This window comes from Cynocephalus volans, chromosome 15 (genome assembly GCF_027409185.1).
Source record: "Cynocephalus volans isolate mCynVol1 chromosome 15, mCynVol1.pri, whole genome shotgun sequence".
In the NCBI taxonomy this organism is placed as follows: domain Eukaryota; kingdom Metazoa; phylum Chordata; class Mammalia; order Dermoptera; family Cynocephalidae; genus Cynocephalus; species Cynocephalus volans.
This window is the reverse complement of record NC_084474.1, coordinates 62,909,896-62,981,984: the sequence shown is the minus strand read 5'-3', so window position 1 is coordinate 62,981,984 and position 72,089 is coordinate 62,909,896. Positions and strand designations below refer to the sequence as shown.

At 36.6% G+C, this 72,089-nt stretch overlaps 1 protein-coding gene across 1 annotated transcript; it reads right to left on the bottom strand.

The window, feature by feature from the left end:
- Positions 1-20,504: 20,504 nt before the first annotated feature.
- TRHR (thyrotropin releasing hormone receptor) lies at positions 20,505-55,142 on the bottom strand. Its single transcript, XM_063080122.1, has 2 exons — positions 54,354-55,142; positions 20,505-20,915 (listed from the first exon to the last, which is right to left on the bottom strand). Exons 1-2 carry the CDS (start codon positions 55,140-55,142, stop codon positions 20,505-20,507), a joined length of 1,200 nt encoding a protein of 399 aa, XP_062936192.1.
- Positions 55,143-72,089: the final 16,947 nt, after the last annotated feature.

The following is a 72,089-nucleotide window of genomic DNA, read 5'->3' as shown; positions in this document are numbered from 1 at the left end:
AGCAATAAATGCGGAATCACTCACAACTGGCTCTGTCGGTGCATGTGCTGGAGCTGGCCAGTCCTGAATTGAAAGAACAGATGGGATGTCTTTCCTACTTTGCTTTATCTGAATTCCACTCTTGGAATATACAAGAAATTTTTTCTTAGCTAAGTCAATGTTCCCCAGTACACAGCTTCTGTGCTCCAAGAGTCTGGTTCTGGAGGAATTTCCAAAATCAGCTACATGCTTTGTTAGGACGAGCCCTTCCACACACACTCTTAGGCTATGGTCTTAAGGCTGAGCCAAAGCCTAGACAGTTATCATTTTTGTCAAATTAAATTTATTTCAGGTGCCCCATTGCTATTTCTTGCCAGTGAAACCTGATTGGAGCAATCTCAGTAAGCTCTGTCGGGTCTTCCTAAGTTCTCATTTCAGGCAGCAGTATTGAGGCTATGTTCTGAAATCATGACCTGATTAAGTTACAAAATGTTCTAGTTTACACTAACCTAAGAATGCTCACTTTTCTACACTAGAACAACCAAGAGGGCTGCTCAAGTTACTCTTTGCTTGATAAAAATAAAGAGTTTAAAGTTTGCATAAAAATAATACATATTGAAATTACTCATATATACATGTATATAAAATCAGATCATTACGCAAATGCTGTTTTATATCTTTTGTAACTACTGCATAAATTTTAATGGTCCCAGGGGATTCTATCTATGGGAATACCATAATTTACTTAATTAATGTTCTAATGTTGAACTATTAGATTGTCTCTAATTTTTCTCTATTATAAATATATTTCCTCATGGTGAACATCAGATGCATAAGTTTAAAGGTTACTAGTAGCATCATAAAAGTCCTTTTGAACTGAAAGATTGAGCTTACAGAAATGCAGGACCATTGTAAAATGAATTTGAGGACTGGTTTGGAAGGTGTCACTAAGTCAACCACAGAGATTATGAGCTAGAACCACATAGTTGTTACTTTTCAGTGCAAGCCATACCCAAGTAATGGACCCTAATTCCTCTTTCTTCACTGTTCATTTGCCCTTGGCATGTTGGATTCCATCGCCTCCTACATGTACTTCCTCAGCCTTCAGTGTCTCCTCATTGCTTTCCCAAAGTGACCCTTGACCAAAGCCTTGCTCATGTCTGTCATGTAGGCCTAGAGATGCTTCTAAGAGCCAGCTCAGTGCCTCTCTGCTTTCTTTCTCAGCCTTTTAGAATGCACAGCTTGTACCAGCCCTGCTTTCTGGTAACACAAAGAAGTGAACACAGAGGAATTTTAGTGTTCACAGTAGGGTAGGAGTTAAAGGAAGGAGGAAGAGCAGTGCTGAGGCCAGGTAGTGAACAACTTGAACAGCTTACATCCCACACTTTTCCTAGGTTCCTTCTAGCCATGAGAGTCTACTTTATTTCCTCTTTCTTACTCAGGCTAAAGTTTCTGCAACCGCACCCAAGCTGCAGATTTCATTCATTTTTATCTTCTGTTTGCATGCATCCAGACTCCAATGTTTTACTGACATCAATTGGCTTCTGACCCCATTCCTCTTTCTAACCCTTCTTGAATTTTCTGGAGACCCAGGTGCCTCTCCTGCATCTGGCTGTCTTGGTAATGAAGAGGTGGTGTTGCTCAGGTATTTACTCAGTCATTCACTCAGTCATTCATATTCATAGAAGAAAGTCATAAAGACAATTTTCTTAATTACAGTACTTGATGCTGAGATGAGTATCCCAATTTTCTGTGTGTGGTTTTGTCTGTGTAATAGGCACTCTGCATGAATTCAGACACCTTTAATAGCTGGGGAACTTTCTCCAGGAGAGGTAATACCTAAAGAGGGAAATCAGCTTCCAGGATTCCATTTAAAGAATGCTTATTTGACTCTGCTGTTATTGGGTTCAGGGACTCTGGCTGAGCTGTTGCTTTGCAATTTGCATGTACAAACCAAAATTAAGCTTCTGGTTTGCACTCTTTATTTGCTAATAAAAGTTCTGAGTTTTTTTTTTTGTTGTTTTGTTTGTTTGTTTTTACCTGCAGGAGAAGATTTAGATCTCACTCTCCCCTGAGATCGCTGTGAGAGGAAGGAATTAATAATTTGATGATCACTAAAACATGGAAAGAGAAATGCTGCAGCTTTTTGCCATAAAATTGAATTTTGTAAATATCAGTTAATGACTGTGGAAAGTAGAGTGTGAACTCTGTGGTCTCCTTCCATATACATTGAAAAAAAAACGCAGCAAGTCTAGGTTTGTTGGGTAGAATGTTTTGTAATTTCTGTCCAGTATATTTCAAAAGAAGAGCTGGAAAGCAAGATAAATACCACTGAATACAATTGCTTTCAGAATCTTTTTCTTTCTTTCTTTCTTTCTTATTTTTAAACTACCTTTCTGATGACATGCTTTAAAGGATCTTAGCAGCTAAATCTCCCTATTTGATTTCAAAATTTTATGTCAGCTTTATCAGATATCAGTTGATCAAACTAAGAAAATTTTTTCTTTCTACTCATTTATAGTTTAATGACAGCTCTTCATTCTTCACTTTTGTGTGACTATAAAAAATGCTAAAGATCTGCTGCCCTTCAGAGCACTTCCAAGGGAACTTGGTGGTGTTTCCCTGGGATGTAGTCACACATATTTGGCTTAAATGAACTCTCTAATAATTTTTCTGTGCCTTAGGTTATTTTTCCAGGCTGACAAGTGTCTAAGAGCAGAGATAGAAGAGGCAGAGGGTAGGCTAAGTCAAGGCTGGATCTGTTCTTCCAGTAAGAACATTTGCAGGTGGAAGCTGAGAGCCTATTTGCATAGGAATTACTGGTACACACAATATATAAACAGTGGCCTTTAGAACCAGGGTTATGATATGAGATTATATAGAGTAGGGGAGGGTGGGCCATTTTACATGGAGCAGGCAAATAAATGCAGTTCTTTCTGGCAACTGAAAAGCTTTGCACCTTTTGAAGTCAGAAGAGATGATTCCTTAGGCAAAGCTGCATTATCATGGTGGGAGCCAAAAGCCATGGCAGATAGGAAGTGCTGTCTTTTGGTGGTTCTGCATAAGAAGCTGAGGTTTAAGAGCAAGATACATTCTAAGCAGTGTGATAAACCTTCAGAATCTGCAAGAAATATCTAAAGGAAAGGCTTAGGCTCTCCAGTTGGGTGTTGACCAGCCAGTGAAAATTTGTATTGAAGGAAGGCAAAATATTTCAGCTCAAAATATACTTCCTTGACATATTTTCAAGATGGCTAATTCAGAAAAACAAGAATAGTTAGAAGGCTGCCTTTTGTGAAAGTAATTTGCATCTGTAGAGAAGAAGATATACATTGGTCAGACGAACAGCCAGGCTTCTTCTGAGGCGCCTCCACTGTCTACCATCTTTTCTTTCTGAGGGCAGCAGTAGGGTTACCTGAGATATTTTCATCTGCATAACAAGATAGTCTCCGCTTAACTTGCTTTCCTTCTTTCACCTGTGATGCCACCTCCCTACAGAGCACAGAGAAACTTGGTGTCTGGCCTTTGTCTTTTCGGCTCGTTCATTTGCCCTGAAAATCGTTTACTGCCCGCCCCATCTCCCCTTTTCCCTATGAAGAGTGGTATATTAGCTTTTGTATCCCAGTGGTCACTGGGCAATCACTCTCCTGTAATTCCCCCATCCTATGTTCGTTAAAAGAAAATTGCCATTCTCCTGTGCATAGAACCCCCCGCCACCCCCACAGTGTGTTAAAAATGCCTTTCTTCTAGTAATATGAATTTTGTCAGTTGATTTTCAGTGAATCTTCAGGGAGTGAAGGGGAAGTTTTCCCTTGAGCCCTGCAGTACTAATGTTAACATGGCTTAATTCGCTCCCATAGGCTGGTGAAGTCAAGTAGAATCCAAACTGCCTTTGCTTCTATTTCAGATAGTATAAGTACATACTTGGGACCTTAGATTTCGATTCATTTGAAAACAGAAGACTTAGGGCATTTTCAATTAATGTCAAACTGTTAGCAGAGATCACTCTTTTGGCCGCATTTCCATTATTTCAACATATTTGCATCTCATGACTTCTAAAATCTGATGAGAAAACTTCTATTTGTTTTGTGTTGTTTCAAAAATGGAAGCTTGCAGAAAGTGGTATCCTTCTAGGGGTGATAAAAACAAACAGGAAAACTTCATTTTGGCAGATGTGAGCCAAGGGTAACCCTAAAGGCATTTATAGAAAGTGTTTAAGTCATCTTTTAGCAACTTAAATATTCAAATATCTGCCTATCTGTCTGGCTAGGTCTATCTATCTATCTATCTATCTATCTATCTATCTATCTATCTATCTATCTATCTATCTATCTATCTATCTGTCTGTCTGTCTGTCTGTCTGTCTGTCTGTCTGTCTGTCTGTCTGTCTCTGTCTGTCTGTCTTTCCGTCCCTCCATCCATCTGTTTATCCTCCTTAAACATATGATGTCAATCTTTAATAGAATTAGAATTCTTTCTTCAATCTGCAGTACCAGAAATAGGGAATGTGTAGCTTTATATTTATGAAATTAAAAATTACATATTTAATTTCTGACTTTTATGTCTTTTTCTTAATCACAGTAATGGTGGTAAATTGTATAAGCTTTTAGAATATTTTTGTGGAAATTTTCTCTACTCATGGAAATATTTCCTATTCAGAGTAAGAAGAGTCCTTATCAATAAAACCTTTTTTCCCTCCCTGATGTTTTAGTACAATACCCTTAATAATGCTCTATTCAGAAAGAAAATAATAGGACAAAATGAGAGTGAAGAAGAGAAAGAGATGACAGAAAAGGGGTAGAGAAGAAGGAAGTGAAAGATGATAAGGAGAAAGATTGCAAGACATTTGAAAGCTGCTCTGAGGCAATCATTTTAAATACGGTGTAGATATTGGGATATTTTGATGTAGCAGATTTTCCAGTGGTTTTGAAGCAGATAGCAGGTACATTTTGACTTAATCTGAAGATGAAATATTATGAAATGATCAGTAATTTTTATTACCAATATCGAAACAAACATGCTCACCCTCATATACGAGTTTCACCTCCTTGAGTTGTGCCTTGGGCATGAGGAGGTATGGTTTGGAAAAGGAGAGTGAAACTTAAGGCTAAAGAGAGGAAGAAGGTTGGCTGTGAGCCCCCACCTCTAGAGAAAGCACATAAAGCCAAGAGAGAGATACTAACTTGCTAATCTCAAAATGTGCAGTCAGTTGTTCTAAGCAAAGATGCTGTTCGGTCTCAGAGAATTTCCTGGAACTGCCAACGGTCTCCATCTCTCTACCCATTTACTCCCTTCAGTTGACTATGGAGATGCCGTTTTTCCTGTTAGACTGGAATCTGTCTCTGCTTCCACAGATGGACTGTCACCTCAACTTTCTTCTCAGTGCTCATTTCATGCAGGTGGGAGTTTTGATTCTGGGTCCTTATCCCTCTAAGTCTTCTACGTGTCACTCTGTTTGACTATATCGTGCCAACCGTAAGAAATGGCAATGTTACTTTTTATAAAGATCCCAAACATATGTAATTGACATAAGAAATTGAAGGACAGCACTTTATACTAATTATGCTGATCGGCATTTCTGATAAGCAAGCAGAAGGACTGCACGAGGTGTAGACTAGATGATCAATAGGTAATGGCAAACTCAGCAACTTCTCAGTTTGCCCAAGTTGTAGTTCACCCTGTGGCTACAGAAATAGGTATTTTCAGATTCTTCATATTTTGGCTTTAAGAAGCATGTGTTCAATATTCCAAGAAAAGGCAATTCTTCTTTTAACTGTCTCAGATCCAGTTGCATTTGTCCTAGAGAAAATGACTGATTATGAATAAAATAATGGTAATCATATGAAATATTCAATATTACATTGCAAAAGAAATTTTCCTCCAATAAATCCAACACTTAATATGTGATTTGAAAAACTTTTATTGACTTTTTAAAAAAATTGTCTTTCTTCCCTTTGTCTACCTGTTGGGGTAATGTCTTAAGATATTTCTGTATATCTCTGTCAAATCATAACAGGTAGTACTTAGAAGCTAAAAAAATAAACTGGCAAATAGTTTAATTGTTGCTGCTATTGTCACCTATTTTTCAGGTTTTTTTTTTTTTCAGCCTGAGAGTTAGTCTTCCTTAAAACTTGGAAGTTGCCACAGCCATGTCACCTGCCCTTATAGCCAAAGGCATGAGACATGTGATATTCAAGGTCTAGAGTGCTGGGTAAAAGTTGAAACACCATTTTGATAATTGGTGATGGAGTTTGCCCAAGGGTAGAGCCATTAGAAACTCTGTGGAGTTAACTGGTGTCCATTTTATAATGCATGAGAATGGCCAAAGTCATGTAGTGGATACATAATATATTTTAATTAACGAATAAATGCGTTCGTAGAGTGAAGAAAGACAGATTCCTATGTTTACTCTGTACTTTCTACTATTTTTTACTTATGAAAATTCTGTAATGTGTGTGTGTGTGTGTGTGTGTGTGTGTGTGTGTGTGTATTTGGGGTTAAAATGGAATTTTCTGGCTTATACTGCTACACAACAAAATGTGAAGCTGACTCAAGTAAGAGCCATTCCGAAAGATCTTTGCAAAAAAAGCCCTGCTGCACCTGAACTATAGTTTGACAGTTATGAGCAGTCTCAGTCATTTTGAAAAGGTTTGCCTAATTTTGCCTTTAAAAAAATGAAATAAAACAAACAAACAAACAAAAAAACCTCTTTTACCGCCAAAATAATTTGGGGGCTTAAAGGGGAAATATTTTAGATCAGACTGCTTTTTTCCTGAAATCCCTTTACCAACATTTGCTATGTTTTTTAGTAAATATATTCATTTGGAATAATTTTAGATTTACAGAAAAGTTGCAAAGATAGTACTACCATTATTCTAAATCAGAAAAATGCTGAACAAAATAGTGTTGTAACAGCCTGAACAGAAGTGACTCCATTGTGTTAAACCTTTGAATTTAAAAACTTGTTCTCTTCTGTAATCCAAACCACATAGCCTACAGCTAATTGCCAGAACACAATGACTCTTGCTCTCACATTGTACACAAAATAACTAGAGAAAAATTATTCACCCAGATGGCCGTTCTTTTTTTTATTTTTAAAATTATTTTATATGCATATGTTTGTTTAAATTTTTTTTTTTTTATTGAAACATAATTGATTGTACATATCTCTGGGGTACTGCATTCAATATCAGTACCTGCATGCAATAAGTGATACTCAAATCAGAATAATTAGTATGTTAAACATTACACAATGTAATGATTTTTTGTGGCCCTTTAACAATTTCTTGCTAGACCTCCCTCCCTGGCCCCCTTTCCCACCTCTGGTAACCTCAGTTTTGTTCTCTCCTTTTGAAAGTTCAATGTATTATTGTGATGGTGTCTCTCTTTCTTTTTAAAATTTTATTTGTTTATTTTATTCTATTTTTTAGCTCCCACCTATGAGTGAGGACATGCCGTCTTTCACTTTCTGTGCTTAGCTTATTTCATTTGACATAATTTTCTCTAAGTTCATCCATGTTGTGCAAAAGACAGAATTTCATTCTATCTCATGACAGGGTAGTATTCCATTGAGTATATATACCACATTTTCCTTATACAGTCATCTGTTGATGGACATTTAGGTTAAGATGGACTCTTGGCTATTGTCAACAGAGTGCAATAAACATGGGAGTGAAGGAATCCCTTCAACTTGATGATTTCCATTCCTCTGTGTATATACCCAGAAGTGGGTATTGCTGGATCATATGGAAGATCTATCTGTTGCTGTTTGAGAAATCTCCATACTTTTTTCCATCATGGTTGTACTAATTTACAGTTCCACCAACAGTGTAGGAGTGTTCCCTTCTCTCCACACCCTTGTCAGCATTTGTTATTCACTGTCTTTTTGATTATAGCTAGTCTAATTGGGGTGAGGTGGTATCTCAATGTAGTTTTAATTTGTATTTCCCTGATGACTAGTGATGTTTAGCATTTTTTCATGTACCTGTTGGCCATTTGATTGGGGAAAAGACTGCCTCTTCAACAAGTGGTGCTGGGAAAACTGGATATCCATATGCAGAAGAATGAAACTAGATATGCACCTCTCACCATACACTAAAATCAATTCAAAATGGATTAAAGACTTAAGTATAAGACCCAAAACTGTAAAATTACTGAGGGAAAATGTAGGTGAAACACTCCAGCAACTAGGTCTGGGCACAGACTTTATGAATAGGAGCCTGAAAGCACAAGCAGCAAAAGAAAAAATAGACAAATGGGACTACATCAAACTAAAAAGCTTCTGCACAGCAAAGGAAACAATTTACAGAGTGAAATGACAACCTATAGAATGGTAGAAAGTTTTTGCTAACTATGCATGACAAGGGATTAATATCCATAATATAGAAGGAATTCAAACAATTGTATAGTAAAAAAAAAAAAAAATAACCCAATTAATAAATGGGCAAAGGAGCTGAATAGACATTTTTCCAAGGGCCTAGTTTTTTAATCCAATCAGTGTCTTTTTTTTGACCAGTAAGGGGATCGTAACCCTCGGCACAGTGTGGTCTGTACCATGCTCAGCCAGTGAGCACACCGGCCATCCCTATATAGGATCTGAACCCACGGCCTCAGTGCTACCAGCACCGCACCCTCCTGAGTGAGCCACGGGGCTGGCCCCAATCAGTGTCTTTTGAGTGGAGAATTTAATCCATTTACATTTAGGATTACTATTGAAATGTACTATCTTACTCCTGATACTTAATGGGTTTTAATATCATTGATTTAAGTAACTTTTGTTTATTTTGTTGTTAATCTTCAGTATTCATTGTTTGTTTGAGGTGGTATGGTAGTTTATTTCTCTTTCTCATTTGCATATCTGCTCTATCAGTGGTGTTTATTCTTTCTCATGCATTCATGGTGGTGATTGTCATTTTTGGGATCCAGGTATAGGATTCTCTTAAAGATTTCTTGTAGAGCTGGTCATGTGGTGGTGAACTCTCACAGCTTTTGTTTGTCTGGGAAATACACTATTTCCCCTTCATTTCTGAAGAATAGCCTTGTTGGGTATAGTACTCTTAGCTGGCAGGTTTTTATTTTAGTACTTTGAATATATCATCTCATTCTCTTCTGGCCTGTATGGTTTCTGCTAAGAAATCTGCTTTTAGTGTGATGGGGACTTCCTTATAGATGACTTGATACTTCTCTCTTGCTGTTTTTAGTATTCTCTCTTTGACTTTTAACAGTTTGAGTACAATGTATCTTGGAGAGGATCTTTTCGGATTGAGTCTGTTTGGGGATCTTTGAGCCTCGTGGATCTCGCAGTCTATCTCTACTAACACCTGGAAGTTTTTCCACTATTATTTCATTGAGTATGTTTTTAATGCCTTTTCCTTTCTCCTCCCCTTTTGGAACACAAATGATTTGAATGTTTGTGCACTTAAGTTGGTCTGCTAGCTCTCTTAGAAATTCTTCATTTTTTAAAATTCTTCTTTCTTTTTCTTGTTTTTTGTCTGCTTGGGTTATTTCAAAAAGGCTGTCTTCAAGATCGGAAATTCTCTCTTCCATTTGTGCTGGCGTGCTGCTTACATTCTCAATTATAGTTTTTGGGTGAGTCTTTCAGTTCCAGAAGTTCTGTTACATTCTTTTTTATGGTATTTATGTCTTTGGGAATTTTCTCCTTTGTGTCCAGGATTGATTTTTCTCATTTCATTGTGTCTAACTGAATTTTCTTGTTGCTCTCTGAGCTTCTTTAAGATTGTTACTTGGAATTCTCTTTCAGACATATCAAGAGTTTTCTGTTGCATGGGCTCTGGTATTTGAGAATTATAGTGTTCCTTTGGTAGTGTCATATTTTCTTGTTTTTTTTTTTTTTTTTTTTTTTCATATTTCTAGTATCACTATGTTGATCCCTAGTCATCTGGTGGTTGCTTATTCTGTTAGGAGAAGAGAGACTCCCTCTTGCAGATTTGTTATATATTGCCTGTTGTATGGGGTGTTTTTAGTTTTGGTTCTGGGTAGATTCAATATTTCCATGGGATGCTGGCAGCTATGTCTGTGGCTGGGGTTGCATGCATGACTGGGCCTGTGCAGGTAGGTGGAGGCCATGTGGGTAGCTGGAGTGGCTGGGGCTACGTAGGCAGCTGGATGGTTGAGCCTACATGTATGGGTGGGGTCACATGGGTGGCTCTGGCAGCTGAGACCGTGCAGGTGGCTTGATGGCTGTGCCCACATGAGTGGTTGTGCCTGAGCAGGCAGCCAGATGGCAGGTCCCACACAGGTGGGTGGGGCAGCATAGTTGGCTGGGCACTTGGGGTCATGTGGGCTGCGGTGGTCGCACAGGCAGCTGGAAGGCAGGATCCACACAGGAGGCTGGAAGGCTAGAGTTGCACCCTCGACGTTCTATAGTAAACAAGTTAATTTTCCATTTCTATCCCATTCTTCTGTCTCCACACCATCTTATATCTTTTCATTACTTTTGCTCAGGCATTTTTCAAATGCCTCCCTTTCTGTCTACTCCATTCCATACCTTCTCTGCCCTTTCATTTTTTACTACCATTTAATGTTCAGCTATTATCCCACTGTCTCCTCAAGTTCTTCTTTTGCTAACTGCTATGGTCTGAATGTGTTTTCCCCAAATTCATATGTTGAAATCTAATCACCTTTATGATGGTATTAGGAGGCGGGGCCTTTGGGAGATGTTTTGAGTCTGTTTACTGATTGTTAGAAAATATTGAGTGCATATCAGGGGCCACATATCTTATAACTACTTCCAAATGAAATTTAATTTAATTCTCATAGTTCACCCATAAATTAGATGTTTCTATCTCCATTTTACAGATACAGCTACATTGCATAAGAGCAAATGAGGAGAACAAAGTTGAATTGAAATGACAGGATACTTTAGAGTCGAGGAGTATAGAGAAGTAACTTTTTTTTCTATGATTTATAAAATTTGTGTTGTATTAAAAGTGTAATACATATGCATGTCAGATCTTCAAGATTTTAGAAGGCGATTTCTAATTGGAAATATAGTAAGAACTATTCTGTGTCACTTTCTGATTTTTCATTTTCAAGATTATATTTCTGATTCACCACTCATTAGGCATCCACTTTAAAGAATTACAGCATTGATGGTACCCCCAAGCAGAGCCCGAAACAAGGATTTGAGTACAGATGGTACATTTTGGGAGTTACTTCAGGAAATAGAAGTGAGGGAGCTTGGATAGTGGGACAAAGAAGAAAGAAAAGTCAGTAAAGGGCAGGTTTTTGAGCTGGCTTCCCATTTGAAGAATAGGGCTCAGTCATGGACCCTATCTAAGAATCATTTTGAAAGTACCTCAGAAGTATTTCACCAGAAAATGAGAAGCTAAATCATTTCTTCATCCGTTTTCATCTCCCACCATTTGTGTGTTGTCCCCAGGGGCATTAACTTCCTTGTAATCCTTGGCTATCTGTGCTCACGCTGAATGGCTTTTCTTATTTTATTTTATTTTAATTTATCAGTATACAATGTAGTGATTTTTGCATCCCTTAACTAATTCCGCTTTCCCCCTTCCCTCTCCCACTCCCCCGCATCACCATCATATCTGCTCACTTGTCTTAACAAGTTCAAGGAATTGTTGTGATTGTTGTGTCTTCTTCCTCTCCGCCCCCCCCCCCCCCGTTTGCTTGTATATTAATTAATTAATTTATTTTTAGCTCCCACAAATAATTGAGAACATGAGGTATTTCTCTCTGTGCCTGACTTGTTTCACTTAATATAATTTTCTCTAAGTTCATCCATGTTGCTGCAAATGGTAGTATTTCATTCTTTTTTTATAGCAAAGTAGTATTCCATTGTGTAAAAAGGAATCCTCCTACACTGTTGGGACTGCAAAATGGTGCAGTGTTTATGGAAAATGGTTTGGAGGTTCCTCAAACAATTACAGATAGATCTACCACATGACCCAGCTATTCCACTGTTGGACATATACCCAGAGGAATGGAAGTCATCAAGTTGAAGATATACCTGAGTGGCTTTTCTGCTGTGGGGCAGAAAAGCAGTCACTTTGGTGTGCAGGGGATGGGGGAATGGCAATGTGCAAACTGTCCACCGCAGTGGTGCTGAAATCATGGGACAAAGGAGATGAGACACAAGGCACCAAAGTGGCTGTGACCACTGGTTTATTTGCATAGATTTATCTATATTATCTCACATTTTATAGCAAATATATCAGAAGTTTTGTGCAGTGAATGGGGTGGACACATTTAGTGGATTTTCATGTCAGAGGAAACAATTGAATCATGAAGCTGAATATATTTTAAAGTGAATGTGAATAAGTGGGTGGTGTTTGAGACTGAGGAGGCCTAAGACCTTTTGGTATCTACATGCAATCTATACTATTTGTAGTTATTATGTGTGGTATACAATATTTCCTGTTCATTAAAATTAATCCTTGAATAAGGCCTTTTTTTTTTTTTATCCATTAATGACGATCTTTGGAGGGTCCACCATGTTCCAGGTGTTGTGCTAATCACTGCACTTGGCTTACCATGCTGAGCAAAAATATGCCCTCATTGATTTTTGTAGTGTTTTCAGGAGATCTGGGAACGAGGAACATGCTACTTGGTAAAATCTCATGAAATGAATTACCTGGGGGAGTTGAGGAAAACGTACACGGCTTGAGGTGCTAAGCATCATAATATAAGGAAAAAAATGCTTTGAAAGGTAGATAGTGTTAGTGATAGTAAGGCTGCTTTATTCTTGAGATATTTAAAAGAATCTTCTCTTGTCCACTGAATGTTAAAATGCTTCGTGTCTTTTATATTTTATTTTTCCTGTGTTCTCCAAGTGTAAAAGAATAAGGTCATTCAAGCAAAGCTTGAGATTTACGTAAGCAAGAATTTCCTTTTACATGCCAAAATGAACTTTATCTAATGGAGCCTGTTTACTAGAGCAGTGGCCCCAGGGACTAGCCAAACCCACTTCCACAGAGAGCTGAACTGCACAACCCACATATTTTTGTCCCACTTAGTCCAGATATATTGGAGACTATTTGGAATCAATCTGCTTTACAATAACATACAAGGATTTGAGTTTACTTTGCTATTGTTGAAACAGGGGCAGTTAGAGACATTTGAAACGATTACTTGAGTGTTGACCTAACTTCTGTCACTTGTTAACCCTCATGAATTTTGCCTCATCTAATGTCAACATTAAATGAACTCATCAATATTAGTGAAATCATGAATTTGATGAGCTAGTCATATTTGTTCCAGTACACATCACATTTATTATTGAAATTGAAAATATATATTTGTGTATTATTTATAATTATCTCAAAACAAACAAAAAACACCAGTGGTACATGATGGGTGGCACTAGATTTAAATGAAGTCTTGTGGGCAAGTGGTTGAGGGTCAAGTTACATCAAAAATAAAAAAAATTGGAAGAAAAAGAAAACTAAGGAGCCAGAACTTTCAGATTGATGCTCTATTGCTCACCGTACACGTATCAGAACAGACACACAGTTTCCCACAGTTGAGCACACAATACTGCACTTTCTTAAAGAGTCTTTGTCCCACAAGGACACAATGGTTAATTATCAAGTGATGAAGTAAGTCAGATCATAATATTCTAAAACTGACAGAAAGAAGCCAAAACATTCAGAGGCCCATCACAAGCAACATGCAAGTTGACAACGTTGCCAGAATAATCTGAAGCTAATCACTACATGTTTTTCAATTTTATGGTTAGTGTTGAAGCTTAGGTTCATGAAGGGCCTAGGTCCCTGAGCTAGCTCTTATCTCTATGTTTAGCATAACTGGATTAATCCAGAATTGTTAAGGACCCTTAAATAATATACACATGTATAAATATTTTTAAGCATATGATGACAGTATAACAGAAAAAAAGATATATATATATATACAAACACACACATATTTTTCACTTGGAAAATTAGGATTATAAGAATACTTTTAGAATTATAACACTTATAAGACAAATAGTATACTACATTTTCTATAGATAAATAAAATTCACAAAGTTTAGAAAATAAACATAGCTGATTTCTACACATTTCTACTTTATATTCTTGTGCATGAGTGAATATTTGCTCATCAAATAAAAGTACAGATAGGTCTCTTACTTCCTTTACTTTTCTTGATTGGCCTTGTTTTAAGCACATATCCTTAATGTCCAGAGCTTCGCTCTAAGGTCTATTTGTGTCACCCTGCTTTCACTCATCTTATTTCTCTCATATAGATTGTCTTTCTTGTAACTATGTAAATTAAATCTATTTTTGAGGAAAATCTGGCCTTCTCTACAAAGCCTTCTTTAGTAACTCCAGGCCCCACTGATGCCGCCTTTCCTCTGACGAACTCAGTTGTTTGTAGTGTGAAATCATACAGTGTGTCTTTTAATTATAGTCACATGCTGCAAAATGACTTGTTGGTTAATAACAGACTGCATAAACAATGGTGGTTTCATTAGGTTATACTGGAGCTGAAAAATTTCTATTACCTAGTGACGTTGTAGCTGTGGTGACATTGTAGCGCAAGGTGTTACTTGCGTAGGAGCAATAGGCTATACTTTATAGCCTAGATGTGTCATAGGCTATATTTCTACATTTGTGTATGTACACTCTATGATGTTTGCACAATGTCAAGATTGCCTGACCATGCGTTTCTCAGATCCTATCCCGTATGTATTGTTCTTTCTTGTATATTTCTGTGTTAATGTGTTGTCACTAAATTGTAATCTCCTTGAAAGCATAATGTTTTAGTCTTTATTTCTCATTATTAAGTCATGTGACAGATATGAGATTGCTATTAAAATTGTCATGCATGATACATGCATAAGGGATTGTTCTTACTATCATCTAACACACTTATCAGCACCGCACTCTACCGAGTGATCCACAGGCCGGCCTATCTAACACACTTAATGCAGTGCCTTTCAGTGAGCCAGGAAAACTGTTTTAAAAAAGTGAATCCAAACAAGATGGGTTATCTTATTGTGAGAATAGATCTACAGGCAAATTGGGCATCATCATGATTTTAGAATGCATTTTTTAGTTTGGGATTCAGTGATTTACTCATTCATTTAGCAGATACTTGGGGACACCATCCAAGTTGAGATAATTTGTGGAATACAAAGATGAAATAGACTTACTCTCAAGGGTTTTCTGTTTAGTTGTTCATTAAGAATTATGTGATAAGTAAGAGTCTTGAAACCTCTATGTGGGAACTCATGGGTTTTCAATGTGTGCTCAGAGGACTATAGATATCAAAACGAGAATCTCTTGAGGCATGGCCAAAGAAAGGGCATTTTAAGATAATCTCTCAGGTAATTCTTATGTATATCAAAGCAGGGACAGTTTATTATTTCTGCCTAGGGAGTAAATATTTGGCCTCTTTACTGGGGCATCTTGTGCCATTGCAGGAATATAGAGAATGTTTTTATTGACTGAAGTCAGATCTGTGGTTAAATGGAGTTTTACTCTGCTGCCATATTGTATTTGTTTTTCTTTTCCGAAAAGCCTCCATTTTTACCGATATCAATTTATAACATCCTTGAGGAAGTTTATACTCTCTTTTTTGGAAGCCAAGGAAGAGCCACAAGAATTAAGTTGATTATTCTGTGAGGAGCAAAATAACCACTTTTGGGTGCTGCTTCAGAGAGCAGGTAAGTTTCAGAAGCTGTAGCTAACTGCATTGTTCATTCCATACTTTTAACTTTTTAAAATTTTCAAAGTGCTTTCATTTCCATTATTCCAGTTGAGAGCCTGTAGTACGGACTTGACCCAGATGCTCCTCCATGAGGACACACAGGCAATCATTATGTGGATTTCCTGTTTATTGGCCATAAAAACTATCTTTTGCTTTCTGGCTGGATCCAGATTTAATAGTTCTGGACAATGTGCTGTCCCAGCTGTATGATCTCATCCAGCTCTTTTATTTTTCCAGATGTATTTTTCAAAACATGAATTAACACCAGATTCAAAGGTTCAGATCCCTGTACTGGCCAGCTGCCAAAATATGAATAATCAACTTATATTGGATTTCTAATAAATGTGCTTGGTTTAGAAGAGTGTAAATAAGCCTGACAACATCAGGTACAAACATTCATGATCACCCTTTCCAAAAGAGATTGTTTGAATATTAAAATCAGAACCATATAGATTTAGTGTATGTCAGCATGTCCATTTGGTGCTACCCATCTCAGTAACAAAACTATTCCCCACTGTGCAACTTTTGCAAATGAGGTTTGCTGCTGAGTGATTTAAGATTACACTTATAGACCAAATATATAATTAAAATATTACAGGGTCCTATCTGACCTTTTTTCCCTGTGTAGTCAGTGAAGTAAAGAATTAAGTTAATTGATATTTCTAATTATAGTCCATAAAATAGAATCAGACTATGTAAATTTTATATTAAAAGTAATCTTATCATATTTCCAAATAAACTATTAATAATTGTTTCTTTAAAACCGATTTCTGACATCTCTAATTCATGTTCTAAATATTGCCAAACAGTTCCATCTTGACGTGATATCATATTGGTCTTGTTTTTTTTTCATTGGATTGTGAGCTTCATAAGAATGGGAAGAGAATTTAGTTTTCTTAAACAGATTTCTGCAGGAGTATTGCACATATGGAGTGTTCTTTTACTGGCTTCTGACTGAAACCTCTGAAATGCCAAATCTCTGCTTTGTTCTGTGAGGAAAATGTTGTATTAAGCAGATCAACCCTACACATGATTCCTGCCATGTACATGAGATCATAAGTTTTCCATAATTTTTAAATTTCCATAATTTTCCATGATTTTATGAAAACAAAAGTTTGTAGAACACCGTATTTTCTTATACCTAAATATACTTGAAAGAACATTTACACTTTACTTAAGATATTTCATATTTGGGCTTAATCTTGAATGAAATAAGATGAATCTTCCTGCTCTGAGGAAAGTGATGCTTGTGGAGGGGTGAGAGCTTGATGGGGGAGAGGGGGGAGAGAAAAATCACTATGGGGCTCTGTAAGATTTCTTCATGAGTGTTACTCTAAAAACTTTTATTCACTCAGTCAGATCTTTGTCTTGATGGCTATTTACTGTAAACAGCTTCAGATAAATAGAAAATAAATTGCTAGAGATTTATTTGTTTGTTTGTTTCCTCCTAGGGGAACAAGGGATTCCAAACATTTAAACCCTTTTTTCTTTGAAACTGGGACTGACTAGTTGCTTCTGTGTACTCTTTCATTCACATCTAGTTTCTTTACTTCATACACAAATATTCTAACTCCTCTGTGAGTTGCAGTTGAGAAGCAAAAATAATGTTGAATACCAGGTTTATGAAATTCTTAGAATTATGAGTTCACTACTTAAAATCTTTTTCTTTAAAAAGTTAATATTTTCTCTCTTCTATCATATTTACAGATTTAACATAGTTTAGAATGATATAAATCTTGTATTCTTTAAGAGCAGACCAAAACAAATAGATTTACTAAGACATATTTCCATATTATTCCAACATTGTCTTCTGACAGTGAAACAATTCAAGTATTCATTTAAGACTTATTTACACTAAACTAAGTTTTATGGCTGTAGTTTTTCTTTTGACTTTACTAGTTATTTAGTTCAACCAGCCATTACTTTTAGTATATTATCAAGGTATATTTTTCTGTGCATTTAATCTGTTTAAGAATGATTAGAGAATTTAGAGTTTTTCTATTTCTCTTTAGCATTTAGAATATTTGTGTTGTATATTAAGCTCTAGAAATGTCTTCACAATTCTGATAAAGACGTTCTAAGAGGGAATTCATGATTGCTCATTTAATTCATGATCTGTGCTTTTTTCTAATTACCTCAGGTGCAAGATCTAACCAAAGACATTCAGCAATTAATGAAATTGAAAGTAATAAAATAACTCAAAGAATTTTATTAAGGGAGGCTCTTAATAACATTACTTCACTCCACCAGCAATTATTGATCTGGCTGTTTATTGTTTACTTGATGGTATATTAAGTTTTGATTATTTATGGAAATATTTTATGATTTAGTATAGTGTGATAAAGAATACTTTAAAAAGTTATATCTCTTCTGTGTAAATCCAAATATCTATTGGACATTACATGGACATTTAATTTTAGAAGACATTTGCTTTAGAGTTGTAACACTATGAACTGCATTTAAAAAAATTCCCATGTGGTTTAAAGCTAACAGTTTATTGTCAAATAACTTTTTAAAAGTTAATAGGGAAAAACTGAGCCCATAGATAAATCTCCAAAAGTGGGAAGAGTATACTGTGTTCTGCGTATATCTTATAAAACTAATTTAATTTTTTTCAACATCTGATATTACTATTCTGCAAAGTATTTTTTTTTTATTAATTAGGCAATCAGGTCACAAGACTTTAATTATCATGCAAGTTTAAAAAAAGAAGAAAAAATACAACTATATTTTCTCCATTTTCTCTCCTTAGTAGCCACACTATTTAGGGAAAGTGCATTAATGGCTGATTCCTAGTCTTATCATCAGAGAAATAACTACAGTGAGACTGTGATGAAGAAACTGTCTATACCTACCAGCATGACTGAGACATACTAGATGCTCAATGATATCAGTTCCTTTTTCCAATAAAAAAATCTGATATAGTCCAATCCCCTTCGGTAAGCAATTTTTGTACATGTATGTATGTGTTTGCATGTACCTGCATAGGCATTTTGTAATTTGTGGTTGGGTCACACTGATGCTCTGTCTATATGACTCCAAAATTAATATTTAATCCAGGATGAAAAATCAGTTAAAATGGATTGCTCAGTGTCATGCAAATAGACTTTTAGGGTGTCTCCTGTAAATATTTGCATGCATTTGTTTACTGGTACAGTGACATGATAAGAATGTCTTCCTGGAGTAGATGAGGGCAATTTTGATTAAAAAAAAAAAAAGCCTATTCTGGAATGAGGTTCTGATGGCAAAATTTCCATGAAGCAGCATTTGAAAACAGAAATTTCCAAAACAGAATGGTGTATTTTTCATTAAGAAGGTGAGGAGGGTTAAGTATCATTTTCAATTAGGTTCCAGAAAAAAAAAAAAAAATCTATGCTGGAGAGGGAAAATGGGGCACTTAAAAGTATGGGTACTTTTTGATCCAGTCACTTAAAATAAATGATTACTGAACCATCACCAAGGGCAATTTATACCCTTGAAGATACTCACTGGCCAAATCTCAGTAGGTGAATCATTTGAAAGGGATTAAAGTAAGACCTTACAAATGTCCTGAGCAGGTTCACATTCACACTCCTCTAATTATCAGTAGAATAGTAGGTCTAAGTCACACATATAAAGATGAGATAGTAATCACACAATGAAATCAGTTTTAACTCTCCTGAAAATTAAGCCAACAGACTTTTACATTGCTTCAATTTAAAATTTAAAATTCGTAAACAAAATATCACTAGCATTTTTTTTTTTAAAGGACCTATAAATGACAAGCAGTTGGGAAGGAAAGAAAACTGCAGACAAGTTAAAATCCACAGACTACAATGCTCAATGGGAGGTCTTCATCTAGAAGTGTGATGACCGGATTTCAGCTGATTTAGAATAACACCTAAGCTTCTGAGAATGTTTCAGACTTTTAAGCTAAATTCAGCTAGAAGGACTCTTTTGACATGGCTCAGTGGTTTATACACAAGAATGTCCCAAAAGGATTTTCTTCCTAAAAAGTAAAACCTCATTTTAAATACTTGGTCTTGCCTTGGCTATACTTTTCAATATAAATTGTATGTTAGTTTATGTCTTCACAGTTTTTTAATCTGGATATTTCTCTTGTCCCATCCATCATTTAGGAGGCTTGAAGAGTTAATAAAAGCTGACTTTATCTCCAAATCAAATTTGCATGTTCTGTCAATTTATAATTTTGGATATTTTGAGGATTATTTTACATTAAAATTGAATGATGATTATCTACTTTGTAAGACATAATAATCATCTCAGAACTTTATGAACATTAAGATAATTTTTTAATATACTGAAAATGTTTGTCTGAAATCTCGTTTTTACCCATTAAATACATTTTTTTTCCCCTGTAGCCTCAGTATTCAGGAAATAGCACTGTATTTTGTTAAAATGAAATACTAAATGCAAACATTTAAAAATCTGCATGTTGCCAAATTACTGAGTGTATAGATAATTTGGGGGGGTGTTGGGAAATCATATTTGATAAGGATATTATGAATAATGTAAATCAATGTCCAAATTTTATTGAAATTTCATAACCCCAGAAAATATAGTGAATTTCTCAAATTAAATGAAAAGGGCTACACTTTCAGTTTCCACCATTTAGCTATTTCTCAGATATGCTCCATTTTTTGTGATGCTAGTTTCATAAGAAGAAAAGTCTGAATCATTTCTTGGGTTGAAGTATCTACGGCCAGGACTTAGAGAACTGACAAAGATTTAATCTGCTCTGTTTTCACACAGGAATGTTGGCCATTTCCTCTCTTTTGTTGATAACTGCACAGATTCTTATTTACTTTGTAGTCCATTTTCTCCTAATTCATGAATCAACTTTGTCTAAAGGTTACCTCAGAAGCCAAGCAGGTGTTATCAAAAGACACTTTTGTGGCAGACAGATAAGTGTCAGTGACAGTGATATCATCAAGCTCTGTGCTGAAATGGTCAGACTCCTTGATGACACTGTAATTTAGGGCCACACTGTAGTTAGCAGGTTTCTCTGTTCGCTTCTTCTGTTTGCAGTTGCAGAGCTTTCTGAAGGCTGCACGGAATTTCTGGGACATGAGATTGTAAATCACTGGGTTGATGGCACTGTTGAGATAAATGCAAATTCTGCAAAAGAGCAAGAACCAATTTTCTTGGAAAGGGCTGGAGAGAAATGAGTTGACAACCACGAGAGTCCTGTAGGGCATCCATAAAAGGGCAAACAGAATTACAACCACTGCCAGCATCTTGGTGACCTGTGGATAAATAGAAAGAAATGCAGTACAGACACAAATAAAAACAAAATAAAACAACACTCCCTCCCCCTATCCAAACCTTTAGTTCCCAAGATGTAGTCTCAGACAAGAACTTAGGCAAAAGTAGTTTATTTGAGAGGTGATCCTAGGAACCAGGATTAAGGGTGTAGAAGAGAATGCAATAGAGGAGGAAAAACCAGAATAAGGGTATTATTGATGTGGCTCCTGTTGTGGGCAACATGGATCAAAAAATGCACTTCAGAATTGTCAGTTCCAAGGAAGAGAGGCTGGGGCATTTATCCACTGGCTGCCAGCTTCCATCTGTTGAAGGGTGCTTTAGAGATTTTTACTCCTCTGTACTTCCAGGACTCTCTTGCCTGACAACTTCTGGGAGCTTTACAGATAACCTTGAGGCAGAGAAGAAGAGAGACAAACAGTAGCTACCTGATGTGGGATGTTGTCTGCCTGTGGGAACCAACCATCCACTATAGCCATGGCTGAAATCAAAGTTGGACTAAGAGGATGTTAGCACAGGTCACTGAAATGTTTGTAACAAGCATTAGGAAACCTAGGATCTAATCCATCTTTACTTACCTTATGTGTAGCCTTAGGAAATTATCTCAAACTTTCTCTTCTTTTTTTTTAAAAAAAGATGACCGGTAAGGGGATCTTAACCCTTGACTTGGTGTTGTCAGCACCATGCTCTCCCAAGTGAGCTAACCAGCCATCCCTATATAGGGATCTGAACCCTTGGCTTTGGTGTTATCAGCACTACACTCTCCCAAGTGAGCCACAGGCTTGCCCTTATCTCAAACTTTCTTATAGCTCATCTATAAAATGGAGCTAATATTTGCTCTCCTACATCTGATGAGGTTAGCATAATAGTGTGAAAAGGATAAAGCAAAAGCCAATGGTTATTGAATGTCAACTACATGCCAGACACTATACTAGGTGTGTCATATTTGTTATGATGTTTTAAAAAGCTTAAAACTGTCCAAAAAGGTATTGTACCTGTTATTTTTCAAATTAGAAAACTGAAGTATAGAGGCTAAATACTTTAGTGGAAGCTGCCGAGTCTTAGAGTCAGAATTGGAATCCAAATCAGCCTAAATCCAAGGCTTTTGCTCTTCTCACTAAAAGGAAATGGAGGACAGGGAAAACTCACTTTGGAATTTTACCTAGAGCTGACCCCACTCCTCAGTACAAGCAATGCACAGGAGGCAGGTGGGATGAGGTTAATATCCAAGATTGTCCAGGGACAAGATTATCAAAGGGCATAATGTAGCAGAGTCTTCTCTCACTCACCTCTTTCCTCAGTGAAATGCTGGAGATTGATCTGGACTCACAGTTAGATCATCTGGCTTTGACTCTATAGATGGTTTTAAGACCTTAATCAAGTCATTAATCTGTACCTCCATTACTACTCCTGAAAATATGCCTGGTCATTTTGTTAAATTTACTTTGTAGAGTTATTGAGGATATAAAATAAAATAATGGACATAATAGGGCTTTGAAACTGCAAAGCACTATGGAAATATTACCATCTGATTAATAACAATATAAAGAGATCATAATATTTCAACTATATGACAGGTGCATTAGAATTGTAGCAGTGATTGCCTTTGGGTACAGAGATAATAACTTGGTTGCTTTTAAGAGCAACACTTTATACATTTTAAAATAAGTTTTCGGTTATCTTCAGTCTCTCACAGAGTTTGAGACATTTCAGCTTCCTCAGACCAAACTGTCTAGATGTTTTGGGCTTGAAAACTACCCAAAATAGAATGAATCAATTCTTCGTCCCTCATTCCTCTTAACCTCCTTGCTGTGTCAGTGAAACTCCCACTATCTGCCTCTGTCTTGTTCTGGCATTGAGAAAGGTCACCCTCTCCTTAGAGAGGGCTTTTAAAAGTTCTTTAGTGTAGAAATAAAGATTCCACATGTAGACACCTGCTCTGTCATTAGTGTCTACTATAAACTCAGTTCCCAGCCTCATACTTAATCCTGTTAATAGAATCCACATTGTTAGAACACCTGCCTTTGTTCCTTAACACCCGCAGTCTTCTCATCCTGGGGCTTTGTCTTGCCCTTGACCATGCCTCTTCCATCCCAACTAGGAATTCTCTATGTGCCTTGCATTGTGGGGGTAAGGCTACCCTCATGTTACTGTAGATTCTTCCTAGATCTATAGTAATTGCTTCCCTCCTTCCTCAGCTCTCCTGATATCATTTGCTCCATGACATCTCATCAATGGGCACATGTAGTCTTTATCTCTCTTTGAACCACCCCTATTCCTACTGCTTCTCTGCAATGACACTCAGGAGCTATCCACCTAATCTCAAGTTACTGTGCTTCCTCTGCATTCAGGGTCATTTTCTCATTTTCTTCAAGCTCTCTCAGCCCTCCAAGAATGTGTCTCAGGAGCTCCTGTTGCACCCCACTCATTGCTCGCTGAGCTTCTCTTCTGACTCAGTGCATGTAGGATACCAACATTCCATATTTTACCACTGGGGCAGAGAAGTTCATCAGTTGGAAGATGTGATTTCCACAGTGGTTCATATAGTACCAGATATGACAGTCCAGACAGTCTGACTTCTTTTAGAGATAAAGAGGGTCTACCCAGCCAAGAGGTTAACTGAAACCTGATTTTTTCTAAGCAGGTTTTTTAAGATTATAAGTAAATATTTTAGTTGGTCCTAGGGAATCAAAGACTCAATTCAATGATAAATATTCTGAGCTTTGGAAGGAGCTATAGTAATTAACATCTTCATTTTTATTATCACCATAATCATCATCATCATTACCTTCATCCCTGCCTTTGTCCCCTGCCTACTACCCCAGGTTCTCTGACATCAAGTCAACACTTGCCAACATCCTCCTACTCCATGCCAAGGACTAAGCATCCTACATTGAAGTCCCTGGCTTGATGTACAATTAGACTGCTACCATCACAATTGAGTTCTTTATGACGGCCCAGGTAATTTGATAAGTTCTATATAAATATTATCTTATTTAATGCTTACAATAACTTCATGAGTAAGATAGTATTAGTTTTATTTTGCATATGAAAAAAATTGAGGTTTAGATGGTTTATGTGATTTGTCTAAAGACACATAAGCAGTACGTGACAAAGCTGTGATTCAAACCCAAGTCTGCTTAAGTCAAAGGCCATGCTCTTTCCTTTATACTTTACCCTCCCTGTGAAAGTCTCTTGCATTTTCAATGATGAGATTTCTACTGTTTCATCCCCACTATGGTCACTAAAACCATTTAACTTCTAAGTATAAACCCAATACACTTACTGCTGATAAATTTCAGAAGAATGTTTTAATGCCATCCACCTTTGTATTTTTTTCTACAACTGTCAAGCGAAACATCGAATCCACATTTAACATCTACCTGCCTCTTTTCAATTAAAGTCAGTGAGGGGAGCACTTTTTATTGTGTTAAAGAAGAGCAAACTGTTTCAAAGTCAGTATCTCTCCTGGGTGCTTCTATAGCCCCCGTGTATACTTGGACATCCCTCCCAAACATTTCATTGCAATGAACTACCCTTGAACAAGTGTTTGAGCTGTGCAGGTCCACGGATTTTTTAAAATAAATATATTGGAAAATTTTGGGGCTAGGTATGTCATGAATGCATGACATATGTAATCAAACAGTTAAATAGTCTACTTAATGGCAGGCTATTAGTAGTTAAGTAGTTATTAATTAATGGCCACAAACCAGGGAAAAGACATGATGTACTTAGTAGTTTCATACTAGAATTTTCGACTGTGCAGGGGTTGGGGCCCCTAACCTCTGCATTGTTCAGAGGTCAACTGTACTTATCCATCTCTCCAGTAAACGATGAGCTTCTTCAGGGCAGGAGTAAATTTACTCATTTCTCTCAGAGATGTGATATAGTATATGACATTAAGCAGCCCTCAGAAAAAGTTGAATAAATTCAGGCGTGGAAGGAATTATTTCAAAATATGTAACCATAATCCTTTTCTAGGTTTTAAGATTCCAAAGTATTGTTAGAACATTTTTGTAAAAATTTTATTTTTTAATTAAAAAAATCCCTTAAATGAAGGCTAGATTAATTGGTAAAATGAGTCGTTAATACATTTCAACTTTCTGTTTGAAATATATTTTTAAAAATTTAAGGAGGTGTGAAATGAAACACATATAAAGATGTTTCTAAGACTGACCCAGAGGAAACTATGTCTCCAGTAAGGTGATAGAGCATATATTTAATCCCATGCATAATTATTTTTAGTTCATTTCAAATATCTTTGATTGAGCTTAGTCACTTTCAAAAATGCTCACAGGTTTTTAGTATAGCCACAGCTTGGATTTTAACTGTTCTTACTCAATACAGGAGCAAATACCTAGAAAGGAAATGTCCTGGAGATTGTCTTTCATACCCAGTTAATTTCACTGTGGTTGTTGAAGTTTTATTTCTGCTGCTATTCCTTATCCTAAATAAAGTGACAAAAATACAGATTTGGAAAACATCTTTGGGCCATTGTTTTTAAGAACTGAAATTTTTGCTGGGGCAGTGCATGGCATAAGCTGTGATATGAAAGATGCTTCTTTACATCAGCCTCTGCCCCTGAGCTTAGCAGTTTGTAAGAAACAGCATGACACAATCTTTGGGGAAAAAATGATCTTAGGATATATTTTTGGTTGGGAAGGAATTTATCCATTCATTCTAATTATTCATTTGCATCCTTATTGTGTATCAGTCAATTTTCTGGTTCTTAAAGGTTTTACAGTGATCCAGAGAAATGTGGTTAATGCCTGAAACTCTGAAATCTGATGGGCAGTTATAATACAAAATGACAAATGCTAAGACAGAGGAAAGTTTTGGCTCCATGAGAGCACCTGATCTGGACTTGGGGTTGAAGGATGCTTAGTGAGGGCCTTCTGGCCCAACTGACATCTAAACCAAAATATATGGTAAAGAGCAGTGGGGAGAGCATTCCTGCAGAGATTTGGGGTGTGTGACCGTCCAGAAGCATGAGAGTGTGGCATTACATGGGGACTAAGAGTAACTTAGTATTGCAGTTCCAACTGCAGACCGTGTAAAGAGGCGAATCTATCCCCTTCCCTAGTAAGCCTGTGGAAACCGTTACAGAAGCCATTATTTTTACATGATGAAGTGATGGCACACTCTGTGGAGTGCTGGGCTTCCACTGCTAGGATAGAAAGAGAGACGCAGCTGCTAAAGGATGTAGAGCTGCAGGATGGAAAGTTGAGTTCTGAAAATGTCAGCTCTGTGGAGTCATTGTAGTCAACACAGAAGCAGGCAGCCATTTTTGCAGTGTGCATTGAAGGCAGGCAAAGGAGGCTGTGCAAATCAATTAATTCAAATGTAGTGTTTAAAGGGAGAGATTGACAGCAGAGACTGTTGACAAGAGCAAGGTGAGAACAGGAGGGTCTAGTCTTGATGGGCCTCTGTTTTTGACCACCTTGGTTAAGGGTTATCTCCTTCGTGAGAATCAGCTGGAAATGTTGATATAAAGCTCTACTGTATATCTTTTACTGTTTGGTGTATTTAAATATGTGGAAAAAGTGGCATTATAGCTCTCTTAAGAAAGTTTGGAATCAGCCCTTTTCAACACATCCTTTTATCATCTTTATAAAGCCTCTAGATAAAGATCTTGTTCGGGAATTTTTTAAAGATGTGATTGGATATATTTATATCTGATCGTTAAAATTAAAATTATAGTTCCTCAAGAGGGCACAAGTTCAACTCTGTGTATGTGTGCTACGTGGAAAAAACAGGCTAATTGGGTTATCCCTTCTAGTCTGCTGAGGAAACTTGTATTACCAACTACTATCACTACTAGTAGTACTGTGACTCTTACTACGAGTTCTGAAACTATTACTTAAAATTTGTATATTGCATTTTTTTAAAGAATAATGTAAGATTTATAAAAAAGTTGCAAAGATAATGCAGAGAGTTTCAATATACCGCACATCACTATTATTAACCACTTACATTGGTATGGCATCTTTTTCAAAATTAATGAATCAATATTGATAATTTTTATATGGAATTAATTAACTCCATAAATTATTCACTTTTCATTAGTTTTTCCTAATGTCCTTTTCCTGTTTCAGGATCCCATCCAGGATACCACATTATAGTTAGTTAGCAATCCTTAGATTCCTCTGGGCTAAAACAGTTTCTTTAACGTTCCTTGTTTTTGATGGCCTTGATAGTTTTGAGGAACATATTAGGAATTTTATAAAATGTACCTCAGTTCGACTTTGGCTGATGTTTTCCACATGCTTAGACTGGGGTTATGGATTTTTAGGAAGAAGTTCACAGAAGTGAAGTACCAATCCCATCACAGCATATCAAGGATGCACACTGTCAACCTGACTTTTGACTGATGATGTTAACCTTGTGTATTGTTTCATTGAGATATAACTTACATGTAATTAAATTCACCCTCTTACAGTGTACAATTCAAGGATTTTAGTATATTCACAGAGCTGTGCAACCATCACCATAATCTGATTTTAGATTGATTAATTAATTTAATTTTCATTACTCTAACAAGAACCCCATTACCCATTAGCAGTCACTCTCAAACTTTCCTCACCTCCCCCAACCCTAGGCAACCACTAATCTACTTTATGTCTCTACAGATTGCCTATTCTGAACACTTCATAAGAATGGGATCATGTAGTCTTTTTGTATGACCAACTTCTTCATACAACATAATGTAATGTTTATAAGGTTCATTGTATTGCAGCTTGTATTGGTATCTTATTCCTTTTTATTGCTGAATAACATTCCGTTGTATGTATATATCACATTTTATTCATCCAATCATTTTTACTTTTTGCCTGTAATAATACTTCTATGAATAGTTGTGTACTGGTTTTATGTGGATGTATGTTTTTATATTGGATATATACCTAGGAGTGGAATTGCTGGTTTGTATACTGCTTTTAAGTTATAAAGTATTCAAAGATATTTAACATTTATTTAATCTTTAAAAGAATGCTGAGAGATAATTATTACCATAATACCTAGTAAAAAAGTATTAACTGATTTTACAAAGATATTAGGACTCAGGAAAGATACAGAGTAAAGACAAAACTGAAATGGTTGGGATGCATTCTTATGCTGCTCTTGAAAATTGAAGAATAACTACAGAGAAACATGAATAAGATGGGAATTTGGGGATGAAATTATTATTTATCAATATTAATAAAAACTTTCATTTATCAGGCAAACCAGTTTGGAGTGGGTTGACAAGAGAATGGGAGAAGAAATGGAGATAATATATATATACACATATATGTATAATTATAAACACATCTTCTCAGAGTTTTGCTGGAAAAAGGGGTAAAGAAATAAAGGGCTTGCCAGAGGGGGTGAAGAATATATTATCTATCTATCTATCTATCTATCTATCTATCTATCTATCTATCTATCTATCTATCTATCTATCTATCTATCTATCTATCTATCGATCTATCTATCTATCTATCTATCTATCTATCTATCTATCTATCTATTTAAAGACGAAAGGTATTACAGCATCTTTGTTTACTGTAGAGAGGAAAACATTTATGATCCAGGAAAGAGAGGAAGAGGAAAATTGGAGGAAGTGTGTTCTGGCATAGGGAATAGCATCCATGACACAAGTGGTAGTGTTGGCTTTTTCTCAAGCGTATACACAAATTTACTTTTTCAATCTCTGCTTCATTTAAAAGATAAAGATAATGCGTGAGAAAATGTCACCTTCCTCAAAGACCCAATGAATCTGGAATGGAATTCTGATAGTATTTAATCGTTGGGTTCTTTGGGATTAACAAAGTACTTTCATTGCCATTAAACCACTTTGTGTTCATTTCCCTCTGAGATATGTAGGACAAGTGTTATCATTCCCGTTTTGCTGATGAGGAAACGGATGTGGAGCTCAGAGAAGCAGAAAAATAAGGCTCACTTACAAGTAGCAAAGCTGGTTATTGAACCAAGGTCTTTTGACTCTAGGTTTAGCTTTCTTTGCAGATAATCACAAAAATTGATATAAATAGTGAGCTGAAGAATTCTAGTGGCTGTAAATATTGTTTATGAACTATCTGGAAGGGATAATATTGTTGCCAGGAATCATTGGTAACCCTGGACTCACTTGTGATATTTTTGTCCCATATTGGAGTGCTACATTTTGAAAGTACTGATTAGTGAGAAGAAAGTTGTGATAACATGGCAGATAGGAGTCCTTCACACTAATCTATTTCCTGGGGGAAAAACAAATAAGAAAATTGAAAATGCAAAAATAATCAAGTAAGATAATGGAAACTTCTATTTCTTGGGCCACAGCCCAGTCAACAGCATGTCATTTATTAGGTTCTGATTACATGGAATTCTGGGGACATTTTGATTAATTGCCAGAGATCAGGTTATTAGTCTGCTTGGGAAGTTGTAAAGGTCTGATTCATACCTCAGTTTCTAGGAGATTTAGACAAAATTCTTGTACTAATTCAGAAAAATTTCTAAATGTTAATTCTACATATGATTCGGAAAAAATTTTGTGCATGATCATGGGTCTTGCTATTGTCTGGAAATTCTTCCTTTGGAGTAGCTGTGGCATAGTCCTTCTCTGTGTTAATGAGTGACAAAGTGTATTAGGTATAAAAGAAAGAGTTGGAATTGGCATCCAACATCTTGGTTTCACAATCCATCTCTGCTTCTGAGGATACTGGGAAGGTCACATGACTTATGTCTAAAGCTCATCCAAACTCCAGGGCAATCTTAAATAGTGAATAAGCTTTGTTAGTACCAAAAAGTCAAATCCATACAACAGTAGGTGACAACTACATTGCTAAACCTGTATTTGAAGACTCTCTCTTTTATAATGAGTGATTTTCAAGGGCATCACAGCAGGTAACTTTAATTTGTGAATTTATCAGTTTTGGATCTCACATTGTATAATGCCAAGCTCTGTTTTTGGCTTAAGGAACAAAGTAAATCAGCAACAAATTTTCACTGTATCTCTACAAAAAGTTGGGAGGAGTCCTTAGTACATATAACTGCCATGTAATGAGTGCTCAATGCACAGTTGAATTATTATTGAGTAAATGCTTATTTTTTTAACAAATGTTAAAATATAATTATGAAGTTCTGTGTAGCTTTAGGGTTCTTCAAATTAGCAAAGTGCCCTACTTCTTATACTTCTGGCTGGAATACTCCCATTTTCAGAAGTGCACTTCCTTCTGGAAACATTTTCTTGGTTAATGAATACAAAACAGTTAGCCTTTAATATTTTAATGCTATTCTTTGAAGGGTAACAATACATTCTGTGTTTGGATTCTGTCCATGTTCTCTGGCATTTCTGCGTATTAACAAAGTGTTCTGTAACTGGGTATATTTTGCTCTCAGATAGCCCTCAGCAAAATGATCGATGACCCTTTGCATTTTGTTACATTAATTTAGCCAGTTGAAGGAGAAACTTGACTTGATAATTAAATAAATCTGAATTTCGCCAATCTTCTACACAGATTGTGGACTCTGGAAATTTCTTCTTGCAGATTGTTCTGCTTTGTTTTGACTTATGTCTGAACATTAGGTTTTTAAAAGACAGTTATAATCAATGTGGAACACTTCATGTTATGAAGTGAGATCATTGGTAGGGTTTAAAAGTTGAATGATGGGGCCAGAAAAAAGCTTAGAATCAACTCAAAGTCAGTTAAAGTGTAATAAAAGTAGATAAAAGCTGAGTGGTGGTTCACAGAGGAGAGATCATGGACTGGCATACTTTGCATTGTTTATTACTTACGGATTTCTTGACAAGAAATCACCCAGGGATGCTAATGCATGGGTTCTTGACTTACCTGTCAAGCACTGTAACCAAACGCTCCATTCAGAATAGCCATTCTGGCAAGAACTACCGAGTGTTTTCTGGGCTCTTTTCTGATTAAAAATGCCCCTGAGAATATTAGCAGAGGTTTACAATAGAGAACCTTTAGTTGTATTTGGTAATGCTTGAGAAGGAAAAATAGAATTTAAGAGGAAAAAATGGTAATACAGGACTTAAAGTATGAATTTATAAGTGTGGCGTATACAGTGAAATGGAAAATTTTTTTTCTTTCACAATTGTAGAGGGTGCTGAGGAAAGTAAGCAGAGCTGTTTCCTCAAACTAGACAGCAAACTAGACTTTTATATCCTAGAGGGGCTGCATGTCCTAGTGGGATCACGAGTTGGCACTGCCATTGAAAAGATACTAGAGCAGAAATGACAGGCGGATTTATGAGACAGAATATTGCTATGTTTGACAAGATGTGGTCCTTCCTTTGTGACACTCCCAGTTCTCCAGAAAAATAACTGAGCATCACCAAATGCGAGTATGAAGGTACTTCTTGAGGAAAATAGACAGAGCTCCACATCCAAATCTGATATGGGGTGAATCCTCCGGTCCTTGTACTTTCCTTCAAGAGCAAAGCTAGAGACAAGCACACACGCGTGGAGAGTGGGAAAACTGATGGGACTTTGAGCTGTCCCAGTTAGTGGAACTGAGGTTCAATACTGCTGTACCAAAATTTCTCAGTGTAAGAGGGGCCTCAACTGATTGTAAGCCTAGCTTCCTGAGAATCTCTGACAGTCTGTGTTAAACGGGGACTGCACAATATTTTCTTAACATGTTTCAATCTAGAATGAGAATAATGGGATGAAAATTAAAGGTATTCTCATCCAGCGATAGGAATTAGCAGATGAAAGGGAGAAAGAGAATTAAGACATAGAAATACCTACTAGGCAACACTCAATATGCTTGGTATTTTCTTCATAACAGCCCTACTTTATTCGCATTTTATGCAGGATAAGACTGATGTCAGAAAATTCCTGTGCTAATGATTAAAAGCAATATTGTTAATGATGTATATATTTAACTTCAAAGTCTTCTTTTTCTCTACACTATAATACCTTGAATTTTTGGAAGAAATATTCTTCCTAATAAATGTAATACCAAAAGACAAAACTTGGGCTTAAATGTTGGAATTGGTAGAGGCTGCATGTAGGAGGGAAGCAGGGAGAACGAGAAACCAATTCTTATTCCTACAGAAGGGTTAATGCCTACAGCACCTAACAAAGATATTCCTGTTCACACTGTGACACCAAGTCCCGATGGAACATATTTGTTAAATGTTTCTGATTTTAGGGTTCTTCTGTTAAGGGTGAAGAACAGCTGCATCCTAAGTAACATTTGCAGCTAGCCTTAAGGATTGAATGCAAAACTTCTGGCAATTCTAGCAACTATTATAGGTGTGAATGTCTCAGTATTGATTATGGAGTTGATAATTGTGCCTGATGAAAGTCTGGCTTCTCTCCTGTTGCTTGTGTGTTTTCTTGTTCACAGGAGACAAATATTTGGAAACATGCTGAGAAAGGAAAAACTCAGCAGGCAGAATCGGGATTCATATTACAAAAACATCACAATTTAGAAAATAAAATGTCATTCAGAATTCTTCCATGAGCCATGCTGGAACAATGCTACAGTTCATTGGCCATGGGTTGAGTTTGCCATTTAGCCTTTTCTAAGTGTTCTCTCTTCCACGTAAATTATTGGTAAATAGCTAAGCACGTGGAAAAGTCTGCCTGAATACATCTTGCTTTGATTTTGTTTTACCTTTGCTCTCTAGGGTACAATTACAGCTCCTGGTCATTTTTCTCTTTAGAACCATACTTTAGAAATTCTAAATGGGGTATCTTGGCTGGCTCTGAGGTGAGAATCCAGCTGCTAGCTGCAACACTTCTCTGAAGATACTGATCTGTTCTGAGGGAGATGTTTCCCAACCTTGTCTCTCCCCTGTGCTTCTCTGGCTATACAGCCTGGTAAGGGTAACATTGTAGACTAAGATACAGACAAGTAATTCCTTAGCTGCTCATGCAGTAAGAGCTGGGAAATCAAAGAGGATATTTTAAAATTCAAAATGTGAATGATGGAGGGGAACAGAGGTGATGGTGATGTCTAAATAGAAGTGAAACTCTCAGAACTGCCAAATTTTTAGTGGGCATTTAGTGTCTTGCTTCTAAAAGTCTTGGACAAAGTCCCTCATCATGGGGCAGAGAGTGCCTGGGAGACATCCAACTTCTTCTCTACCTGTGTGTCTCTCTGGGGAGACACGTCGTACCATGCTCAGGGCTGTCTGGAGTTGCAGAGCTAATTTTTCACCTGTCCCAAAAGAACGCACAGAGACAGCCAAAAGGAAGAAGGTATGTTTCTCTCCTTCAGCAAACCATAAATTTAATCTTTTTCACTGACTTTAGCTTTCTGATATGTTAAACAGGGTACTCAAAATCAGAAGACTTGGTTTGAAATCTCAATTTTACCTCCCATTATCCCCCAAATCTTTATGAGCCTTGGTGTCTACATTTAATATGTGAAAATATATGTATGAGGATCAATCTCAAGGAGAACGTGAAAACACATTGTCACATGTAGTATATACCTTTCTAGTGTAAGAGGCTGTTATGTCTTTATCCTGTCTTGAAATCTGCATCCAGCTTTATCACCCCGTGTTAGTAACAGACTGAATGAAGCGTCTTTGCATTTATGTGCTTCTTACCTGTTTGACTAGAAACTCAGTTTAGTCTACAAGCCATGCTGGCCCTGGCTATGAAGCTCTCAACACAGATTACTAATGCATCAGAGCCTCTCTTGATTGATATGGTCCGGGTTGCTTTGCAGTTCTAGTAGAGAGGTTAGGGGAACAGGCTATGGAGACAGACATAGCTGGATTGTAATTCTAGTTCTGTCAGTTACTGGCATTGGGCAAGACCTTTCACCCTTCTCAGACTCAGTATATCATCTCTGAAACATGAGCAGGTACATGAACAATAATGTGGTAATTTATGTAAAGCATACAGTATGGTACTCAATAAAAGACAGCTAAATTCGCATAATTTAGGGTAGTGAGATTTCCCATCACTGGGGAAATGTGGAAGATTTAACCAAATAACAGAGGAGACTTTAATAATAATAATAATGATGATGATGATGATGATGATGATGATGATAATAATAATATGAGGGTACTTCAAAAAGTTTGTGGTAAAATAGAATTAAAAGATAATGAAAATCTTTCCATGAACTTTAAAAAAAAATTTTATTTTATTTTGTCAATATACAGTGTGGTTGATTATTGTGGCCCATTACCGAAACCTCCCTCTCTCCTTCCTCTCCCCCCACCAACAACCTCATATCTGTTCGCTTGTCATATCAACTTCAAGGAATTGTAACTGCTATGTTTTCTTCCCTCCCCTGCCCACAGTTTATTTGTATATTTATTTTTTTATTTTTAGCTCCCACAAATAAGTGAGAACATGTGATATTTCTCTTTCTGTGTCTGACTCGTTTCCATGAATTTTTTGAAGTACCCTCATTAATATCTTATTGAACACATAATATATCTTAAACATAGCACCAGGGACTTTATTGAATTCTTTAATCCTTATAGTATTTGTGAGGTAGGTGTTCTCTTCATTTTATAGATGAAGAAAAAGAGATTTAGAAAAGTTAATATTTCTAGGGAGAGTGGTGGGCATAATTCCTTGTCCAAGTTACTTTCACGTCTCCATTTTTTTCCATTTGTACTAATAGTCACAGTCAGTGAATCCAGTTCCTTGATTTGCTAACCTATTTATTTTCTCTCTTTCCTCCCTAGAATAATTGCTCTTTGAGGATCCCTACTGCTCTACCCACAAGGAGCAGCATGAGGATCTGGCATCTAGTAGGAGAAATAAATGTTCAGAACATAAATGAATAAATTAATAAATGAAAAAACAATTCACTAATGCTTTTCTAAGTCCTACTGCCTCCATGGAGTTCTATGTGGCTGTTTTACACTTTCAGCCTGAATCACAAATGTCATTATTATGTTGTGTCTGGTTTCTTTTCTAGTATGTAAGATCTTGATGGCAGGAATAATGTTTGCTTTATATTTTTATCTCTAACCTCTAAAACAGGGTTTTGCATCAAAATATACTTTAAGTTAAAAATTAAAATCAATGTGTAGAGATTTCTTCTAAAAAAAATCATGATAGATCACACTGGAATTATGGTAAAGAAAATTTTATGGGGAACAGTCTGCTGTTCTGAGAAGTAAAGAATTTTTGGCTACATTGTTATGAAGAGCTTAGAAAAAGTTAAGGTCTAAGGGGATGCTAACTCAATGTGATGTATGCTGAATGATTTCCCATGACTGGATATGGATTGACACTGGGTTAATATATACCAAAGTAAAATGGGATTTGTCTCCAGAAGTTACAAATCTGACTTTGACAGGTATTCTTGTTCTGTCCTGTCAGTCTGCTGTCACATTCAATCATGTGTGATTTCTCTGTCATTCAAGAAGTTGTAGAAAGTTATTCCTGTCAATGTCATTCTGCATCTATGGATTACATATTTGTATTTTTAGAGCCTGTTGAAATCAGAGACTCTCAAATATAATGAGCAAAGCATTTTCTTTAAAGGATACAGAGTTAAGACGAAGGCAGGGGATGCACTTACTGCTAATTTAGGCTGCCTGTGATAAGCTTGAACTTTCTCTTTTATTGCTAATTTTGTGGAATTCAAATATATTTATTTAATATGTATTTATCATTTATTTAATGATCACTTATTTTGCACCAGTACCTATATTAAATATTCAATATTTTCACAAATAAACTCTTAAATAGAAATAGTTCACGGGTCAGCATGCTGTTATCATAAAGGGCCAGAGAGTAAATATTTCAGACTTTGTAGGCTATACAATCTCTGTCATGATTACTCTTAACTGCCAATGCAGTGAGAAAGCAGCCATAGACAATGCAGAAACAAATGGTCATGGCTCTGTAAGTCCCATTAAAACTTTATTTGGGAAAACGAGCAGTAGAGCTGGATTTAGCCCATGAGCATAGTTTGCCAACTGGTGAAATAGTTAAATACTTTCACTAAAAACAAACAAATGGCGTATGACCTATTTCAAACTCTTGTTGTAACATATGGCTGTTGTTTTTCAAGTTCTTCATCTAATTATCAACAGAACCCATGAGAAATATGGACAAAATACTGGCTCTCAGTGTGTGGACTGAGGTTCTGATTTAAATTTTTTTTTTTTTTTTAATGACAGAATCATGCACCACTTCTCTATCAACAACTAAAAAATATCATGGTAACATCACACTTTTAATAATCCTGGGAGCTCTTTTCCAGAGCATATGAAGTCCTGTGGGTGATTAAATCATTAGTGTAGAAACCAGCACAGGAAGTACTTGGAGGGTGCATTTACAGATTAATCGTAGTTGACCCTCCTGACTTTGAACAAGCCAGTCCCTCAGTTTTTCTATCTGACTCTCCTAAATTATCAGTATAAAAGACTCTCCTCTTTTCCAGTAGTCACTCTGAGTTGGTGTCCTGGCTCCAGCACTTACCAGTTGTTGGACCGTGGGCCCATTTCTATTTCTGAGTCTCAGTTTTCTCTCCAGTAAAATAATGACAGAAATTTTTCCTGTCTCTCAGGGTTGTTGTATGAATAAATGCAATGATACAAGTGTTTATGGCAGTGCTTTGACATAGTAAACCCTAGAAAAATGAAAGATATTTTTTGAAACTCATAATACAGAAAACACTCGTTATTTGCTAGGCATCAAACTTTGTTCTAATGCTTCACTTATATATTAGCACATTTACTCTCCGCAATAGCATTATGAGAAGGTGCTATCATCAACTCATTTTACAAATGAGGGAACTCGTATACCACTTACAAATGGTAAAACTAGGATGTGAAATAAGCAGAAGAGTTTCTTGTCCTATCTGTTCCCAAAAAAGGCAATTGTTTCTTACTCTCCAGGTAAGAACAACTGGATAGAGATGGTCATAGTTTCTCTAACAAAAATGAAGAGAGTTAACACTGTATTTGAGTAGAGAACATCTATCACAAACTTCTCTTAATCACTGACCTACCTAAAGTTCCGTATTCCAGCATTAGGATATGTTTCAGTTTTGAATTAGAACATAGGATGCATTTTATTTTATAATGAGTGCTATAAAAGTTTATGAAATGGAATTGAATAGTATCACAAATGCTTTATTTCCTGCTCATAAAAATCAAATGACTTATGTAGGCCAACCTGGTGTTTTAACATTGTGTTAATGGGAAAATCTCTGTTGAGTTTCAGGCATTGATTTATAAATGACATTCATTAGAGTCTGCATATAAAATCAAAACAACACCAAACTCTGAAAATGGGCTATTTGTTGAATATCTCTGACTGCCCTATTTAAAATTATATGCCTCTAATTTCAGAATTTCATAGTTCCCTTATCTGCTTGATTTTCCTCTACAAATTATGATATGTTACAATTTGATATAATATACGTATTTGTTTCTTTATTCCCTACTTCCTCCTTCCCCTTATAATGTAAGCTCCTTGGGACAGGAATTTTTGTCTTATTTGTTCATCGTTGTATTCCCAAGGTCTACAACAGTGCCTGGAACAGTCAAGCAGGTATTGAGTACATGATTGTGGAGTGAATGAATAAATTTAATTGTCACATGCATTGTCATATAAGGAGAAGTTCCCTTTTCCTTGGGCAGATATAGCCCACTCTCCCTGAACCTCACCTCTGAGACACCAGCACCACGGGCAAGTGAGGAAGGAAGGAGAGTGTAGTGTTGTTACCAGAGGCTTTGGATTTGAGGCTAAGACTAGACTCCTTGCTCTTCTGTTTTTTGAATTGGTGACCCTGAGCTTAATGTTACTAAATCTCAGACCCCTCATCTTAAAATTAATAGGCTAAATTATACATTTGTTGCAATTGTAAATGAGATCATGTGTGAAAATCCCTTAGCACCATGCCTGGCACATTGTAAGAGCTCAATAACATTACCTGTCATAAAGGTTCATTAATGATTTACACCTATGCAAATGGGACAGACTACTTTCCTGCTTACGTTGTTAGGAGGAAGATCGGACAAGTAGCTTGGTGCACAATATTATCTAAAGAAGCTAAGCTAGAATATTTAAACAGTGCTTCTTGAACTGTGATGGAGCGGTTTTGAGGAGGATTGTAAGAATCCCTTGGGGAATATTTTCAATGCTCTCTGGAGAGTCTGCAATGTCACCTCATCTTTAGAATTTGTGTTGGGATGTGCCTCTGCTACTGAAGGGAAAATGTCCTGTTTCTCAGGGGTTAGGGCTGAAATAAATGTTAGTAACAATACATTTATAATATATCATTAAGGCATAATATGTTCAGATCTTCAAGATGACTGTAACCAGGGCATGTGTATAAAATATTGGCTAGTTAGCGTACAAGAGCTTTTGTGCATAGCATTTCCCCTAGCTCTACTATATAACAGTTTGCTGGGATGTTTTACTTCTGAATGCAGGCAGTTTATTTCTCTTCAGGGAAAAATGGTTTTGTGAATTTTATCCTTGCTAAGCAACATTCTTCAAGTTGTCTTTGTGATAAATTATTGATGCTTTGAAAAGAATACTTTATATTCCTTACTGTTACTAAATAACTTGACTCTCTAGCCTTAATTTTTGGGATTGTGTTTAGCTGTAGCAGAAAGGGAACCTTGCTAAATAAATAGGATTCTAATTGTAATAGCTTTACTCTGTAACTATTTAAAAGATAGCAGCATTATCTGACAATGGACTTACATTTAGGTATCAATTTGCAAAAATTAGTGTACCGTCCTCAAATGCTGCCTTGTTAAGGACCACTGCAAGTTATTTGAGATGATAATTCATTCTGTTACAGCCCAGAAGTCTTTGTCTTTTGACTAACAGGGCATAATACGGAATGAATTTTCTTCTGGTGCCTCATTGTTCATGTTTAAAAAAAAAAAAAGCAAGATTGCTTTCTCCACTTGTGATATATGTATAGATATTTGTCTATTTTAAAATATGTTTACAATGGGGACAATAAACCTGGTATGATTTAATAACCTTTCTTGATTAATTATTCAGAGGAAATGGGTGGAATTGAAGAACAGCCAACTACAGAAACTATTATTCATTAGCTTAAAAGCTATAGTCAATAACAGCAGTTTTCCACCTGTCTGAATTTTGGTTCTGCACTGGATTTTGAGTGGCTGACGCAGACTCCTTGAGTTGGGAGAGCTCCCTGAAGGATAAACAAACATCCTACGTGATGCTGAAGTGTGAAGAGTGATGCATGGATAGAGAAAGGCTTTCTGGCTTTGCCTTTAGCACTCTCAAGGGTCTTGGTGAGGCATAAAAGACAAGTATACTTGCATATGAATGAGGCAAGTCAAGCACCGTTGACTGTGTTGATCCCTTTTTATTAAGAATGTTTGCACCTCCTGATACCACATTCCTTTGAGGCAAAGCCAGTAGCAAAGTAAAGTTAAGAACTGTGTGCAGAATGGAGTGTGTTGCTTTTGTTATAAGGCTAATTGCTTCTAAGTGCATTTCCAGAATTCTTCAAAGACAAAATGGAAAGAGCCAAGATATTTGAGGGGAAGGAAGACATCGTGGTCACCAGACATGTCATCTGGGAATGCTGATGAAGGAGTGGGCTGGCTCAAGATTGTGCGGGAGGTGTTACCACCCATGAGCTGGTACTCTTCCCAAGTTTTTGAGTACTGAATCTATTGAGATACCTGGCTTCTACTGATTTTGAGTTAAGACTTCAGATGGAACTTTGTGGCAAATGAAGAAATCTTTGCTCTATGGTAACGCATCAAATATGATCCTGTCTGGCACTTTATCTAAATATCCTTGCCTCAAGGAAGAGGAACGAAGTGCTAAATGTACCCAAATTGTACTGGGTGTGTCACGTGGTGCAGCAGAAAAGGAAACAACCTTGAGGACAATGCCAGATCGCTCTTGCTCAATGAAATGGCTCATCTAAATATGGGAATGAGTCCCAGAATATTGCCACTGGAAAATGTTTAGATGTCACCAAGAAATTCCGATCACCTATAATTGGCTACCATACCAGTCCACTTGTTCTAAACATGAATGTGACTTAACCTGTTATCATTCTTTCCATCTCCTGCCTCCTCCTTTCCCACCATGGTCAGCCATGCCTTTACTCCCCCTGCCATTGCTCTTATCCTTCTCAATCAATGACTTTCCGTTCTACCTCACTGAGAGAATAGAGACCGACTTATAAGGACTCACCACTTTATGTCCCGTAACCTAAAATTGATTTGCAACCATGATCATCCTTATCTCTCTTCCTTGTATATTGTTTGTTCCTTCCTTAATTCACTCATTTACCCATTTATTTTTTTGACAAACATTTATTGGATACTTCTACGTGCCAGACACTGTGCTAGGTGCTGCAGCTGAGTCAGTGAATTAGACACGATCCCTGCTGACAAGGAAAAGAAAGACAACTCTGGTGTCTTCAACAAACGATCTGTGTAATAACCGTTCCCAAATCTCTATCTCCAGGCTGTATGCTTTTTTCTGAACTCTAAATCTATATTTCTAACTGTACTCTTGTATTCTATAGACACTTCAAGTACAACATGGGCAAAACTAAACACTGAAACCTGTTCTCCTTCACTTATAGTCCTCAATTAGGTAAATTATACTATGCAATTAATAAAACCTCATTAAGGTAAGTTATGCTATGCAATTAATAATAGCAGTAGCTTACATTTATTATTTCCGTGTTCTAGACACTGTGAGGAGTACTTTATATGGATTTGTGCACTAAATTCTAATAACTACCTTGTGAAATAGGTACTGTTCTTACTAACCCTTTTACAGATATGCAAACTGAGGCTCCAGGTTGTAAATCACCTTGCTTATGTCACATAGTTAGTGGCCAACCCTGGCTCTGGCCCCAGAGGGTGAGATTCCAGAACTCAGGCTCTCAATTGTCATACCACTTTCTCTCTCAATGGTTCAAGTGAGTCACCTTTGACTCCTTTCTGTCCCACTTTCTACACATCTACTCACACCGTTACTGATTCTATTCCAAATGTATCAATTTCCTTCTATCCTCACCACTATTTACCTATCATGTTAAGCCTTTGCTGGATGATTCATATTATCTTATCCATATTGTTGCATTCCTTTCTTAACAAATGTCCTTGACTTTGGGCCAATCCTTTTCCTACATAGAGGACAAAGTGATCTCCCTCAAGCATGTATCTGATGATATATTCCTTGCAATCGCCCAGTGACTTTTCACAACCTTTAGAATCTTGTCCAAATTCGTCAATATACTTACTGTATTTCCTGATCCCTGCTTACCCCCTCAGTCTCATGTTTTGTTGCCCAGCCTCCTTAAGAAGCTACTTGCACTTCTATGGAATGATTGTGTTCTTTCACCTGTACGGTTTCCACTGCATAAAACATCTTTCTTTCCTTCTTCACAGACAAAGCATCTATTTTTTTTTTTTCAAAGCATCTATTAATTCACAAAACTCAGTGTAGGAGTCCTCATTTCCAGAAAGCCCTTCTGATGCCCACTTCTCTCTAAGCCACCTAGGTCAGGTGCCACTAATCTGTGTTTTTTACTATGATAACACTTATTCCTTTATGCCTTTATTAGTTTGCTTTCCTGTTTTTTCTATTAGACTATAAACTTCTTGTGAGCACAAACTCTCTTGTTCATTTTTTTACCCTAGTTACTGGCACATGATAGGTTTTCAATTAAATCATAGGTGAGGAGGGGTAAATCTGTCCTAAATCTGTATATCTGCGCCTTCCTTCCATTATTTTTCCATTCCATATAATAACATGCTGGAAGGAATTGTAATAATTGAACCAGACCATGCTTAATTCCAGGATAGCACTTCCACAGTCCACTGTGGTTGGTTTAGTATTGTGACAATACTAAAGCATTGATTTGATTGCTCTTAACTTATTTGGAATAATGTCTAATTGATTCCTAAAGAAATTCCTGGAGGTCTATTCTAGCTCTTTGTAATCACTGGTTAAACATTCTTCTGTGAATTTACCCCAAATCTGAGCCTATTCTTATTTTTCCTGGTAAAACAGAAAATGTACTGGTATATTCTTTTCTCCCTTCCTTCCCTTATCCAAATTTTATGCCTGCATAATCTTTCAAATGTTTGTCAAGTAGAATCAGTCACAAAGCCAAACTCCTATCTGAGGAAATGTGGCAGGGTGTCAGTTCTGCACTTTGTCAGGGGCTTTTGTCACTTGACTTTACAAATAATCTTTAAAAATTCATGGGTGCTCTGTATTCCTCCTCTTTCACTCTCACAATGATGCCAACTCTCTCACTGAGTCACTTCCTTATTTTCTAAGCTAAGAACCTGCAGGAAATATGCGGAATTCTCCCATGTCATAAATCCCCATAAAACTCAAACAATATAGGCCCAGAACGGAGAGGCATACGATGCTTTGCTTACTTGCAGGTACTGTATAATTATGTTCAGGGCAAAGAATTCAGGGTTATAGCTAAAAGTCGCCAGTGTTGTTTATGAAAGGTTGCAGTTTTTTCTTTTCCAAAATGTTACCTATTTATATACCAACTAAATGTGGCTGTTAAGTGTTTTTACATTATTCATCCTACTTTATGTGCATATGTATTTGGCCTTGTTTAATTTTCAGAGCTAGCTTAAATTTATTCAAGTTCTTCTCATGAACTCCATGCATCTCTGAAGTGTTGTGTGACTCCAGTGGTAGGGCCAAAACTTCTGTTTTGGATAAAACCACTTATTCTTTTAATTGCATCCTCCTGCCCTCCTTGGCTCATTCTTTCTTTATTTTGCCTCCCAACTTGGGAACACCCCCTAAAACTCTGCCTTTGTTCCTCTGGTCATGTTCCAAGAAGAAAATAGCTCTTTTTGTTTCTAGCAAAGTCTCCCATCTTCTTTAAGCCTCCTAAATGTACACAATCCTCTAGACCTCAGTTTTTGTCAGGCTGTCTTTTCCTCTATTTAAAGTAAATCCTAGTCCTAGTCATACCTTATTTCCATTATTCTGATGATTCCGTTATCTGATACCCACATATCTGATCCTGACCACTCACTTACAATCTAATATTTCCACCACTTTCAGTCTCCTGAAAAAAAATCTTTACAGCCATTTTATTAATTTTTTTCTTTTGGCAGCTCTCTGGTACAAGGATAGAGTCATTTGTGATTCTTTCATTTTCTTCATCCTTTATATCCAAGCTTATTTAGGCATTTATCAATAAGTCCCTAGCTGCCATGAGAGGTACCGTGGATACAAAAGTGAATAGAATAGTGTTTCTGCCATTGTGGGATGCACAATCTGGCAAGAGAGATAGACAATTGAATAAATTATTTATAGCATCATGGGGAGCTGTACAGATGAGAACACAAAGTACTACAAGGGAAAGGAAGGATCACCAAACCCTACCAGTGGAGCTCAGGAAAGACTGCTCTGAGAGGTGACTTACTAGAGGGTGGATTGGAAGTAATTGGTCACCCAAGAGGCTATGAGTTTCTAGGCCTGGGGAGTAGGCACACTGGCTCAGACACATGATAGAGCGTAACAGTTAAGGAGACTGAAACAGGGAAGATGTGTTTGGGAAAGTAAGCAGGGAGCAGATCAGAAATTTCCCAGTATGCCATAAAAATGACCTAGGTTTTCAAAGTAGAAGAAACAGGAAGACCGAAGTATTTCAGACATTATAGTGATGGTCTCAAGTTGGCATTTTAGATGATTCTAGCAGCACTCTAGGAGCTGAATTGGAAGAGGGCAATTAAGAGGCAGGGAGATTGGTTAGGAAGCCTCTGCAAGTTCAGCAGGGCAGGGAGACCAGCTTCCTCGCTTCCAGTGCAGAGAGGAAATGATGAGACTGGAGCTGAGGGAGTAGCAATGGAAGGGACAGGGTGGATGTGATTTCAGAGGAAAGAATTCCAGGTATAATGACGACAGAAGAGTAGGGAGTTTCAAAATTGGCATTTAGGACATAAAAAGAAGGGACTGATTATGGTCCTGAAAATGGTTAGACAGATATCTGGAGTGGAAACTCCAAGGGTGAGGTAGCCACTGCCTGTAGAAAGCGATTTTCTTCTGGTCTTGCTCAGTAGCATGATGAGGAAGCTGAGCAGGCAGAAGTGGGTGCTGATACTGCACTTGATTTTCTGGCCTCCGTGATCAAGCCTCTGGCTATATGTCTTCCAAATTTATTTCCCATGTCTCCCTAACATGAACCTTTGGCTCATATCTGGTCATCTGGTCACCATTCCTCAGACAAAACATGCTTATTTTCATTCTGGGATTTTTTTCCCCTACTCATAATACAGTCATTTCCTTCCCCTTTTTCCCTTTTATCTGGAATGATCGCTCCTCTCACTTTTTTAACTACCCATCTCCCAAACCACTATACCTTTTCCATCCCACCAGTGCCAAGTAATTTACTTTATCTTCACCAGTCTCTCTTTATTTAAGTTTTTTCTTGCCCTTATGGTTGACAGTATGTAAGCTCTGGAACAGGATTACTGGGTTCAAATCCGGGCTTTGCCACAACTAGCTGTGTTACCTAGGGCAGGTTACTTAGCATCCCTGTGCCTCCAAATCCTCCTCTATAATGAGTTCCTACTTCCCAGGATTGTTATGAGGATTTAGTGAATCAGTTCAACATACTTTGAAGTGCAGAATACATGATAAACAGCTCATAATGCCTAGCTTCTGTTATGTGCGAGACTTTGCACTTATCGTACTTATTATGCACTTCTTTTTAGGCACACAGTAGGAGCTCAGAAGTATTACTGATTTGATCTTATTAATATGATGTGAGATGCTTGGAAGACCTATCTCTGTTATAACCTCCAAACTTTGTCTTCTCCTTCAGGAAAAGAGTACAAGTCTATATTTTTGATATTTCACGAATAAGGAGGAAACAAATGATATTTTAAAGGTAATACATTATTTAAATATAGTAAGAGTTATTGAGTGCTTATTACATACTAGGCATTACTCACAGCAACCCTGTGAGTGAAAATTATTAGTATCCCATTCTATGTATGAATAAACTGAAGTATGAAGAAGTAAAATAACTTATCCAAAGTTATAGTTAGTAGAAGAGCTAGGACTTGAACTTATGTTTTTCTAACTCCACAGCTCATGTTCATCTGCTTCCCAGTATATGAATAATGTATGAGACTCTTGCTCTAACTCCAGTCTTAGCTGGGAACCTGAAAATTGTGGAAAAGAGTGGAAGTGTCAAGAGCAGGAAGGGCAATACAGGTGGGGAAAAATTACGTGAGCAAAGTTGGAAAGTACAAATGAGCTTTGCATATGTGGGAGGTTCTCAGGAGACATACCTAACTCTATGGGGAAGGAAAAAATGTAGGTAAGACTACTCTTCTGTTTGCATTTTGTGCCATGCTTGAGAATATCATTGCCTGCCCCAGCTAAGAATCTGGGACTCCTTTTAGAAACTTCTCTCTTCTCCATTTGCAAAATTAGTTATTAAATCCTACCAATTTGCCTCCTAAATATTTTTCATCTACATTCCCTCTTGGCCACCCCTACTGCTACCCCTAACTCAAGCCTTCCTTGCTTCTTTCCTGGATTGCAACAGCCCTCATTCCTATCTCCCTGGTTCTGGGTTGGCTCCATCATACAATTTTAAGAGCAAGTTCCCAAAAGATTCATTTGCCATGGTCTTTATGAAAGGCATTCAGTAGCTCCCCAGTGCTTTAGAACCAAGTTTAAATGCCTTCAGACAACAGACAGGGCCTTCCATGGTCTTGCCCTGGGTTCAACTTGGTTACTTAAACAACAACTTCTGCTGGCCTGAATGTCTTCTTGTTTCTCATGTTGGCCTGGTTAATGCCTGTTCATTCTTCCAGAGTGGGAGTGGCTCTTACTCTGTTGGGGGTTTGCTCTTCAGCCTTAAGTACAGTAGTCAACCCTTTCTCATTTCTCTTCTGTACACAATACAGGCTAAACTTGTGTTTTCCAATTGTTTCTTAATGCTCATGTTTTGTGTTTTACTAAAAGTTTCATAAGAAAGTGACTATGATTGGTTCTCTAGAACAGAGCCTGGCATGAAAGTGGTGCTCAATAAATGTTTATTGAATTGAAGAGATAATGGCTGAACATAGCCAGAAAAATGATAAACGTGCTATTTTAGAGGGCTTTGAATGTAAGTCAGAGGAAATTGGAGATATTTCTTTTTGAAAGAAGATGATGTGTGCACATTGTTTTAGGAAAATTAGTCACATGGGAGCACTTGGATAGATTTATTCTCATCTTTATACCTCTGCTCATAATGTTTTCCTTCCCTGGGTTGCCATCCCTTTTCCTCTCAGCCCCTCCTGTCCAGGGTTGCTTTTTCATTGTGCAGGGGATTTTAAAGGCTCCTGAGAAGACCAACAGGATTTTGTATAACAAAGTGAATTATTATCTGAGTTTTCCATATTTCTAAGTCAGCCTGTTCTGTTTGGAGGGGGTATCATCCTAAAAAGTCTTATCCACTGACACAATCACCATCATACTGGCTAGGTGCACACTGGTTATTTTGGAATCAAAAGGCATTTGATAAGAGACAAGGAAATTTTAGTTAAAATTGGAGAAAAATATGGCACAAATAAACAATTTTTCATGGAGCAAAATAGAGTGCTGGACTTGACCAAGCCCTTAAGTATGCATGAATGTATATATTTGTATACATACATACATACATACACTGACAAGCAAAAAATGTGCTGGTAAATATTTAATAATCATCTCTCCATTAAAAAAAAGGGGGTCCTGAATTGTCGTATTTGCTAATTTCAGTGGCGAGTCCTCCGACCATGGCCAATTTTAAGTGACGGTTGTGATGGCGCTTGCTACGTCTGAATGTCTGTTTCCTCCGAAGCTCTTATGGAAGCTTGATCCCCAATGTAGCAATGTTGAAAGGAGTGGCCTGTTAGGAGGTGATTGGATTGTGAGGGCCCTGCCCTCATGAATAGATTAGCCCATTAATGTGTCAATGGCTTAATGGGTTACCATGGGTGTGGAATGGTGACTTCATGAGGAGAGCACATGGATGTGCTTTTGCTCAGCCTTTTGCCAGGTGATTTCCTGCACTGCAATGGGACTCTGTAGTGAGTACCTACAAAGAAGAAAGCCCTCACTAGATGCACTCCTCTGATGATGGAGTTCCCAGACTCCAAAACTTTAAGAAATACATTTTTTTAGACAAATTATCCAGTTTCAGGTATTCTGTTATAAACAACAGAAAACTGACTAATACAGCACTGAATGCAGAATTGGGTAGAGAAACTAACAATCTGCTCTTGCAAAGCTTAAACCCTTTGGCTGCAACACTCCACTGTGTATATACACTTTGAGGAGTCTACTATGTGCCTAATGCCATGCTGAGGGTACTGGGGCTGCAATGCACTACTCTTAAGGATGTTAGTGAGAGTGAAAAGACAGACAGGCTAACAGTGATGATGGACAAGAACTACAAAACAAGAAATACATGCAAAGTACTGTAGTTATAGTTAGGGATTAAGCTATATAAATCTGCCTGAGAAATTTAGGGAAGGCTTAATGGGGTGCATGGGACACCATTTTGATTTGAAACTTGAGAGATAATTGGAAGTTTGCCAGATGAAGGGCATTCCAGCTGAAAGAGCATAGCAAGTTCAGAGAACTACAAATAATTCAATATCACTGGAGCATGAAGTACAAGTTGGAAGAGCCACAAGAGATGAAGCTGAAAATGTAGGGAAGGGCTAAGACTGTATCTGTTATGCTAAGGTGTTTAAACTCTAGGCCTCAGGGAATCATATTTTGATACTAGACCTGTGTATTAGGAAAATCCCTTACTCAGCAATGTTCACAACGATTTGGAGGAGAGTGGCATGGGAGTCAGAGGGGCTGGTAAGGTGTGTGCTGAAATAGGGCAGCGAGAAGAGGTGAAGCAAGACAGTGGCAGTGTGAGTGGAGAAATAGGTCAGCTATGACAGACATGAGATAGAGTCCCGGGGTGTGACCTTTGTGTAGATTTGGGGGGGAGGGGCTCATAGGAGAAAAAGGCACTTAGAAGGACTCCCAGGATCCTGGCTTGGAAACCTAAAATAAAAGAGAAAGAAAAAGAAGTAGAGGTTTAAGGCGAAAATAATGGCTTTAGTTTTAGACATTTTGGATTTGACGTAATTGTGTGACATCAAAAAGAAATTGTGTGTATAGATCAGGAGGTGTCTTTTCTAGGGCTATGTACTGGAGACGCATAAGCGGTAGTTGTAAGCACGGGTAGAGACATTCTGTAGAATGACAAGAGGCAGGCTGGGGAGGGGGATGGGAGTTTGGTGGAGCAGGACCACAATCTGGTTCAGACTTCTCTCACTAGACAGTTCCCTTCCAAAATTCCACCTCAAGGATACTAGGCTCTTCTCTCCCCCAATTTGCTCAGTCCTCTCCCATAGACCCCCTCCTTTCTGTTGACCTGTCTTTCTTCCTCTTCTGTCTCCTTATTGCTGCTTTCAGACATTCAGCCCCTCTTCACAGGCCCAGCTCAAATACCAGGTGCTCCATAAAGCCTTCCTCCACTTTGGTTTTCCCCTTACTCATGCTGTGTCCTCTATCATAAAGTAGAATGGTCTGCCCAGTATTATTTGTGAACATGTCCAACACTGACCTCTTTGAAAGTGAAGAGCTTGTCTTACATAGCCTTGTAGCTTCCACACCTAGGGCAATGCTAAGTGATCTTTGGGTTGTGAATACATGTTTAATTAAATTGGGAGGGATATTGAATATGAATGACCTCCTGCAAAATTTAGCTTGATGTTGGTCCAGCTCTAGTTTTGTACTTTTCCCCAACTCATTAAAAAAAAATAAGTAAAAGAGACTAAGAACATAGATACAGCCCGATCTCTACCTGTGTGAAACTTGGGATATCTGCATTTTGAAAAAGTCATGAGAAGCTATGTAAAGAAGTTTCAAGTAGTTTGTCAAGGTTATCTGATTTTAAGATATTTTTCATGTGGCCAAATTGAGAATTCTGTAGGAGTGCAGGTTTCCTTTTTTTGTAGGCATTTTGAAAAGTTAATTTTTCTCTACTGATGAAATGGTGGCCTAACTCTGCAAATATAAAACTGGGAATAAACCATGTGTGTTCTAAACTGAAGGACACAAAACATGTAATTGCAGAAGATTATTATTCAATTTATGGGAAATGTACAAAATCTTTCCTTATGCAGGATGTGAATTGGAAAATGAAAAGCTACTCTTTAATAGTAAAAATAAAATGTCACACAAGTATCTGTGTGCTAAGTGACAAAAGTTGCATTTTTTTTTCCAACTTAGAGATCTTTACACTATTATGGATATAGGTGAAACCGGGACAATTGGGACAAATAAGGCAATTAAAAATGAAAGAGGAGCTTGTAAAAAACAGCTCCAGTAATCTTGGGAAACCTCTAATTTAGGCCTAATGCTGAAGAGTTTGGTATCATTAATTTGCCTTGTGAAGTTAATCATTGATTAAGCTACTGGGGGAGCAGGATGATTCTACAGAGCAAAGGTTCTTAGATGTAGGTGGAGTTGGACACATTTGGGCTATGCACTCAAGTACCAGCCTCACTGCCTGATATTCCACCACTATGCCTCTTTTCCTTTGTGTCTTAAAGGCTTTTCCTTATTCAATATGTTTTCTTTAAAAAGCAAATAGCACTGGGAGGCAGTGGGAGAAGGGAGAAGACACATTGAAGCCATTTCTCTATCTAAGTGTTTTCATTTTGCATGAGCACGTTGTATAACTGGGGATTACTTAAGAGAGTGTCAGGAGGATGTCTAGGAAAATGGGGATCACTGAAATGCACAAGGAGAGAGGAAAGATTAGCTGACTGAATAGGTCAGAAGAGAGAAATCTTGAATTTTGTATGATGCATGTCATTTGACTTTGAAAGCAACTGTTTGAGGTCATTGTTTTTCCCATTTTATTGATGAATAAACGGAGGCACAGAGAAACTGACTCAATCTTCATCCCTTTTTCTACTCTGCTTTCTCTTTGATAATATCAATTTCAAAATTTTGTGTGTAAAAACAGGAAGCAAAATTATATATACATTTTGACTATAATTATGCAAAAAAGATCCAATGAAAATATAAGAGAAGGAATATAGCAAAATGATAATGATTTTGGCCTTTGAGAAGTGGGATAAGGGATGCCTTTTTTCTTATTCCTAGTTTATGTATTTTCCATTACACACGTGATTGCCTTTATATCATCATCATCATCGTCATTATGGTCACCATCAACACCACCACCACTAACAAAAGGCTTTAAAAAGGAAAGTTGCTTTTGTTTCTTGGGCTACCAACATTCCTTCCAGTAGGGTAAAAGATTTTTAAAAATTTTGTGCAAACAAAGACTGTTTGATATTTCTAATGCTTAATTAGTCAAATAAAATCCATAATGAAAATTTTGCCATTAAACACTTAGAGCTTCTATTAGGACTGTGTTACATGGTTTCCTTACCAGTTATACTGTAAGAAAAAGAAAAGACATTAGAGTGACTCAACTGAAAATAAAATTGGTAGCCTGATCAATAAAATATTCTGAATATCCCTGCATCCTGTGGAAAGCAAATATTTGAATTAAATGTACTTATTCGTATTATGACCCTTTACCAAGATGTTTAGTCATTTCTGTGTTTCCAAATACCAAAAGATCTGATCAATTACATAGAAATATACAGTCAATGATAGAAATACTTGATCTACATAATACTGAACACCTGAATTGAGTGAATTGAAGGAGTCTTTTGGCATTGTGTGGATAGAGCTGAAACGTAACAAATGTGATCATTTAAACTGTGCTTCTCCAATATCAAAATGACCAATTGTAAAACAAAAAACTTAGTCAATTAGATAATCTGTTTGTCTACATAATTCCAAGCCATAAGTTTGAGTAATTTATTTTTAAAAATTACCCAATATTTAGGTGGTTACATAAAATACAATTGAATCTCTGAATAATAGGAAAAAAAGATTCTGGCTTGGATTTTCTAAGTAGGAGATGTAAGTTCAAAACAAACAAGCAAACAAAAAACTCACATTTGTCTCTTACATATAAATGATCTTTTACTTCCTTTTTAAATGTAGTTCTTTTAGGCTATGTACATTTGACTTTGATAGCTTGGTTAGAAAGACATGGTCCTGATGAGTATTTATTAAAATGCAAATTAAACTTGCCTAAAAAAATACAGAGAAAATATTAAAATAAAAGTCTTTGGGTTATAGGAAGTAGAGGTTTGAACCTATTGAAGATTTAAGAAAATAACTGTTTTGGAAGAGGATAAAAACAGATCAAGGATTACCAGGTTTGGACAAAACTGTCTCTTCTTCACAGCCGTCACTCCCAATCATCAGGGGCCCCACCATTCTTCCCAACTCAGAACCCTAGTGCCAGAGTGAATTGTCCTCCCTACATCCTCTGTGTCTATTATGGTTACATCGCACCCTTTCTTTCCTTGAAACACTTCTCTGGTTTATGCCTTACTTTAAATTCTTCTGATAGAGGATCTTACTACCACATGCCTGTATCACTACCATCTTCCAGAGTGGTCTTTCTGCCACCAGTCTCTCGCCCTTCTGATCTGTCTCCCTGACAGCTGTTAGATTTCTCAACCCCAAACACCCCTTTCATTATTGCTGCTTCCTGCTCACAACTCGTATTCTTTGTTGCTCTGTATTAAGTTCAAACTCCTTTCTCTGCCTAATTGTCAGGATCCTCCACAGCCTTCTCTCTCTCTCTCTGTCTCTCTCTTTCTCACACACACACACACACACACACACACACACACACACACACACACACACACACACACGTCTATCAATCCAATCTTACCTTTTTATTTTACCACTCCACCAAATAAATTATTTATTTTAGTCAACCAAGTCACTCCATCCCATAAAAACCCCACCTTGCCACCTCTTCAAATCCATTCAAATCCATACCATTTTCATCCCAGCCAACACGTCTCATCTTTTGTTCTTTATGTGTGGAATGCTGTCCCCTCTCAACTTTTACTTTTCAAATCATCCTCATCTTTCCAGAGCCTTCTCAAATGCCACCTCTTCCAAAAAAAATCTCTGATCCCTCAAGCCCTATAATTTCTTTCTTTTATCTAAATTCCCATTCCACCCCTAATCAGGACTGAATTACAGGACACATTGTTTAAGTGCACTCATATTGATTTATAGGTCATCCCATGTTTCTCAGTGAGGGTGTTGCTGGTATTTGAAATGGAGACACTTTTTTATTGTACAGAACTGTCTTTCACATTGCAGGATATTTGGCATCTCTCACTCCCGAATGCTAGCTGACAATGATGTTAATGTGACAATCCTGAATGCTCTGAATGCATTTCCAAATACCCTGATTATTAAAAAGTTTCTTAAAGAAGTTACTATACCATATACACATCTGCTCAACCAATAATATTTGTTTAAAAGGTGAATATATATTTTAAAAACAAATCTGCAGTTTCCTTGCAGTTGCCAACATTATTTAAAAAAACTAGGAAGGAGACTAATTAACACTCAGGTGTTAATCACCACTCCAATGTAGGTGTCTCTTATAAGATATTTTACTGGACCCTCACACTGATCCTGGATATTGCTATTTATCTCATTTTATAGATGAGGAAACTAAGGCTCACAGAACCCTGCTTATCCAAGGTCATATAGCTTGATTGGAACCCCGGCATTTATGCCCAGGGTTGTTTGGAGCAAGAATTCTTTGGCTTTTTCTTCCATCACACAGTTTCTATAAAGACAGCTTATCTAAGACAGCTTTGAAATAAGAGTGTGAACATGTAACATAATTAGCAATTTACAGCACATTATTAATGCTGATAGGTACTAATGACTGTAATTGAAAGAAAGAACATTAGACCAGACAAACAATTTTTTAGGATTTATAACAAGAATATAAATTGAAGTCTAATGAATGAATTTACTCATTGACCTTCCTTGCTGTAGACATTAACCATGTTTGGTCTCTAATTAAGATGTACATATTCCTTATTCTCTTATTGTATTTGCTAATGTTTGTGTTGGCAGATGGCCAACAGATCTCTCTAAATTTCCATTAATCAAGTTTTGGGTAATAGATGGCCAAATGTGCCCTGTATTAGGTAACACTGCTTGATCCAAAACAATAGAAGTCTAAGAGATGGTTATAGTTGCTTAGGTCTTCCTTTCTATCACCTAGGTATCTCTAATAATGGTGTTATATAAACCAAGTACCACACTATCATCTAAACTGCTCTATATATTTCTTTTTAGTTACAGTTCATTATTCATTTCATGCATCTCTGAAACACCCACATTTTTTAGTAGTTTATTTCACTGTGTGCCCATTTGTCCAATTGTAAGTTTTCATAAATTAGCTAATCTGGAGTTTAGGAAGTAATAGCGTGGGTGATCCATATCCATGCTTTAAAAAGCACACTCAGTTTCCATCTATGTACTCTGAAAGTATTCCCTGCAGAAAAAGATGACAAAATTCAATCCATTTGAAAGAACCAGTATTGTTGATTTTGAATTTTCTCTTTCAGCTATGAAAATATATATTTACCATCTGTTTATTATATGTAACAAAGAAAGAAAAGGAACAGAAAGCTAAGTTTGTAAGTGACTTAGAATAACAGTGTAAATACAGATAAATGAGTATATGATATAAATGCATTTTATTTCTGTATTGTCTTATAAATCACATCTATAGTAAAGTTTCATTGCATTCATCAGTAAAACCACTATTCAACTGAAGGGACATTCAGGCTATCTGAAAGTATAAAGAAATGTTTAGTTATGCTTAGCAGGCAAAACAGACATTTAAAAAAATTTAATCATCTTTTATAACAAACTGAGCTTGATGTTGGACCTTTTATTAGAACATTTCCTGAGCAAAGTGTATTTTCAGTTTCTGCATGCTGGGACACTTTGTAGAGAGCTGGAGGAGAGGGTTATAAAATATTTCCCTATTAAGACTAACAGAAATAAGTCCAGGAACCTTTCTCAGTTGTGTGTCTCAGTTGTGAGTAAGTATAGAATAGCAAGAAAAGTTTTATTATTTTGACTAATTCTATCCTCAAATTATCTTGTCAAATCTTTGTCTTGTGATAGAATTCTTAAAGATTGTTCTTTGTCATGAAATAGAATTCTTCCCTACAGAAGCCAGAAATGGTGTAAATATTTTGATATTTCTGAGGGGCACAAACATTTTACAGGTGGATTTCTAGAGTTTCTGCTTATATTTCCTTATATCTTAATAGCACCTGTACTGATACCTACTGTTGTGCTATATAATTTTACCCACTTATTTTTAGATCTTTAGTTGCTTTAGAGATGGATTTGATATGTAAAGCAGCAGCTTACACTGTGAAGCATTTGCATGATTGTGTTTTGGTTTCTCCATCAGCTAAGTAGGGCAAAGTTGATCCCACCTCACAAGAAACTCTCTCCCACATTTCCTCTATTAACTTAGAGGTTCAGTTTTGCTTACCTGCTTCCTTGAAGATACTGTGCTGTTGAAACATCTATTAGAGGTGTTTAAATTCAAATTCTTGTTTTGATGGGTTGAGTCATTTTTCCATGTCTTAGAGTTTTCTTTAGGATCTGAAGGAATGGGGTTTAAGAAGAGGATTCTAGCTATGAATCCATAGAGGACGGTGGCCAGGATCATTGGTACAACATAAAAGACACCAAAGTCCATAAGGTAAATTGGTGAGTAGTAATTCCTGGAGATCTTGTAGCCACAGGATACCACAATAGTATCTTTGTAGGTGCTAATATTGAGATCCAGCAGGAAGAACCAGAGCATGCAGTAAATGGATGTAAAAGCCCAGACAAAGATGATGATCTTTTTGGCTCTGGAAAATGTGCAGAGAAACTGGGCTTTGATAGGGTGACAGATTGCAATGTACCTCTCAATGGTAAAAGCTGTTATTGAACAAGAGGATGCATTAATTCCCAAGTACTGGAGGTAAGTAATGCAGAGGCATCCAACATAGCCATAGACCCAGGAACCGTAGATACTGTCTGTTATGTTGGGGAGGCCCGCAGCCACCAGGACCATGAGATCAGCTACTGCCAGACTCACCAGGTAGCAATTTGTGGGAGTCCTCATGTGCTTGGTTCTCATGACCACCAGGACTACCATGATGTTGCCCACAATGCCCAGACCGCAAATAATGAGCACAAGTAAGATGGTGACCACTTGATATTCTAGGGCCACCACTGCTCGTGGCTGAAGCTGTGTTTGGTTCAGTTCACTGACTGTCTCGTTTTCCATCTTTAGAGGCTTGAAGTTTTTCTGCAACACTGACTTCTCAAAACATCTTCTTTCGGTGCCCACCTTAATTGTAGTGAGTCTATCTGCCTGTGAAGGGTTATAGGACACATTCATTCACAGAGTCACCATTTCTAATCAAGTCACTGTCACGGGCTTTTTTACCTTAATAGGGCTCATATGTACTTCTGAAAACTTCTTTTATTGCAACTCTAGTGTAAAATTGAGTAAGTGTTTTGACCAGCTCACACCCACAGGGACTAACTAGTTCCCTCTTAGTGAAGAAAAATGCCTAAGAAAAGAGAAATAGAAAAAGCTCCCTGTTTTGAAAGAGTGCCCAGTTGAAAAACAAAACTGCATCTGCTAACTAAAAAATAAATGCTAAAAAACCTTTCAGATGCTTGGGAAAATTGTAATAAAGAAGAAACAGGTACCAGCTAAAAAAGCCCAGAGACTCAACGGTCAAGCTTGGTAGGAATTTAGTTGTTGCTTTGCTCTCAGAAGATAGGATCTCTTTGCTACAAAATAGCAAGCCTTTGCGCTCAAATTTCCCTATGCCCTTCTGCCCCGTAAACCTAGTACAGAAAAATTTCTTCTCTTACCTTATCCTCTGTAGCGTTGCCTGCTTTTCAGGGTAGATGAAGTGGTAATAGGTCCAAGTTTGCAATCCTGCAGAAAAGCTCCTCTACTCTCTCTGGCAGGGAGACCACTTAACAGTGCTCAGTCTTCAGAACTGCAGTTCCTATAAACCATCGCAGCCCTTTTCTGCTAATGACAGACCATACAGCTGCCGCCGCCACAGCAGCAGCAGCAGGAGTAGCAGCAGCAATGAGGCTGTCAAATCATAGATCGTCCTCTAATGAGAGCACACATGCTCTCTCTCTCTCTCACACACACACCCACATGCACACACATTAACACACACTCGCACTCACAAATGCCAGTCAGTCCTCACTGATTCATAATCTTCTCCCCTTGAAAGATTTACTTTTAAATGTGCTGATAACAGTTCTCACTCCGGAAGGCTGAAATCTCAAGCAAGGGGTCCAGGAGCAGCTGGGCTTGGGGGTGCTGATAGTTTAAGTTCTGCAGGAACTATAGTACCTGAGCTGCCCTGGAATAATTTACACTTCTTGCTTGATAGGACTTTGGAGGTAGAACATCCTTTTCAGACTAGACACAGCCCCTGAAGCCTTAAATATCTGAGCTGAAATCAACTTCTTTCTCGACTGTGGAAACCCTTAGACGGTTTCTCCAGTAAACAGTAAAATTGCCTCCCTCCTCTCATACTATATGAGTGGAAAATGAGTTAAAATTGATTTTAAACCATTTCAACTTCAATGTTCTGAGGCTTATAAAATTATTATTATTTTTTAAAAAAAGACCATTTGGGCTAAGAACATCGATTTAAACCTGCATATAACCTGTTAGGTGTGATTTGCAACTCTGGCTCTGGACCACTGAATAGAATCTCTCTAGCTGCTCTGGGTGCCTCTTTCCCTTTACTCACCCTCTGGACCACCAACCACGGGCACCACAGCAATGTGTCCATTTATTTTCAGGTGGAAAAACCATCTTATCAAAATCTAGCTCAGTGATACTCTGGTACCACATCTCTGACATAAAACTCTATAGATGTATCTTTTTTAGAAAAGTATACTTCAGCTTGATTTTTATTTCTCTAAAGTGGCCCATGGGCATATCTGTATTTTTTAATGGAAGTTCAGAAAACATGTCTCTCTTCTCCAGACACCAGGTGAACACACCAAATGTTAATGTTTGCCCACTTTTATCTTACTAACTAAGAAAAAGAGCCCTTAACTAAATTCCCTATATGTTGAACTGGTTGGTTCTCTATCTGAAGAAGTTCAGATGCTCTTGCTTCTAGAAGATGTCAATGGAAGAGTCTATTTCGAGTAGATGAGACCATGGGGGAATCAAAAACATGCCCAAGGCTAGGTAACAATGAGATGAAAGTGAAGTTCTGGATCATACTGAGGGATTTCCACCCTGTAAACTAGTGAGGAATTCTTGAGTACTTAGAGTAATCCTTGAGTAATCATTTCTCCTTCCATCAGTAGTGACAAATTAATGACTCATGAGCCAGATGCAGCCTTCAGACATGTATTGTCTGGCCTGCCCAAGGTAGCCTCAGGTGTGATTTAGAATAATTTGATTATTTTTTACCTTTCAAAGTTGAGAAATTGTATAATAAATTGGGATTTCTCTCGTAAAAATGTGAAAGGTCTGGCAATCACGGGCCCACACTATGCATAATTATCAGAGGCTGAGTAGAGGTTGTGGGTAGGATTTTGTGGGGGTCCTTGGTGTGGGATGTGCCATCTCCTTTCTCCTCACCCCACACTGCATCCTTTTTATCTGTCACACATGCAGCTTCACTCAGTAATCGTACATACCTCTGTCATAAATGGTCTGTGTCATCATCTGAGTTTTGACCCCTGTGTCACACGGAAGTTGCTGAGAGAAACAATGGAGAATATCAGCCAAATGCCAGTTCTTTTTTCTTGAGTAGGTTTTGCCTGAATTCTAGTTTGTTTCTCCAACTGGTTTAGCAGACTGGAGAATGAATGCCCCCTCACCTCTCTCCCTGGCTCAGAAAACAGATATTACTCTGAACAGTTCATTTCTTGCCTAGCCCTATTCTTTTCAGAATTACAGGTGCTTTCTAAGGTGAAGACATTGCCTCCCCTCTCCACCCCAACCCCCCATCCCCTGCCTGAGTGCCTCGTGGAAAGTCCTATTTCACAAAGCACATCTTCCCCTCTCGTTCTCTCAAGGATTTTAGTCCACCTTCAGGCCTCCTAAAAACACCTTATTTCAGATAGAAAGGTAGTAAAAATGAGGGGAGATAACATCTACAATGCTATCTGCCCTCTCAATTCTACTTCCCCTCCAGATCTTTTCTTACTGACATTCTTCAGCATTCCTTTGCAAGGTCATTATTCTGAGCCTCTGTTCTTTTAGCATATAATTATTAAGCTCCTACTATGTACCAGGCAGCAGGCAGATAAAACTTTATTTTTACTTTCCCATAGGTTGTGATCTGTTGGAAGAAGCAGACTTATAAACAGTTTCAGTGAGATACGCACTACAAATGTACGTTTGGAGGGTTTAGGAAGGGAAGGTGTTTGTGGGTGATCAGGACAGTAGAATGAGGGACCAGAGAGGGCTTCAAGGCAAGGTAACATCTGAGAATAGTCTTGAAGAAAAGTACAGCTTTCTTTTGCTAGGTAGGGAGAGTGAAAACGTTCTGAGTAGAGGTGATAAGATATACAAGGCGCAGCTGTGTAAAGTGGAGGGATTTTAGGGGCGGAGGAGTGATTCTATGATTCTGCTTTGGCTGTGAAGAGTTTGAGCTGGTGATGAGACAACTATCTGATAATGACTGGGTAGGTTTCCAGTAAAGAGCCCTTCCTGCCCTGTGCTCTGACTCAGACAGTGCTTGGCTCCCCCTCCTCTGCCCCCTTAACCTGTTATTCTTTCAACCCTGGAGAGGCCATACTTGCCTTTACCATCCCAGACTTGTCTGGTCATTATGGTCCTATGTGCCTTCAATCAACTTCATGCTCTTTGCAAAATTATATTTTCCAAAGTAACCATGATTTTACAAGGTAGGCTTTTTGTTTGCAAACCTCAATCAGATAATATCTAATAAATGCACCCTGTATGCAAAGAACTGCACAAAAATAGGGCAAAATTAGAATAAACTTTACCTTTGGGTTGAGATTTTTTTTTTTCTCACAATAATATTTTAAATTTTAACCAAGTGTGGTTTTTATGTCTTTTGAGTACTTCTGACTAAAGCAAAATACTCCCTTTAAAACAGTCCTGGAGCATCTGTTTTACCCCAGGACCATTTGGCCAAATTTCTGTTCCTGGGACACATTGGCCAACATGACATTCCACCTGCTGGGCTACCTTGCCTCTGCACAAGAGTAATTCATACAACTCTCTTCTTATCTCTGAAGATGGTCTTAGATTTCTAGGGAGTAGGTGGCTCTCCACTGGTCATCACAAATCCCTTAGTAGACAGGTGATTATTTATGTTATCAGCATTTCTCAAACCTTTCCATGCATCCATCTGTATCACCTGGAGAGTTTATTAAAACCCAGATTCCTACCCCTACGTCCAAACTACTGTGTCTGTAGCTCTAGGATGAAGCCTGAGAGTCTGCATTTCTTACCAACCTCCAGCTGATGTTGATGCAGCTGGGCCCCAGTTTGTGCAGCAGCTTGCTATATGATCTAGCTCAGTGCTTCTGGTAGGGATGGTGGGAAGCAAAGATGAATCAGAAGCACTTAGAGAGTATTTTGAAAATGTATATACCAGCCTAGCTGGCATATTTTGGGTATAGGTGTGTTTGCTAGAATCAGACTAGGGTGTGAGAAAGAGATTGGCACCATGGACAAAAGCAATTGACTTGTTCTTCTCCTGTGTATGTATCACTGTCTGTCTTGTACTGTCATAACTGGACCTTGGCTTGGCAGGTGGGGGGTTGTTGGAAAAGAGAACACACTCACTCTAGTCAAGCTTCACTGGGGTGGAAGACAGCTGCTGATAGTGCAGAGCATCTGGCTAGGTCAGTGGTTTGCAGGACACAGACCAGGGTGAAGACAGGGCAAAATTTAGGGGGATGCCAGAAACCTCAGTAATTAAACTCTAGCTCTTGGGAGAAATTGTATAAACTATGCAGGTTTCTGGGTTTAGAAGTGCTGAATGAGGTGCAGTCTACTGAGGTAAGATTCGGACACTGAAACCATAGCAAAGATTTGGCCACTGAAGTTAAGATATGAGGTCTAGGTTCTGGAGGTGGAAAGTAAAGTCAGTGAAGGATTTGAAGCTGAGTTACCTAGATACTGAATGAAGGATCCTCACATTTCCTCTGTTCAGGTATTGGCTATAGTGCAGACCCTAAAATAGAAGAAGGCATTTGGCAAACTTTATAGACAAAAGGTCAAAATCCATTTTTGCTGAAATTTAAATATATTAGCCAGAGAAAATTGTTGGCTTTTGATCAACAAATGGAAATGTTTTGTATAATGGTATTATGAAGTTGTGTTTGTGCTTATTGGAAAAAGGCATGAAGTCTTGCTTACTTTGAAAAGTAAAATATGCTGTCTATTTTGGGCACAAGCTGCCCTTCCTCTTTCTCTACCGTATATAATTTCATATTTCCTAGTGTCTGTGTTTTTGGAGAAAATAGGAGGTTAGATTTAAAAACAAAGCCCAGCAGAACTCAACCTAAAAATGTTTAAAAATAAAAAAGTACAAACACATACAAATATCTCTTTTCCTCTGCAGTCTATACCATTCATTATTTGGTCAGGTGAACAGCATGTTCAGGAAGGGCTAATTTAACACTATTTTAAAAAGTTGCCCAGAGTGCCACTTGGGAATATGACCAATACAAAAGATTACAGAATAAGAATTTTAACTAAAATGTCTAACTTCAGAACTCATTTACTTTGATTTATTGCGTGTTTTACGGAACACAAGTTATTTTTTAAAATTCATGTAACTTGAATAAATAATTTTAATAAGTTAATTGTGAAATTCCATTTTAGCTGATCATGTTTTATTCTTCACTCTGGCTGCTAGGAATCTCAAGTCCAAATTTATATCTTACGTGAATAGTTTTGTAAAAAATTACCTACAAAATGGTTTTTTTTTTTTTTTGCAAATCTACCAACTTAGTATTTGACCTCAGTTGTCCTTCTGTTCTTATTTCTTTATTATGTCATAGATATGTGTGTGTATACACACAAATACACACACACACACACACACACACACACACACACACACCACTTTCCAGAACTCTGGGGGAATGCCAAGAATCAAATATATGTGAACATATAATTTTATTAAAAATTAACTTTATTGAGGTACAATTTACATACAATAAAATAATTATTTTAATTGTAAAGTTTTATGAGTTTCAACAAATATATAAATCTTTGTAGCCTTACCACCACAATTAAGATTCAGAAAATTTTTATCATTCTAAAATGTTCCCTACATTCCTTCCTAGTAAATCCTCTACTCCCCGAACAATTCTGTGTTCAGGTAACCATTGTTCAGCCTTCTGTTGCTAGATTATATTTATCTTTTGAAGAGTTTTTTGTAATTGGAATTTTCTAGCTTATACTCTAATGTGTCTGGCTTCTTTCAATCAGCATAATTTTTAAAAATTTTTATCCATTTTGTTGCATGAATCAGTAGTTTGTTCCTTTTACTGCTGCCTAATATTCCATAAACATATGGATATGTCATTTTTTTTAAGTCACTTGTTGGTGGACATTTGGTTTGGTTTCAGGTTTAGGTTGTTATGAATAAAATGTCTATGAATATGCATACATATGCAATGTTTGTGAGAATATTTTGTCATTTTTATAATATTGATTCTTTTGATCCATGACAATAGTATATTTTCCCATTTATTTAAATATTCTTTAATTTCTGTCCAGATTGTTTTAGTTTTCAGTGCATAAGTATTAAACATATTTTGTTAAATTCATCCCTAATATTTTATGTTCTTAACGTCATTGTAGATTATGTATATATACATGTATATAATTTCAGTTTCCCATTGTTCATTGCTAATATATAGAAATACAATCACATTTTGTAATTGATTTCAAATCTTGTGGCCATGCTAAACTTACTCATTTGATCTGTTAGTCTTTGGAGATTTCTTAGAATTATCTACATACATGATAATAGTGTCTGTGAATGAGAACGGTTTTACTTATTTCTTCCTGATCTCTGCCTTTTATTCATTTATATACTTATTTTGCCTTAGTGCATGTGTAGGAGCTCTTGTAAATATTGAATAATAATGGCAAAAATGGGCATTCTTTTCTTGTACTCAATATTAGGGGTAAATAATTTGATCTCTGTTAGGTATAGGCTTTACTCAGAAGCCATTTATTAAGTTAAGGAAGTTCTCTATTTGTTTCTTGTTGAATGTTTCTAGTCATAAATGGGTGTTGACTTTTGTCAGTTTATGTTTCTGTATCATAGATATGCTTATATGTTTTTTATCTTTTATTCAGTTATTATAGTAAATTGCATTGGTTAAATTTCAAATGTATTCTTTAATAAATTGCTACATTTGATTTGTCAATATTTTATTCAGGACTTTTTCATCTATGTCCATGAATTATATTGATCTAATTTTCTTTTCTTGTAATGTCTTTGTTTTTTCGTAACAAGGTAGGTCTACCCACTTCCTCTACATTTTGAAATATTTTTATGGGATTGGTATTATTTTCTCCTTAAATATCTGATAGAATTCACTGGTGAAATCATCTGAACATGGAGTTTCCTTTGTTGGAAGGTTTTTAATTACAAATGTAGTGTTGTTATTCGATGTGGAGCTATTAATATTTTCTATTTCTTCTTAAGTAGTTTTAATTATTTGTGTCTTTCAATAAATTTATCCTGTTTAGCTAAGGTGTCTATTTTATTTGCATTAAGTTTTCATAATGTTTTTCTATTATCTTTATAATGTCTGTAGGATCTACAGTAACGTTCACTCATTTATTTTTGTTATTGGCAATTTGTGCAACCTCCCCCTTTCCTTGATAAGTCTAGCTAGAGATTTATCTAATTTATTGAAGTTTTCAAATAACCAGCTTTTATTTCATTGTTTTCTATTACTTGCCCATTTTCTATTTTACCAAATTATGTCTTTTTATTATTATTCCTTTTCTTCTTACTTTGGCTTAAATTTGCTTCTTATGGTAGAAGCTCAGGTGACTAATCTTAGAACTCTCTTTTTTTAATAAAAGCATTTAGATCTATAAATATCCCTCTCAAGATTGCTTTGAATTTCATTGATTTTCATCTGTTGTTTTTATTTTTATTCAGTTCAATATGTTTTCTAGTTTTTTTCTTTTATATTGTCTTTTAAAAGTGTGCTTTTCAGTTTTTGTATATTTGCAGATTTTCCAGATATGCTTTTGTCATTGATTCCTACTTTAATTGCATTGTGGACAAAAAACAAACTCTGTATGATGGCAATCCCTTTTAATTTATTTTTTTAATTTTAAAATTTATTTTATTGTGGTAAAAGCACTTAACATTAGACCTACGTGCTTAAATATTTTTTCTTTTTCTTTTTATTTATTTATTTATTTATTTTTTAAATTTTATTTTATTTTGTCAATAGACAATGTGGTTGATTATTGCGGCCAATTATCGAAACCTCTCTTCCTCCTCCCTTTCTCCCCTCCCTCCCAACAACCTCCTTTCTGTCTGCTTGTTGTATCAACATCAAGGAATTGTAATTGTCATGTCTTCTTCCCTCCCATACCCCCAGGTTGTTTGTGTATTTATTTATTTATTTTCAGCTCCCACAAATAAGTGAGAACATGTGATATTTCTCTTTCTGTGCCTGACTTGTTTCACTTAATATAATTCTCTCTAGATCTGTCCATGTTCTTGCAAATGTCCGTATTTCATTCTTTTTTATAGCAGAGTAGTATTCCATTGTGTAGATATACCATCTTTTCTGTATCCACTCATCTGATGATGGACATTTGGGCTGGTTCCAACTCATAGCTATTGTAAATAGTGCTGCGATGAACATTGGAGAACAAGTATACCTTCAACTTGATGATTTAATTCCTCTGGGTATATTCCCAGCAGTGGGATAGCTGGGTCATACGGTAGATCTATCTGCAATTGTTTGAGGAACCTCCATACCATTTTCCATAGAGGCTGCACCCCTTTTGGGGTCCCACCAACAATGTATGAGAGTTCCTTTCTCTCCACAACCTTGCCCATTTATCATTCACAGTCTTTTGGATATTAGCCATCCTAACTGGGGTGAGATGGTATCTCAGTGTGGTTTTGATTTGCATTTCCCGGATGCTGAGTGATGTTGAGCATTTTTTCATGTGTCTATTGGCCATTCATATATTTTCCTTTGAGAAATGCCTATTTAGTTCTTTTGCCCAGTTTTTAATTGGGTTACTTGTTTTTTTGTTGTAAAGTTGTTTCAGTTGCTTGTATATTCTGGATATTAATCCTTTGTCTGATGTATATTTTGCAAGTATTTTGTCCCACTATGTTGGTTGTCTTTTAACTCTGTTAATTGTTTCTTTGGCTGTGCAGAAGCTTTTTAGTTTGATATAATCCCATTTGTTTATTTTTCCTTTGTTTGCCCGTGATTTTGGGGTTGTTTTCTTGAAGTCTGTGTCCAGTCTTACTTCCTGAAGTGTTTATCTATGTTTTCTCTAAGAAGTTTTATTGTTTCAGGGTGTATATTTAATTCTTTAATCCATTTTGAGTTGATTTTAGTATATGGTGAGAGGTATGGGTCTAATTTCATTCTCCTGCATATGGATATCTAGTTATCCCAGCACTATTTGCTGAAGAAGCAGTCTCTTCCCCAGTGTATAGGCTTGGTGCCTTTGTCAAAGATCACATGGCTGTAGGAGTGTGGGTTGATTTCTGGATTCTCTATTCTATTCCATTGATCAGTATGTCTGTTTTTATGGCAGTACCATGCTGTTTTGGTTATTATAGCTTTGTAGTATAGTTTACAGACAGGCAGTGTTATGCTTCCAGCTTTATTTTATTTTGCTCAGCATTGCTTTGGTTATGCAGGGTCTTTTGTTATTACATATAAATGTCTGGATAGTTTTTTCCATTTCTGAGAAAAATGTCATTAGAATTTTGATGGGGATTGCATTGAATTTGTATATCACTTTGGGTAGTATGGACATTTTCACCATGTTGATTCTTCTAATCCAAGAGTATGGGATATCTTTCCATCTTCTTGTGTCCTCTTTAATTTCTCTCAGCAGTCGTTTGTAGTTCTCATTATTGAGGTTTGTCGCAACCTTGGTTAACTCAATTCCTGAGTATTTTATTTTTTTGGTAGCTATTGTAAATGGGCAAGCTTTCTTGGTTTCTCTTTTTACATGTACACTATTGGAGAATAGAAATGCTACTGACTTTTGTGTGTTGATTTTGTATCCTGCTACTTTGCTGAAATCATTTATCAACTCCAAGAGTTTTTTGTAGAGCCTTTAGGCTGTTTGATATATAGGATCATGTCATCTGCAAAGAGGGAAAGGTTGACTTCACCTTTTCCAATCTGGATTCCCTTTATTTCCTTCTCTTTGATTGCTCTGGCTAGTACTTGAACCACTATGTTGAACAGGAGTGGTGAGAGTGGGCATCCTTGTCTAGTTTCTGTTCTTAAAGGAAAAGCTTTCAACTTTTCCCCATTTAGTATCATATTGGCAGTGGGATTATCATATATGGCTTTAATTATGTTGAGATGCTTTCCATCTATGCCTAAGTTACAGAGAGTTTTTGTCATGAATGAGTGTTGAATTTTATCAAATACTTTTTCAGCATCTATAGAGATGAGCATATGGTCCTTGTGTTTGATTTTATTAATATGGTGTATCACATTTATTGATTTGCATATGTTGAACCAACCTTGCATCCCTGGGATGAATCCCAATGATCGTGGTGAATAATTTTACGTATGTGTTGCTGTATTCTGTTTCCTAGTATTTTATTGAGTATTTTTGCATCTATATTCATCAAGGATATCAGACTGCAGTTTTCTTTTTTAGTTGTATCTGTACCTGGTTTTGGTATCAGGATGATGTTGCTTCATAAAATGAGTTTGGGAGATTTGCCTCTGTTTCAGTCTTTTGGAATAGTTTGTAAATAATTGGCGTCAATTCCTCTTTGAATGTTTGGTAAAATTCTGCTGTGAATCCATCTGGTCCTGGGCTTTTCTTTGTTGGGAGCCTTCTGATAACAGCTTCAATCTCCTTTATTGTTATTGGTCTGTTCAGATTTTCTACATCTTCTTAGCTCAGTTTTGGTAGCTTGTGTGTGTCCAGAAATATATCCATTTCCTCCAGATTTTCAAATTTGCTGGCATATAGTTGTTTATAGTAGTCTCAATTGATTCCTTGTATTTCAGATGTATCAGTTGTAATATCACCTTTTTCATTTCTAATTTGTGTTATTTGGATCTTCTCTCTTCTTTTTTTTTTTTTTTAGTTAGCCATGCTAATGGTTTGTCAATTTTATTTATCTTTTCAAAAAACCAACTTTTTGATTCATTGATCTTTCATATTGTTTTTTGGGTTTCCATTTCATTATGTTCTGCTCTGATCTTAATGATTTCTTTCCATCTGCTAACTCTGGGTTTGGATTGTTCTTGTTTTTCTAGTTCTTTAAGGTCAAGTATTAGGTTGTTCACGTGCCATCTTTCCATTCTTCTGAAGTAAGCATTTAATGCAATAAATTTCCCCCTTGGTACTGCTTTTGCAGTATCCCACAGGTTTTGGTGTGATGTATCATTATTTTCATTAGTTTCAATAAATTTTTTGGTTTTATGTTTGATTTCTTCTTGGACCCATGTGTCATTAAGTAGAATGCTGTTTAATTTCCACATGTTTGTACAGTTTCCAGAATTTCATTTGTTTCCTTCTTTAGGTCTAATAGAGTTTGTTTTATAAATCTGGCTGGTCCGACATTGGTTGCATATATATTTATGATTGTTATGTCTTCTTGATGGATCAATCCTTTTATCATTATGTAGTGGTCCTCTTTATCTCTTTTTATGGTTTTTAGTTTGTCTGTTTTCTCAGATATAAGAATAGCTACTCCAGCTCATTTTTGATTTCTGTTTGCATGGTAAATCTTTTTCCATCCTTTCACTCTTAGACTATGTAAGTCTTTATAGGTGAGGTGGGTCTCTTGAAAGCAGCATATAGTTGGGTCCTCCTTTTTAATCCAGTCAGCCAGTCTGTGTCTTTTGATTGGGAAATTTAAGCCTTTTACATTAAGAGTTGTTACTGAAAAGTGTTGATTTATTCCTAGCATTTTGTTGATTTTTGTTTGGATGTCTTAAGTGTCTTTTTTCCCTTTCTTTCTGATTTACTGTTGGTTTTCTGTATTTGTTGGTTCCTTGGGTCATAGATAAACTTTTGTTTTTCTCTTCATTGTTGCCATTTTTATTTTACTAGTGGGTTTTGATTTTTCTTGAGTTTTTATGGCAGTGGTAGTTATTTTTCAGGTACCAAGCCCAGAACTCCCTTGAGAATTTATTGTAAGGGTGGTTATGTGGTAGTGAACTCCCTCAATTTTTGTTTATCTGAGGAATACACTATTTGCCCTTCATTTTGGAAGGATAGCCTTGTGGGGTAGAGTATTCTTAGCTGACAATCTCTGTGTTTTAGTATTTTGAATATATCATCTCATTCCTTTCTGGCTTTTAGGGTTTGTGATGAAAAGTCTGATGTTAGTCTGATTTGGGCTCCATTATAGGTGATTTGACGCTTCTCTCTTGCAGCTTTTAAGATTCTATGTTTGTCTTTGAGTTTTGCCAATTTGACTGTGACATGTCTTAGAGAAGACCTTTTTGGGTTGAATATGTTTGGGAATCTTTGAGCTTCCTGAATCTGAAGATCTGTGTCTTTTCCTACACCTGGGAATTTTTCTGCCACTATTTTGTTGAATATGTTTTCAATGCAATCTCCATTTTCCTCCCCTTCTGGAATACCCATGACTCGGATATTTGAGTGCTCAAGGTTGTCTGATATCTCTCTTAGATTTTCTTCAATATTTTAAATCCTTTTTTCTTTCTTTCTTTTTTTTTTTGTCTGCTGTGTTATTTCAAACAGCCTATCTTCAAGGTCAGAAATTCTCTCTTCTGCTTCTGCAAGCCTGCTGGTTAAACTCTCTGTTGTGTTTTTTATTTCATTGAATGAATTCTTCAGCTAGGCCAGCTCTGCTACATTCTTTTTCAGGGTTTGATTTCCTTGTACATTTCTTCTTTCAGGTCCTGTGTACTTTTCCTCATTTCATCATGTTGTCTAGCTGAGTTTTCTTGTATCTCATTTAGTTTCCTTAGAATTATCACTCAAAAATCCTTGCCAGACATTTCAAGGGCTTCTTGTTCTATAGGATCTAGAGCTTGAGAGTTATCAACCTTTGGTGACGTACTTTCTTGGTTTTTCATATTTCTGGTATCTTTCCTTTCATGTTTAGTTATTGTGGCAGGGGATTTCATGGTCCACTGGTTTGACACTATTGTCTGGCTAGTATGCTGCTGGGGCTGCCAATTTGGTATGGCTGCCTCAGTGTCTACTCGGTTGCTCACTAGTGCCTTGGGTGCGTGGTCACCTTGGGTCTTGGGCCTCTCTGGGGAGGCACCTCTCTGGTCAGCATGCACTCGGCTGGGCTGGGCATGGAGTCGGGCAGTGGCAGTGAGGCCTACCTGCTGGGTCATGCTGGCACTGCAGGGCATGTGGTCTCCACGGATCTTCCACTTCTCCGGCTGGGTGTCTCTCTGATTGGTGCACCCTCGGCTGGGCTGGGGATCCCTTTTAATTTATTGATACTTACTTTATGGCCTATTGTATGGTTTATCTTGATGAATGTTCCATGTGTTCTGCTTTGGTTGGGTGGAGTGTTCTATAAATGTCATTTATCTCAAGATGGATTACAGTGCTAAGTACTCTATATTCCTATTGATTTTTCTGTACACTTATTTTATCAATTACTGAGATATTGTGTAGAAGTATCCAAAGATAATTGTGGATTTTTCTATTTCTCTTTTTACTTCTGTCAGTTTTTAATCATATACTTTTAAATTCTGTTATTTGATGTCTCTTTGATGAATTGTGCCCTTCATATTATGAAATGGCCCTCTTTATCACTCATATATCTTGGTATTTTTTTCTAAAAACTTTATTTATCTTTTATTATACATATTTATGGGGTACAGAGTTGACTCTCAGTATTTGTGTATAATATGTGATGATCAAATCAAACTTATTAGCATATTCATCACTAGAAATAGTAATTACTCTTTTGTCCCTTACCCAGTTGCTCCCTAACCCCCCTCCCTCCCTCTTTCCAACTCTAGTGACTTTAGGTCTGTTCTCTCCTTCTGAAAGTTCAACATATTACTGCAGTCTATCTCTGTCTTTCTTTCTTAGTTCCCACTTATGAATGAGAAAATTCAGTATTTCTCTCTCTGTGCCTGGCTTATTTCATTTAATATAATTTTCTTCAAGCTCATCCATGTTGCTGCAAATGGTAGAATTTCATTCTTTTTTATGACTGACTAGTATTGCATTGTGTATATATACCAAATTTTCCTTATCCAGTCACTCAATCGATGGAAATTTAGGTTGGTTCCAAGTCTTGGATATTGTAAATAGAGCTGCTATAAATATGGGAGTGCAGATATCCCTTCAACATGATAATTTCCCTTCCTTTGGGTATATATCCAGAAGTGGGACTGCTGGATCATATAATAGTTCTATCTGTAGTTGTTTGAGAAAACTCCATACTGTTTTCCATAATTACTGCACAAGTTTACAGTCTCACCAACAGTGTAGAAGAGTTCCCTTTTCTCCACATCCTCGCCAGAATTTGTTATTGTCAGTCTTTTTGATAACAGCCAAACTGGGGTGAGATGATATCTCAGTGTGGATTTGACTTGCATTTCCCTGATGCTTATTGATGTTGAACATTTTTTCATGTACCTGTTGTCCATTTCTATGTTCTCCTTTCAAAAATGTCTATTCAGCTCCTTTGCCCATTTTTAAATAGGATTATTTGGTTTTTTTTTTAAATTTTGTTTTTGTTTTTTTACAGTGAAGCTGTTTTAGTTCCTTGTATATTCTGTATATTAATCCCTTGTTGGATGTATAGTTTGCAAATATTTTTTCCAATTTTGTAGGTTGTCTTTTCACTCTGTTGATTGTTTCCTTTGCTGTGCAGAAGATTTTTAGTTTGATATAATAACATTTATTTTTTCTTTTGTTGCTAGTGCTTTATTTTGAAGTCTCTTTGTCTGGTATAGATAAAACCACTCTAGCTTACTTGTGACTAGATAGTTCTTCATGTTATATTCTCTTCTATTCTTTTAGTTTAAATCTTTCTGTATATTTATACTTAATGGGTTTCTTGTAATAGCATATAGTTGAATGCTGCTTTTCTATCCAATCTTATACTATATGACTTTTAATTGAAGTGTTTAAACCACTTATACTTAATGTAATTACCAATGTGGTTAGGTTTAAATCTATCCTGTGGCTACCTGTTTTATATTGATTTCTTCTTTGCTGTATCCTTTCTCAAACTAAGCATTCTCTTTTTATATATATTTTTCTAATACAATATACAAAATGATACTGAAATTTAGTTAGCTTTGGATCTTTTTTAATCAGTTAGAACCACTTCCCTTTTTTATATGAGGTATTTGTACATGTTCTCTTTATCTTTACATTTTGAAACTGAGTGTTTTCGTTAGCTATTTGTCTGAACTCATTGCATAAAAGATGAACCCTTACTCACCAAATGTGTCTGTGGTTTTATATCATTTTCTTTTTATCTACAGAAATTTTAAATTTTATGTAGTGATCATTTCTAATCTTTTCCTTTAAACTACAGGCCTTCAGTTTTACTTTCTTATAGTATTTCAGTGGTTTTATTCTTAAACTTAATTAATTAATTTGGTATCTATTATGAAATATGATTTAAGATGCAGATCTCAATTTATCTTTTACTAATATAGTTGTGTTTACAAAGACAACATTTGTAAAGGTGCTATGCAGTGTCTATAGAAGGACTATTATTTTTTGAAGGTGCCAGCATGCTTTGTAAATTATTTTGCTTTTTGTTCTATTTTGGATTAATATTATCTGTAATAATGATAATGATAATGGTAATGACAATGAAGAATAGCTGTTGATTATTAAGCACTTATTAATTCTTAAGCACTTTATAAATATTTTACATGCCATGCTTCTTTTAAATCTGATAACACCACAAGACAAGAATTGCTATTGGTCTATATTTTACAGATAAGGAAACAGAATTTAATTTAACCAATTTGTTCAACATTATATAGCTTAAAAGTAGCAGAGCACTAATTAAAAGCTACAAAAACCTATACATATAAGTAGTTTGGTCTATTGCCTCCCAGAGAGTCACCCCATACTTCCACACTTCAAACTTCTCTGTCCATACAGAAGGATATCCATGTCATTTAAAATTATAGTCCAGAAAATTTAGATTTGTTTTCATATAAATATACCTAATGGCTACATATAAAAATATTCAAAGTAGAAAGTAACCCTACATGCTTAGGATCAGCTCTGTTTTATGCATTTGTGTGTCCCCCCACCATGCAGCAGGCAAAGTAGGTACACAAAGAAGGTGGTTTGTGTACAATACAAATTTGTTGTATAAATGATTGTATCAATTTTCCCAAGTGAGTGACTTAAAATATAATTCATGGAATAGTTAATATGTGTAAATGACAAATGTATCAGGTACTCAGTTCAAAACCTGGCATATAATAAAGGTTAATATATTTGCTACTCTATAAACACAGTGGGATTGTGGAAAGTAAAACTGGTATTAAACTTGTTAAAATACCACTTAGCACCTTTAAAATAATATCTAAATTATAAAATAACTCTTGCTGTATCCAAGGAGCTTTTTGGTGGTTTGGCTAAGATATATGTTTATGAACACCCTAGTACCATTTCATTGATTATATGTGCTTACTCTTTAAAAACTGAGTTAATATAAAATGTAACATCAAATGTTTTTATGTCTCAGTAGATTCATAAACTAAAAACTAGCAAAAATGCAAGCATTTGTTCATTCACTGCAATTGTGTTCATAACAAATGAGGGAACTTGTAAAATTAAAATTCTTACTAATGCCTTTAAATTATAATGATTGTGAAAGTAAATCTTGAGAAAAGATTTGTTTTAGTCATTAAGAATCATTGGCTTAAGTAATATCTTAAGACAGAAAGGAGAGTGCCGAATATTGAAGCTAGGTATTTTTTTAAAAAAAAAAGAAAGGAAGACAGTAATTATAAATGAAATCCAGTCATTTAGTTTTTAGGTTGCTAATAG

Coding starts and splice junctions, on each gene's coding strand:
- TRHR (XM_063080122.1), bottom strand. CDS start 55,142: ATGGAAAACGAGACAGTCAGTGAACTGAACCAAACACAGCTTCAGCCA. Junction 20,916..54,353: donor CAGTATCTTCAAGGAAGCAG/GTAAGCAAAACT, acceptor ATTTATCCACAG/GTCACCAAGATGCTGGCAGT.